The sequence below is a fragment of the Nannobrachium achirus genome, assembly GCF_963921795.1.
Source record: "Nannobrachium achirus genome assembly, chromosome: 9".
Taxonomy (NCBI): Eukaryota; Metazoa; Chordata; class Actinopteri; order Myctophiformes; family Myctophidae; genus Nannobrachium; species Nannobrachium achirus.
The window spans coordinates 12,652,489-12,724,577 of record NC_137818.1 but is presented as its reverse complement, the minus strand read 5'-3'; the positions used below and the strand labels follow the sequence as shown (position 1 = coordinate 12,724,577).

Sequence of the window (72,089 nt, the reverse complement as noted above, 5' to 3'; positions counted from 1 at the left end):
TTGTAACTGTTTTTACTTCACTAAAGCTTTTTATTCACTTTTGCTTGGTGTCTGTCTGAATTCATTTTCTAGAGTTACAACTTTTAAGGTTTTGACTTTTTAACTTCCCTTCGGGGAAGTTCCGCTTCCATGGGAAAGAGGTGTTAGCATCTCAGGGCACTCAAAGCAACTTCTGGCTGTTGGAGCTGAGTTAGACTTTTGGTAAGAATCAACAAGTATATTTTCTTAATTTAAAAGTCTTTCACCTTCTCAGTGACTGACACTGCGCGTGCAGGTGTCAGTTGGGTATGCTTGGCAGACAATAAAATACAAATTCCCAACCCTAACCGGACGGACAGTTTGTCCGCAGTGGGCTCTTTTGTATCAAATAAGTCAAGCTGCTTTTCTCCAAAAAACAGTCCCTGGGAGAAAGCTACAAGGTAACAGTTTCACACTTTATATTGTCTTTGTGGTTTTGGCATTCTCCATCCAGACCTATGGTCTACATTTCTCAAGAAAGGTGCAATATTCTTGGTCTATAAAATAAAGTCGCTGTAGATAGTAATAATATTCACCAGTTAAAGAGGGTTTCATAGACAGTTCAGTCTTTATTCAGAGAAAGTTGTATTTGTACAGTAATAGGTGCATATACAGTAATAGTAGGTTTATACAAATGAGAAAGGTTATAACACCTGTTTGTGTTAACTTAAAGGTATAGTGTAGTGTTAGTGACAGTGGTTATTAAAAAGAGATCTGGTAACTTCTTGGGCTTAGGACCTGAGGAGGGTTCCGGGCGGCTTAGAGGAGTGCTTTAAAAGGTGAAAGGGCATTCAGTAACTCCAAGCTCATTACATGGCGTCCCTGGGTGGACGTTGATTGATTATTGATTATTGATTAGTAATTGATTAATTAAACTCGTGTCCACCGCCACATAAAGAATAGCCGAGAGACCCTTGGAATATAGTTATTACTACAGAAGTAAAGGATAGTTAATATTATCAAGGCTTAAGTGTTTTTATTCACAAAACTCCCCGGAGCGTCGGAGATTTTGAACATAGTGAAGTGGAGGTCTGTGTGCGCAGCAGACGGCCAGTATCGGTAAAAACATCTCCATTAGGAACTAGATAAAATAGCATTTGAGAACAACTAATAATATTATAACAACCTTTGCGACCAACCTAAAAAGTTTCAGGCATGGACTCTGCCTATCCCACCGCCACAGACAACGCTCCTGCGGGAGCGGTTGGCGGGGCGAGGCCTGCCTCCCCTACTCCCTCGAATGGCACCATGGCACCCCCATCGGTGGACTCGTGGGACGAGGACATTGACAGCAGTACCTACGACAGTATGGGCGTAATGGCCCCAGTAGTACTGCATAACACATGCGGAGGACAAGCGGCCCGTTACGAATCCAGTACGGGGAGCGCATATCCTGATATCCAAACGTTGCTGAATTGGAATCAGGGAGCAACGCGAGCCGAAGCTACAGCCCCCCTTCCTTGGTTACACGGCCCCACAGGGACCGGTGGCCTAGAATGGGATCCCCAGACAAACGACGGGGAACAGGCTGAACCTGAGCTGCAGGGGAGACTTCCCCCGCCGCCTCAGGTGCTGGACACTTTCTCCTGGCAAATCCCCGCCAGGACACACACCGTAACCCCCGAGAGAATGGTGAAACTAAAGATTTCCTCCGAAAGGTTCGAACAACTCGTGCCTGCAGGAAACAGGCCCTTTGTGGTGAATCCCGCAAATAGGTACCTAGACAACAATGCGGGCATGGCGGCAGCCATAGCACACGGTGCAGGTCGAAGCTACGCCACATGGTGCCGAAACATAGTGGAGTCCCGACCAAACCGAAAACTCGAGAATGGAGAAGTACTGGTATGTGCACCATACCAACTTGCCCATAAAGGATATCAAGGTATTATCAACATGGCTATGCAGAATGTTGCTAGAGGCACCAGGGAGGAAGACCAAAGGTCTACCCTTCTGGCATACTATGGCAAGCTCTTTGCTCAAGCCTATGACATGCAAGTTTATAACCTAGTTATGACCTTGTTTGGAACTGGTACGTGGGATTACGACCAGGCCCTCAGCATTTGGTGCTTTATGGAGATGTTCCAAGGCCTGCCCGACGACCGGCTAGAAATAACTTTGCTGGTCCCAGAGGCATGGCTGGCTAACACTCTCCGCCGAGCCCAGATGGAGGCCTGGCCGCCACACCAGAGGCACGGGTGGGGCGACACATTCGCAAACGCCCGAAGGACTAACGTGGTGCAAGATCTCATACAAAGGGTGGAGAGTCACCGCATAACGGCCAATCGAACTTGGCCCATGGCAGGCGAACAAAACAACGGGATGAGAGGCCCTCCCCCGGAGGACCGGAATGCGTGGTTAACCACCTATCCCCCGGCAGGGCCTTCACAAAGCCCACTTCCCGCGGAGGAACCTAGGGGGCAGCCTCGAGAGGTGAGAGGTCCTGACCTCGAAACCACACCGCTCCAAACCCCCCAGGCCCCCGTTGGGGCGCATAGACAGCTGCCGGCACCCGGTCCCCTATACCAGGATACAGGCCGGGTGCAGACACGGTCACAGAGAAGAGGGGACGCCCACAGGGATCCACCGCCCCTCTACCGGGGAACTATCCCTCTGGACCCCTCAAGGATTGTGGCGCCAGAACAGGCCCCGAGGTCATCACCTGACCTTGGGAGGCCTTTGGCTGCCTCAACACCGGGACAGGTTGAACAGTCCATATCTATGGAGCGAAATCCTGTCTCACCTACATCCCGACGACTAGAGGTGTCAGATCACGGGGCATTCCCCGGACCCTCCAACGAGGATCTGGGAGTGGTGCTGGAACCCCCTAGGAACACCCCCATGGAGATTGACGTTCAAAATGGGGACCTAGTGGAACACCCCACTCATGGCCTGTGGGCAATACTCACCTTTACAACCACGTCTTTGTCAACGACGGAAAAGTGGGAGACGTATCTCACAGGAAAAGGTGGTACTCCATACAGAAACCTCCGAAAGGACGTGATGGAGGCCAGAATACCATACAACCTGGATGCTGGTATACCTGTGGTGACTCCCTGCCTGGGAATCCTCCCGGGTGCCTCCAAAATAGTCCACCTGGCTCTTAGGGAATCCACGCTACAACTTAGAACCCTCAAAGACCAGGAGAAGGCTAAAATGGAGCGGGACATAAGGAAAGCACTGCTCGCACGGTCCTCTTTCGAGGGGACCGGAGCGCCAGGTAACCCCTACAGACTGGCGATCATGATGAAATGGGGTAGATTCAAGGTCCAAGGCTTGAGGAAGACATGGATGCAAGAGGCCATACTGGCCGCCATTTATTCCCTCAGAAACACACACAACATGTTCATTCGGTTGTTGGTGAACGATGGGGACTTCGAGGCAGTCTCGGCTCTGGTACGGGCCAGAGAGGCTGCCGAGGCTTCAGAGGCTGGATCCGTCAGGTCAACGGGCCGAAACAGCCAAAGAAGCAGCGCCGGTGCGGAGTCCCGATCTGGGGGCTCTGCTCCAGGCACCCCAAACCGCTCCTTCTCCGTCACGCGGAGAGAGCAGAACCAAAACCAAACCCCAAGGGGTAGACAAGCTACTAGAGGGACCCCTAGGGTGCGGTTCAACCCGCCACCACAGGCCCCTCGCCCGCTTGAACCCCCAGGGATTCTAGTTCGGAACTCCCCCCGTGTCGAGGAGGAGGAAGAGAGCGAGGAAGACTCAGACCCGGACTACGAGCCGGAGGACGAGGAATCCCAGTCTAGGGCATCCTCAAGGGCCTCTTCGGTCTCTGAGTCAGAGTCTAGGTCAGGCTCTCGTTCCAGGTCCAGGGAAAGGCAAATGTACCCTCGGGGCCCGCCTCCCAGAGCTAGGAACAAGAACGCCAAAGCCCGGCTACTGAGGCCTCTAAAAGTGGAATCTCCACTGAAAGGCAAGCTCTTCCAAACCCGCAGTGGACTTAGCTGGACCACGGGTATCGAAGGTGTCCCGGCTGGGGACGAAGGAGAGCTTAGGGGCAACGAGTCAGGACAAATGTGCGACGGATACCCTGTCGAGTGGGAAACCGCCAGAGCACTGGCGCGATCACCCTCGGCGGAGAGAGTCCTCTGGCAACATGGCCTGACCGGGTCCTTTAAGGATGCTTACCTGCACGCGGGTTATGAAGCGATGCGGGAACAGGTCATACTGAGGGATCAGGCAATGGCAGAGCCTGCAAGGAGGTTTGTACATTACAACAACACCCCCTCGGATCCCGGTATAACCATGAGGGAAGATTTATCCCCATACCAAGCCAGGCGGGAATATTAATTTCCTTCCAGATTGGCACCCACCCCAATAACAAGCAGCACCAGAATGGGTGCTTCGTTTCGCCCGGAAGGGAACCGGCTCTCGGGCCAAGGCCACCTTTCAGGGGAAGAATCATACGTTAGCGACCTCCTTAGCAAGGCGCAGTTGATGAAGAATTTGACCACGGCGAGAGACCCGGGCGAGACGCAAGCAAACTACTTGCGGAGAACAATCCCTCTATTTGAGGGGTCTATACTCTATCACGATCCAGAGGCAGCCCGCATACTGGGCCATGTCAGGGGCTTGGACGTCCCCGGAGGGGCCTCCCTCGAGTCCCTGAGCTCAATGGACGTGAGAATTCCCGGGGTGAACCCTGGAGAGAGGATGGTGGAAGAATTAGCCACCCTGGTAGCGGAGGGGGAATTGAACTTGGCTGTTGCAGCCGATAAAATCTCCTGCTCCGTGCCTATCAACCAAGCTACCCTCCTGCTGGAGAAGTTGTTCTCTAAAATCCCAGGAGGACTAAACCTGGCCGTGGGCTGTGCCCACTGGACACAGGCGCAGCTACGGACTGAATGTATGAAGTACGATCAGACCAAGGCGCTGCTCTCATTGAAGAAAAAACATGGGAATCAAAAAGGGTCAGAGCAACCCAAGCCGCAAGGCAAGAAGGCCCCGAGGAAAGAAACCCAGCCTAAGGCTGAAACAACCGAGGCCAAGGACTCAAAAAACGGGGAGCGGGGAGCCACCAAGAAGGCTCCCCCGAAAAAGGCTCCGGCGCAGAAACAGGCAGGGAAAGGGGGACCGAAGGTCCCAACATTCCTGCCTGCAGAAGAATGGGCCGCCCTCCCACAGGAGGAGAAGGAGGCACGGATAGCTCTGAGAGCGGCGGCAAGAGCCGCGCGCGAGGCTCAAGAACAGGAGAAGGAACAGTGACCGAGCCTCCCTCAGCTATCATACACCTGACAATAGACCCCACCAAACGACCCCTGTTGAACGCTATAGCAAGCAAGACAAGGGAGTCAGATGGGAAACTTTTGTGTCAGTTAGGGACAGACCAGTATCGTTTAGATACCGGGGCTGAAATAACACTGCACACAGGTATTCCCATTACGGGATCCATGGAGGTGGAACTAGGTGATGGCTCAATCACCACTATGGGGACGGGGGACAAGCATGGAATACACGGGGTCGTTGGCCCCGTATATGCAGAACCCTTGATAGCCCCCAAAGACCTGATCATGATCAACCTGGAGGAAATAACTTCAGATGACTATGAGAAGGAATTCCTTTTCCCCGGTCTTGATACCCCAGAGCCACCTAAGAACGTATGTATCAAATATAGCCTTAAATACATGCGTCCCATAGATGTGGCAAAGGAGATTGAAAAGATTGTGGAAGCGTCGGACGGCCAACAGAAAGACCGAATCAAGGAAATTCTTAAGAGAGGCCGTCATGCGACGCATAAAAATGACGCTGGCAGGGTCGACCCCAAGTATACATATACCATTAGGGGTCGAGTGCCAGACAGACAGCCCCAGCACCGAGTAGACCCTCGGTGCAAAGCCGAGCTCACAGCTACCATTGATGAGCTGGAGCAAGGCGGGCAACTGAAGCGACTGGACTCTGCCCTCACCAACACACCTATTCTAGGGGTTCCGAAACCAGGTGGGGAAGGATGGAGACTAGTACATAATCTCATTGCACTGAACGCGAGGTCGACCTCGGATACCAGGTCAATGTTCAACATTGCGCAGACAACCAGGAACCTGCCAAATAAACGGTTCAAGTCCTGTCTCGATTTGAAGAACGGCTTCTGGTGTGTGCCAATAGACGAACTGTCCACCCAAAAAACTGCGTTCACCTGGAACGGAGTCTCCTATGGCTGGACCGTTCTGCCCCAGGGATTTAAATCTAGTCCCTCGCACTTTCAGAGTGTCGTTGAGGACATCCTGAAAGGCCTGGATGTCACGGTATATGTGGACGACATTTACTGGACAAATGAGACTGAAGACGAGCACCTTGACCTGCTAGACCAGGTGGTCACCCGTCTGGCATCCTCAGGGCTCAAGATTGGCCTCAAGAAATGCGAAATCGCAAAATACTCTTTGAGGTATCTGGGTTTCAACATAACAGACACTGGGAAATCGGTCAGCAAAGAGTACCTAGAACAAATCGCTGCCCTTCCCCAGCCTACCTTGTTGGCTCACCTGGATCATGCCCTGGGAAAGTGTGGTCACATAATGAACCACGTCCCGGGGTACGCTGCCAAGGCAGCACCCCTACATAGACTCAAGGGAAAGGCACTACAGGGTAAGAACCCCCGCAACCGGAACATACCGATAGCGGACGCCAAACCCCACTGGTCTATATTCCAAACCCATGTGCTGGAACATTGCACCGATTTGGAGAAAAGAGACCCCGGGAAGCACTTGGAGGTTTTCCCTTGCCTGGAAGGTGAGGGAATAACTCTCAGGTGCATGAACCGTTTGGGCAAAGCCCCATGTCTCTTTTTGTCCATGCAATTCTCCAGCCCAGAGCAGAGATATCCCGACCAAGAGCGAATTCTCTGCGGAGTATTCAAGTTCTTGAACGGACTGAAAGACCTCGCTCAAGACCGAGACGTGATAGTCACCACGGAGTACCCCGCACTGCAGTGCGCATCCAAGGGGACTATCTCAGGGTCACGAGCCATGTCACAGAGGTGGGGACACTGGGCCGGAATGCTTACTGACCCTCGGGTTAAGTTTATAACCACCGGCACCAAATGTCCCATCGAAGCAAAGCCTAAGCCCCAGGCCCCCGTGGAGGAACCCCCCTGGGTCCTGTACACTGATGGGAGCCAGCAGAAGGCCGACGGTGACCGGGCCAAATGGGCATTTGTCCTTAAACACAAGGACAAGACCGTGAAATCATCTTCAGGATGGATTGACGGTTCGGCCCAGATGGCCGAGGTGACTGCCATACTAGAGGGAATTATCACAGCTAGGGGTAAACATATCCACAAGCTGTTGATCGTGACCGATAGTGACTACTGCTACCAAGGTGGGGCTGAGAACCTAGAGTTCTGGGAAGCTAAAGGCTATGAGACAAGCTCAGGCCGCCCCATGGCTCATGGTGAACTCTGGGCTCTCATAGTAGAGCAATCCAAAAACATGAGGCTCTCGTGGAAATGGATTAAGAGCCATACGGATGGAGAAGGCATCCACTTCACCGGGAACCGGGAGGTGGATGCCCTGGCCCAGCGCAGACAGCTGGCCAATGCAGTTGGGCTGAAACGCCTGCGCCTAGCCCTGCCGATGGCGTGGGGCAAAGGCAAGGTGGTGGAAGTGCCCGAAGACGAGGCCGACCACATAATCCGGACGATTCATGTGGGTCTCGGTCACGTGGGCAGCCAAAGGCTACTCAAGTACCTGCGGACGCAGGATTTGCTGATCCCAAAAGCTAGGCAAAGAGCTATCACAGTGCGTAAGGCATGTGAACGCTGTGCCCTAGTAAGGGGCACAAAACCGGAATTTGTACCTCCAGGGCAAATTGCGGTGCCCATAGCGGGCACGAATTTTTCTGCCGATGTGTTTGGGCCTATGTCCCAGACAACGCGGAAAGGACACAAACACGGGCTGGTTATCGCTGATAACGGGCCTGGTGCCATAAGGGTGTATCCTATTAAGACACCTACTGCGGCGATCATTTGCCACTGTATATCCCAATTCCTACGGGAAGAGAACGGGGTACAGTCCCTGCGAATGGACAATGCGACTTATTTTACGCACACTAGCGTTAAGTCTTTGCTGGAGGATGAGGGTATTCAGGTGGAATACTCAGTTCCGTACCATGCTAAGACTAACGGAGTTGCGGAGAGGGCTGTTCGATCAGTAAAAGAACAGATAATTAAAGAGGGCATGGAGAGCTCTTGGGATGAGCCTTCTCCTCTTCTCAAAATTCACCAATCGGTCAACCTTGGGAGAGAGGAGAAGAGATGTGTGTCCAAAGATAACACGGGTGTCTCTTGTCCTTTCTCCACAGGTGAAGCTGTTTGGGTGCTGAGAAAACCCCTGCCAGGAAACCCCAGCAAGAAGTGTGAATCAAAAGACACCGTTGCTGAGATCCTTGGCCCACATAGGCTTAGGTTGGAGAACTCGGGCATAGTTCATATAGACCAAGTTCGCAAGACCAGGTGAGCACTGAGAAATGGCCGAAGCTTCGGGTTGTACACCCTTAGTCAGGGATGGAGAGGTTGCGCCAGGCATGGGGCAGGTAACTGTTGGTTCTCGTAAGGAGATGCCCTTTGCTTTGGAGTGCGCCAGACAAAAAGTGTTGATCTGTGTAGCGCCAGGACGGTCCCCAGCCTCTGGGGACAGTGGAGTTGGAAAGAGTGCCAGCGCCTGGCTAGGCGTATCCGATGGAGCGGTGAAGTTGGCCAGGGAAGGCTTCATGCCGACGGTGAGGTCAGTGGTGCATAATCCGAGCCTAGACATGGCAGAGGATGGATGGTTACCTAAACCAGAGTACGTGGCGGGGCCTGCGGGCCACCCCATTCTCTGGCAAAGGTATGGACACTGTCTGGGGAAGTGCATGCTATGCCTGATCCCAGTGACCAACCTGCTGTGGCAGGGTCCATCTCGCAACCGCCCGCCCCAAGTGCCGCATGATAGCAAGCCCCTCCTTCGCCCTGGTGGCGAGGCCTTTACCTTTGGGCCTAAAGAAGGACCCAGGGGATGTAGAGCGTTGGTATGCCCGGGGTGCTACGTTCTGTACGGACCGCGCATTGCTCTGGCTGCCTATCCTGTCATGACCGCTGAAACAGCGGCCAGTTGCTCATGCACATGGCTAGGTTTCGCCCTGGCCAAATGCAAATACCATGAGGGAGTGAAATTGAACTCAGGTATCCATCTGACCAAGGGCGGTGGTTTCCTGCAAGCCGGTGACGCACCGGTTCGCAAAGGAGCCCACGGCCGTGGAGGTATCACCTTCAAGGGCAGCATGGAGAATCTGGACAGTCTGATGGAAACCTCCCTCGAGCGAACTATCAGCCTCTCTTTCCCTAGGGCTATGCCCTCCAGGGGATCCAGGTTGTATTCAAACCGTGGTCCAGATACTTTCTGGGTGAAGGACACGGAGGAGCGAGCCAAGCTCTTCCCCAAATATCAGTTGCCTAGCGAAGCTAGTAACATTAAGGGGATGGACCTGTTGCTTGACTGTGCTAGTCTGTTTCGCATGATGCTGGCGGCTAGGGCCCTTTTGGCGATCCCTGGCCTGGTGGCAGTGTCGTTCCAAACAGATATGCCTAAAGATGGCGATACACCTGACTGGTTTACCACAGTTAGCGGGGAGTTAAATGATAAAGGTTTCAGAGAAACCCTATCAACCAAACTCCTGGTGAGGAATGGCCCCGTTGTGACCCGCAAGGGGTCAGGAGGTGAGCCTATCGCTGTGGGGTCTACTATCCGGCCTGCCGGAGGGGGAGAGTACCAATTCGTGGTTTTCTCAATCACTCTGGAGGTGGGGGCTATGCCACATCCCATTAGAGGGATCTCTGTGGACATAACCCCTGGTACCGAGAATCCAGTGGTGGGAGACCCATTAAGGGTCTCACGGATCAAACCACGCAGGGTGCACTTCCAGGGCAGTGCAGGGTTGGGGCCTAAGGGGGATACCCTATGGAAGTTTTTGGCTGGCCTTTCCCTTAAAAAGGAGAGAAGGTCAAAGGATTCCGAGTAATTGATGCTGTTCCACGGCGGGCCCCTAACCTTGTTGCTCTCTCTTTCAGGTAATCCAACCGGTAAGAGAGAGTGAGAGGGGGGGAAGCCGAGATGGATGCCCGCCTGGTCCGTATAGCCCTGTTGGAGGCTCCTGGAATGGGTAGGACAATCACCTTGGCCCGCTCAACGCATCTTGAGGAGTCGAGAGAGGGCCTGATATCCTCGACAGAAGAGGAAACCGTGCAGTCTGGGGAACCAGTAACAGAGCCCGAGGGGATTGCCCCTAGTATGGCTCGCAAGCCCAAGGTTTCCATCACCAACCTAATCACCAGGCACATTATGAAGGGGGCCCTTCTGATAATGGCAGTGGTGATGGTGCTGGGATTCGTAAGGGCCCTCAGGTACCCCAAGACTCGCACGGAATGGGAATTCAGAGACCCAACTATCAGAGAGCATGAGGGGGTGCCGGTAGTATACGCACGTATAACCAGCCCTATCCCCTGTGTTCCTGAAAATCTCACTGACCGGTGGTTGGCCTATAATAATTATAAGGCCACAGCACTGGGCAGTAGCCCGCCCGCAGACGGCTGGGGTGAGCCCCCAGAATGTTCAGTAGCCAGCACGGAACCTGAGTGTTGGGTGCTTGAACCTAGACATGGTTGTAACGGTCATATCACATGGCAGGATCTCAGTGACCAAGTAGACGAGGTATCCCAGGGGGCAGAGGGGGCGGTAGTACTGAGAGTCTACCCATCCGACCCTGTCGGTGAGATATCTACAAGCGTCAAACTGGCCAAAGGGATTCAAAAAGTATACCAATGTACCACGGTCACTGCCCGATCTCGCTACAGCAGTGAGAAGGAATGGGGACTGTGGGAAGATATATCCAATTGCTCCGATGCCTCAGTGGATGGAGCCGAGGCGGTGGAACTAAGGATACATCGCAGAGAGTTAGCCTTGGAAGGGGATATAGCCGCTGAAAAAGTGACTTTGCTCACTGTTTGGCCACCGTCCCCTGAGAGGGAACTCCAAGTGCTGCTGAGCTACGTGTCACCACTGAGGAATAATTCCTCTTCCCCGAGAGCAAGGAGGGCTACGCCCGGCTACAAGCCACCACCGGTCACCGACCAAGCGGGTGGCTGTCCCCACAGAATCACTACCAAATGGTTTAAGTGGATTGTGGGGATAACCAAGCCAGGCAAGAAGATGTACTCCTACCCACCTGGCTTGCTGTGGATGAAAAATCGGCCGCTCGCTGGTGGGAAAACTCTATACTACATGGACACTCCGGTGTTATCAGCTGACCAGGTTGGGGCAATAGAGGGTCCATGGGGAACCAAGGTGGTTGATTCATTGCTCACGTGTGTAGCAGCCAAGCTCGACCCCACCGACCTCCCATGGAGGGGACTTACGGTGGAGAAAGTCATCAAACGCCTAGCGAACAAGATGGGGGAACTAATACCCATCTGTCGTGAAGGAAAACGGATGGGGATCCCACGGGACTCCCTAACTGTCCGCACGAATGGGACTATAATCCCTGGTCAATCCTCATGCAGAGTAGACTTCAGAACTATGCTGAGGAGGTTTAGGGTGTTCCCTGACTTGACAGCCTCACAGACCTCGTGGGGTAAATGGGATCATGAAGGGCCTTTAAACAACATAAAAAACTATGCGGGTTTGGGCCTGACGAACGAAGAAGTGAAACTCCTCGATAAGTGCTGGGCTAGACCTGGGAACACAGAGGAGGAAAGGCTGAAGATGTTCCTTCATCAACAGTTTGCGGCCCAAGTTTTGGGATTCCAACTGTATTCATGGCGCCAATTAATCGGGCGGGGTGAAGGGACATCAGGGGCCAACCCTACTCTTTACCCGGGCTCCTTCATGGTCACTCTGGGGGGAAATAACAAAGATCCTCCAGAAGAGACCAGGCCGAACCCTAATATCAATCCGGACAAGACTGAAAGGCCTGTTCGGGAATGGATATTGGATTGGAAGAGGGAAGACCCCCAAAAGCCGTTCTCTAGACTACCAGAAGACGATCGGAACCAAGGAAAAATCTCTCTTCCTCCACCCCTCATATTAGCGAAGAAAACCGACACTGGTTTTATCCTGCGCTGGGGGTTGGAACCTACGTACAAGGCCACAGGAGCCCAGGTGGGAGCGTATCCTCAGACTACATATGGTATCAGGGGAAAGCAGTATTGTACCTTGGAAGATCAGAGCCAGTGTACAACCCAAGACACTCATCCAGCAACCCATGTGGATGAGGCGACTTCTGCCATGGTGGATATAGCTTCCACCAGAACCATAACCCACGTGACCGAGGGCGATGGTCATGAGGTCGCATGGATCAATTGGGGTCCCCTTAAAAGGGACCAAGCTGCCGAAATAGGTTGTGACGCTAAGAAAATGGTGGCACGATATTATGTCACACGCAATCCTCCTCCCCAGGAGCATGCATGGAACAACATGCACTGGTATGACTCTCCTGTGTTGGAGAAAAAATATGATTCCTGGAGGTGGAGGCCTGTGATAGGAAGACAAGAAAGGGAGTTTGTCAACCCAACAGAGGGAGTAGGGGCACCGGCGATGTTGGTACGTTGCTACCAGGCCTCCCCTACGTCTCCACTAGGACCGAAGCAGGACACCCTAGACTGGGCAGGGCGGACTGAACGGTGTGGACCCCTTGACTCTGTGTCAGCTAGGCTCTTGGACAAGGGGTTTCCTTACTTCTGGCCGCCCGATGCGTACCTACTGAATCGTTGGGGATTTGCCAACGGTCCATTTTGTAACAACAACGGCAAAGGCAATTGCCATTGTTATGGCACCTGTGGACAGGCTGGTTGGGTGGGAGCCCTTTTAGGGCCATGTGATTCAGTGTTCATGGACTTCGGCACACCATGGGCTCCCCCATCTGATTACCTAGTCTCAGGGAGGCCATCATTGAATCCGGGAATCGGATGGACGGCCCGGACATTCTCCATGCAGGCCGTGTACCCCAAAACTCATGCAGTCAACATGACTAATGGTACGTGTCACCCTAACCGATGGCCTGAGGCGGATTACAGGAAAAGGCCTAGGACCGGCTGGGGTGATTTCAAGTCGGCCACATTTCTGTTAACCTCAATAGTAGGTTATGCGGCTATTGACATAGGAGAGTCCGTAAAGGAAGGGACTATAGAGGCGTTCGAAGAAGTCACATCTGTATTTCAGACCTCCTGGAGAGTTGTAGCAGGTGTGCTCAAATGGGCTATCCCTTGTTTGATGTTACTGGGATGGCTTATCGTGTTCTCAGTACTGTACCGCCTGGGCCTTTTGGGGGGCGTGGGCAGAGCTCTCAAGGACATGCTGAAATGGATGTGTGCAAAGAGAGAAGGAGCTCAGAGGGAGGGGCGTCCCCTCCCATGAGGAGGAGCCGTGGCCTGAGGCGCTGCATAAAAGGAGCCCCTCAGGCTAGCTCTTGTCATAACTCCCGTTGGCTGTTATATGGACGTTGCTCAGGCACTTAATATTCTGCGTGAAGAATTTAAACCCATCTACGACCTAGCCATGGCCAGCGAGAGACAAGAGCAGATCATCAGCCTGGATGACATGGACGATGACAATCTTCTTGCCATGGATCCTGAGGAAAATGACTTACTTTCCGAGGGCCAACCGGAGGAGGACCGGAGTGGAGCAACCACTCCGGCTCCAATGGATGAACACTCTGAGCCCTCTGGGCTCGAAGGAGGGGCAGTCTGGAGGGTGGTGATTCCTCCCCCTGCCGATACCCAAGACGACGAGGACGAGGAGGCTGGGATGCCCAGAATGCAGCTGTATAATACTAAAGGTGCTAAAATCGCCGATGACAGCCTGAAAATCCCCCAGGTCTGGGAGGACATCGTGGGCATTCGCAGAGGGCATATGTCCAACAAAGATCCGTTCCTGACACCCAACTGGGAGACCTACGTGCTGCTGAAAACTGTTTCCATCAAGCGGTCGGTGATCTACAGCCGCTTGGTGGGAAACAACTGGCGCTCCATCGTTCCTGTGTGCGTGACCACCTACAGGGTCATGCAAAACAACCTACGCTACCAGTCTGGCGAAGTGTGGGCAACTATCGAGACCCAGGCAGCAGGGCGAAACCGCTTCGGCATCCTGGAAACCATCCTGGGCCCCAGGATGATCCGGGGAAAATGGGAGAAGAATTCCCAGGGGATTCGAGAGGTTACTCGAGACCCCAAAGTGTGGCCATCCGATGATGTTGTGGCTGCACTCGAGAAGAACCAGGGTGCCAGAGGGGGTGTTAGGGGCCCCGGAGCACCTGCTCGTGACCCCAAGGGTGTGGCACCCAGGTCCTTCAAGCCATACTACAATGACCGTGACCACCGCGATGCCCGCCGCAAGGGAGACAACCGCCAGGAGAAGCGCAGAGGATCTGTGGGCTCAGACAGACAGCAGTCACCTGGACCCACTGCCACTGCGGATCGCCAAGCCATGCCACCACCTCCACCACCCCAACAACAACCTCTGCAGCAGATGCAAGCTCCGGTGGCACAGCTTGGGCCTCACATGGCCTTTTATCCCATGCAAAACCTGCAACCTCTGTACCCAGCACCTGCCCCAGTGCAGGCTCCAGCCCAGGCACCTACAACCCCTGTGACCTCTGCCCCAAAGGAGAAGCAGGCCGGGAAGAGGAAGGAGAAACGCAACCACGTTCCTCGCCAGTGAGCTGGTGAAGAAGTAATGTTATGGCCCAATATATTCTCCATATGTTAATCAACAAAAAGGGACATACATTTTATTAAGCAGTTAGTGTGCTAGTACTGTAGATGCATATATACTGCTAATGTAGAAAAGCTTCCTTTAAGCATAGGCTGTTGATTTTTGATATACTGTATAATGTATGCTGTATTTCTGATATACTGTATGTGCATGCGAGAACTACATATATACGTGGTTTCTTCACTGACATTGGGTAAAGGTTAAAAACTGAATGTACTCATAGTCAGAACATGACATACTGTTTACACTAGCCGCTTCGTTGCCTGCACCTGCGAGGCACGGCCTTGGACTTGGGGTGAAAAAGGGGGGGGTTGTAGATGGTGCCAGGCTGTATCATCGACTCCCCGACATTCCTGTACCGCGCTAACGAACCGTTATCTTCTTATTGCCAACATGAGATAGCGCTTCCTGAGGGAGTAAAGGGCAACATGTCGACTTCTAACATGTGAACCGGAGAACTCCCCAAATTCACGTGGACTGGGGAGTTGGTCTGGCCTTCAACTGTCTTCATTGCGAAACATCGTGCATGTTCATGCATGTACGTGCACAAGCGCGTGCCAAATGTGTGTGTGCTAAACTGAAGCTGTGTGTGTGTAACCCTATTGAGATGTTGTAGCGGAGCACCCTATAAAAGGCTGTGTATCCGTAGCTCAGTGCAGTTCTTTTTCTGTCTACTTAGAGAGAGTTTGACTCTGTTTAGTTAAGTACACATACTGTACTTCTTTTTGATTTTCATTACCAATTTCTGTATTGGTGAGCTTATAATTTGTAACTGTTTTTACTTCACTAAAGCTTTTTATTCACTTTTGCTTGGTGTCTGTCTGAATTCATTTTCTAGAGTTACAACTTTTAAGGTTTTGACTTTTTAACTTCCCTTCGGGGAAGTTCCGCTTCCATGGGAAAGAGGTGTTAGCATCTCAGGGCACTCAAAGCAACTTCTGGCTGTTGGAGCTGAGTTAGACTTTTGGTAAGAATCAACAAGTATATTTTCTTAATTTAAAAGTCTTTCACCTTCTCAGTGACTGACACTGCGCGTGCAGGTGTCAGTTGGGTATGCTTGGCAGACAATAAAATACAAATTCCCAACCCTAACCGGACGGACAGTTTGTCCGCAGTGGGCTCTTTTGTATCAAATAAGTCAAGCTGCTTTTCTCCAAAAAACAGTCCCTGGGAGAAAGCTACAAGGTAACAGTTTCACACTTTATATTGTCTTTGTGGTTTTGGCATTCTCCATCCAGACCTATGGTCTACATTTCTCAAGAAAGGTGCAATATTCTTGGTCTATAAAATAAAGTCGCTGTAGATAGTAATAATATTCACCAGTTAAAGAGGGTTTCATAGACAGTTCAGTCTTTATTCAGAGAAAGTTGTATTTGTACAGTAATAGGTGCATATACAGTAATAGTAGGTTTATACAAATGAGAAAGGTTATAACACCTGTTTGTGTTAACTTAAAGGTATAGTGTAGTGTTAGTGACAGTGGTTATTAAAAAGAGATCTGGTAACTTCTTGGGCTTAGGACCTGAGGAGGGTTCCGGGCGGCTTAGAGGAGTGCTTTAAAAGGTGAAAGGGCATTCAGTAACTCCAAGCTCATTACAGTTCCCAACAATGGGTATTGTATAGATAGATAGATAGATAGATAGATAGATAGATAGATAGATAGATAGATAGATAGATACCCTGTAGATATGGCAAAACCAAGACTATTAAAATAACAATCGATCCCTGGCCGGTTAGTGTGTCAATCTGTCCTTTACTAAAGTAAAAGTATCAATACGGCAATGTAGAAATACTCTGTTCAAGTAAAAGTCTGTATTTAAAAATTGACACAAGCAAAAGTACAAAACTAAATGTATCAAAAGTAGAAAGTACTCATTATGCAGACAAGTTTTCAAATGTATGAAATGTATTAAAAAATCTTTCTAAAATAGCAGATCTCACAAGCTCACAATGTGTGGCATCGCAACCCATTGTGAGCTTGTAAATCGGTTATTATCAAACGGCTGACATACAGGGCTGAAGACATTAATGCTTTGTAATAAAAAATACCTTGAAATTGTACTCAAGTGCTGTACTTGAGTACATGTATATGTCTTGAACCCCAGGGGGGTCCAGGGGACAAATCTGCCTAAAATGCATGCCCAAATTGGAACAGTTGTGGACACAAAAGTACAACGATTGTGGCTACTCTTGACCCACCAAATGTAAGCTAACCCCTGAAAATTCACAAATTCAGTGTAAAACATCACATTTCTCTTACCAGATTGTCCTGCTGTGATCACTTACCAGTGAAAAGAGTTCTGAAAATGACCTCCGCCTCTGGAGAATTTGCATTCTGAATAGTGAAAAAGACTTAAAGGGATATTACACTTTCAAAAAACTTTTGGTCATTGTATGGTCTAATCAGGCTTGTATGAACACCCTGAACAGTTTTAAATTTTCTTCATTCAGTATTTAGATATTTGATGTAAATGTTACCAGCTCCAACACGCCCAGGCCCTCTCCACATACACACCCATTGTAACTTCAAACTCCATTTTAACCATGATAGATTCATTAAAAACACACATTATTTTTTCTGGTGACTCATAATACCCTCCTAATACGTGAGCAGACCGTGTTTTTTCAATAACTTTTTTCATTTATTTTCAATAAAATATTATTGTATTTAATGTTTTCCATTTTCCCAAAGAATTATTAAAAATAAAAGAAAAAGGTTATTGAAAAAACACGGTCTGCTCACGTATTAGGAGGGTATTATGAGTCACCAGAAAAAATAATGTGTTTTTAATGAATCTATCATGGTTAAAATGGAGTTTGAAGTTACAATGGGTGTGTATGTGGAGAGGGCCTGGGCGTGTTGGAGCTGGTAACATTTACATCAAATATCTAAATACTGAAAAGTAAAAAAATAAATAAAATAAAATTAAAAACTGTTCAGGGTGTTCATACAAGCCTGATTAGACCATACAATGACCAAAAGTTTTTTTGAAAGTGGAATATCCCTTTAAGACCTCATTGGAGACATATATAGTGAATAGAGAAATTGTCCATCAAGGTGTCATCAATTGATAGGCAAAATCTTATGAATATATTTAAAACTATGTAAACTCTACAGATGTTTTAGTGAGAGTAGTGCTGTAATATTCGTAATGTAAAAGTATAGGGTGAGTAATGATAAAAAACGAGTAAAAATAAGGTGTAATTAAAGCTGCAAGCAGCAATGACCGGGCCCTCGCAGCTCTACCCACGTCACAAGGCCAGCAGCCAATCAGAAACCAAACAGGAAGTCAACCATTTTGACTAATTAGTGGTGTTTTGGCGCATTTTTGGCCGTTATCACGGGTCGCACTTTAACGATAGTTTAAAGTTTTTCTCAAAAAAACATTTTGAGAAAAAAAAAATTTGAGAAAAAAAAATTTGAGAAAAAAATTTTTTTGAGAAAAAAAAAATTTGAGAAAAAAAAATGTTTTTGAGAAAAAAAAATTGAGAAAAAAAAATTTGAGAAAAAAAAATTTTTGAGAAAAAAAAATTGAGAAAAAAAAATTGAGAAAAAAATTTTGAGAAAAAAAAAATTTTGAGAAAAAAAATTGAGAAAAAAAAATTTTTGAGAAAAAAAATTGAGAAAAAAAAAATTTGAGAAAAAAAAATTATGACACCAGCCGCAAGTCTGTACGACAAACGGTTCATGAGTTATAGAGGCACTTCCTGTTTGGTGAAGGGCACTTCCTGTTTGGCGAAGGAAGCGTCAATTAAGGTTAAGGACTCTTAATCAAGTCATATGATACCAGCCACAACTCTGTACGATAAACGGTTGAAGAGTAACAGCCAAAAAAAGGAACAATGAAGTATGGACCAATCAGAAGAGGTAGTATTGGGTATATGAGTATATGATTTAGCTAGGTCGGCGACCTTCGGGGTCACCACAACACCCACAAAACTCTGAAAAGTGATGACTCATCACTTTTCATCACTAAAGTCGATGGGAGCCCAACTTGATTTGGCTGCTGTGGCGACCCCGAATGTCGCAGACTCGGGCGCCCTAGCTAAATCATTAGAGCAAGCCCTGAGCTACATCTGTGCAAAATTTTGCACTTTTAGACTGATTAGCACGAGAAAAAAAAACCCTAAGGCCTCCGACTAACATGAATGCTCACCCATACGTGTATTGTTTTCTGAGGCCATTTCTAGCCCACGGAATGTTTTTTGTGCAAAACAAATGCCTGCAATGGATTCAGCATCATGACAAACCCCTAGTTAGACCCCTCAGATACTCCTTAAATACCCAGAAAAAAAATCTTTTTATGGGTATTTTCCTCCTGTATAGAAAGTCAATGTTTCAGGCATTAAGGGGTTAATAATAAAAAATGCTCAATGGATATCACTGGTCATCCTCTTGAATCCTTAAGAGGTGACCCCAAGCTACAAGAATCAGTTGAGAAAAAAACTTTTACCGACGAAACCACGTTCAGCCAAAAATCACCCTTTTTTTCCCGGACTAAGGGGGCACTTCCTGTTTGGTGAAGGAAGTTTGACCCTTCGCCACGGGCACGCCGTTTTACGAAAACTCACGATTTTGATAACTTTTCATTGTTAAGGTGTCTTGAGTATGCCGAGCGAACTTGAAGTTGATCCGATTAACCCCCTAGGAGGAGTTCGTTAAAGTGCGACACGTGAAAACGGCCAAAAATACACCAAAACGCCACTAATTAGTCAAAATGGCTGACTTCCTGTTTGGTTTCGGACGTGGCGCCGAGAGACTTTTTTGTGAGTCCGGACACAATACAGATGTGTACCGATTTTCGTACTTGTGGGTGAAACCGTATAGTGGGGCTGTTGCGTTGAAATATTGTAGGGGGCGCTGTTGCGCCATTAGGCCACGCCCCTTTTTTTTTTTTTTTTAATACTAAATTTTTCGCCACTTGTGATGTGTGTGCAAAGTTGCGCAACTTTTGGAGTACGTTTTGCGGCTCAAAAACACGATTCATTCGGCGGAAGAATAATAATCTTTGCAAATACAATAGGGTCCTCACACACTGTGTGTGCTCGGGCCCTAATAATAATGTAATATTAATGCATGGATGAAAAATACAGTGGCAGCTGATTATATGTGCTGTTGGGCCCCTATAGCAACAGCAGAATCAACATTGAAATTGTAATTTGATTTTGTCTCTATTGATTTATTGACCTCTGAACAGTTTGGTGACTGGTCATGGGAAGCCGGCTTCCCATATGGGGCTTACGTGGCCCATTCAGGCTCATATGTTTACATTTTGCTTTAGCGTTTTCAACAAAGGCGCTATATATAAATTCACCCTTTATACCATGGTGCCCTTACATTATTAGGCAAAATATTTGACTTTCGAATTCAAACTCAAGATGGCTTAAAGCACACCAGACATGCAATCATCAACATCTGGCTTTGTGTGTATGTCTGTAACATCACAGACAGAACGGGTGGCCCATACAAGTAGATATGCACAGTACGTGTGTCCTGTACTTTGATACCATGCACAGGTGAGATTCTCTTAATGTTATGCTGCTCAGGGAATACAGATCAATGATGAATTATGTTGCTTTGTGTGTTAAAGACCTATTGAAATTAAAAATACCTTTTTCACACTTTTAGAGCTTATCCGTGGTAATCATATGGGCATTCCTAACACTAGTTGCCAAAAAAATGAAAATAAACAATTTTTGTGTATTTTTCTATCAAAAGTCCCTAAATAGCCCATTCTCAATTATTTCCTGTGAACAGAAACGTACTGCGCGATGACATAGACAGGTCTTCTTGAATATAAATGAACCTTGATTACATTCACCTGTTTGATTCCCATTGCTGCACATTCCTCCAAACACAGCTGATTTTAATTACAGAGCTACTCTGTTTTGAATCTCATTCAAGATGACGTCCAAACTATGTATTAGCCTACTCATTGTAAACTTAAAGCTATACTGTCTAAGTTGCTAAACTAGTGGTCAGTAGCGGTATTGCTTTTTTCGGCCGTTTTTCGCCCGGAGTCGTCGCGGACCACCGCCGCGGACCACCGGAGCGGCGCCGCAAACCACTGCTACCGATACAAATCCGTGGAGGATGAGAACCACTGCTTTAACTGTGCGTTCAAGCCTCCCTCATGCCTTCCTGATGCCTAGCTTCCTTGAGCCTCCTTCCCTTCGGCCTGGCGAAGACAATAATAATATAATAATAATAATATAATAATTGTGGGCTCGCTGAAAGGCGAGACTAGTATGTTATACCAAAACTTTATAGGTCAAGTTTATTCTCCTCAAAAGAATGACCGTCAGTATAAAGGCAGGGCCCTTAGCCAATGAGGAGCAGCCGAAGGGTAGATCTTTGTGCCCATACATGGTGTTCCATGCGAGCCCACAGGAACAATAGTCTGGTTGCCCAAGTGCCAACCACACTAACTAGAAAAGATGCAATTGGAAATTGCAAGTGTGGTTGCCTATTTAATAGCCATAACATCATGTGAAGCTCGACCAATCCTCAAGGATTGTGTATCCAAGAAAATAATAATAACTAGAGAAATTGCAATTTGGGAAATTGCGAGTGTGGTTGCCTAAAAAGTAACTCTTACATCACAGACTCTTACATCACTATATATGGTGTTTCCCATTCAAAGTCAATGGGGAAGATCAGCTACCTAAAAGTTACCTTACTATATATGGTGTTTCCCATTCAAAGTCAATGGGAAATGTCAGATACCTAAAAGTTACTCACTATATATGGAGTTTCCCATTCAAGTCAATGAGACTAAGAGTTGTAAAAACTGCAAAATTCCCCAGAGTAATAATGTGGTTGCCCTGGCAACCACACTAATAACTGGAATACTGTTCCTACAAAACAGTGTGGGCTCGCTTGTGACTATATTCTGCAGCGTGCTAACTGCCATGTGAAGCTCAACCAATACTCCAGCTAACACCACTCCCAGACGTTGTTCCGCCAATTGCACCTCATTGGCTAAGGGCCCTGCCTTTGTACTGTCTGCGGTGGAACTTGGTAAATAAATAATGAAAATAAAATAGTGTTCTCGCCTTTCAGGCGAGCCCACAATAATAAGATGATGAAAGCTGGGCTAGAACTATAATGTGTTGCCTACAGCAACCACACTAATAATTTCATTCAACTGTGTGATATCCATTAGGTAAAACAAACTGTTACAGAGCCACACCATGACAATAAAGGTGCATGCTCACAACCGCTGGCAGTTATCTACCTTTAACAGGGTGTTGGCTTGCTGTGCAAATTCAGGACACTCAAGGACGAACTGCAAGGGAAAAATCGGCATTGTTGTTAGGCATGCTCGGCAACTGTTTGTATTGTGTTTGACGTCAGACCAGGTATCCGAGCCTCTATAAGAGTTCACAATGCAGCGCACTAGTTCTGTCTGCAACCAGCGAAATCATGTCTTCAAACTTGGATGTCTTTGTGACTTGTGTGCAGCAGAGTTCTGCACAAAAGACCTTTGATCGCCTCCATGATTATGTCAAAAACAACTCTCACATGCTGCAGAAACACATACCCCAACTGGACACCGTGCTGGGGATCCTGGACATGCACGAGCACTCCATCGGCTGGCTGGCTGTTCTAGTCGCGAAGTTCTCCATGCCAAACAACCCCGACTTTGAGGCTCTATTTTCCAAAGTCCGTGACTTTGTGAGAGCCTGCAACGAGGCGCAAATTAGAGAGGCATCAGACCTGTTTGCTACTCTCTGCCACAAGTTGAGGATAACCCTCATAGATCGTAAACAGGCGCTGCGGGGCATCGTCGTTCTAAAACAGGCGATAACGAAAATGCAGAATGACGTCCTCCAACTTACCTCAGTTCATTCAGACCTGTGCCTCCTGTGCTTGGAAGCAAAGTGTTACAAGCCGGCCCTGACCGTACTGGACCTGGATATGACAGACATCTGCAAGGAGAAGGGAGCTTATGAAGGCAAGGACTTTATAAAATACTACTACAACGGGGGCTTGATTTACACCAATGTGAAAAACTATGAAAGAGCACTGTATTTTTATGAGCAGGTGATTACCATTCCAGCCCTGTCGGTGCACCCGACCATGGAGCATGCTTTTAAAAGGCACATCCTGGTGTCACTCATACTCCACGGAAAGATGCAGCCACTGCCCAAATACACTGCACAGATCATAGGGAGGATCAAGCCCTCGAGCAGCGTGTATTACGAGTTTGCCCAGGTGTACACCAGCAACAACCACGCCGAGCTCCGCGGCCTGGTCAGCAAGCAGGGCGAGATGTTCAAGCGAGACGGCACCACAGATCTGGTCAAGCAGTGTCTCGACTCCCTCAACAAGAAGAACATCCAGAGGCTGACAAAGACCTTCCTGACGCTCTCCTTGCAAGACATGGCGAGTCGAGTGCAGCTGTCGGGACCGCAGGAAGCCGAGAAGTACGTCCTGAACATGATCGAAGATGGCGAGATCTACGCCACCATCAACCAAAAGGACGGCATGGTCTGTTTCCATGACAACCCCGAAAAGTACAACAACCCTGCGATGCTCCACAAGATCGACCAGGAGATGAGCAAGTGCCAAGAGCTGGACAGGACACTAAAGTTCTTTGATCGGAACATCACGACGTCCGAACAGTTTGTGCGGAAGAGTATGGGGCCACCGGAGGAAGACACATGGCGCTAGGCCTCCATAGTTAGCCAATGGACATAGTGAGGATCCTGTCTTGCTCAAGACCCGCTTGCCAGGAAAGAAAATAACCAACCACACTTCTGGCAATGAAAAGAATGCTTACCTTTTTTCCTGTCTTTTTTTTTTTATGCCGTAGCTATGAATGTGCACGTGAGACGTCTGGACCACTGTTTCCCATCCATTCCATGGGTCGTGAGTTTGTCCATTATTTTTTTTTTTTATTAAAATACCCCCCACCCAAGGAAAATGCACAAATTGTCATGAGTTGAAAACAAATTCAAACATTTTTCAAAAAGAGTAAAATAAAATGTAAAAAAAAAAAAGAAAAAATCCCTAACTCAGAAAACACGTTTTTAAGTAGTGAATATAGCAGGCCTGTAAGCTCGCAACGTGGCGCGAAGCGATGTGTTGTGAGATTGCAGATCTTCTATTTTTGGACTGGACTGATCAGCAGTACCAACTTTTTTGTGAACACTGCCAGACTATATAGGCCAATTGTTTTATGTTTTTTGAATATAAACAAATTAAGAATAAATAAATGGATACAAAGAATATTTGTATTGAACGGTGCTAACCGCTCCTACATCTGTGGCTTTGTGTGTCCCTATGTCCGTAGTGCGAGACTGACGTCACAGGAGACTAACATCATAGAAAGTACGCTTAAATCGACATCACCACAGCTGATGTCACGGACAGAAGGGCCCATACAAGGAGATATGCACGTGCGTTGTGTTTGTTACCTTGCAAAGTGAGCACCCCTCACTGCGATTTTAAAAAGAATTATACAATAATATATTAAATGGATATAAAAAAGGGGGCTTGGATAGTCACCTTGCCCAAATTTGGAATCATACTTCATAGATATGTCATAGACCATCACAACCTCCGCCCCTAATCTCTCTCCTCTTCTAGCGCCACCATCAGGCTGATTTTAGCAAAAAAACATTTTTGGACTCTGCTCCAAACATGGATCAACATGGATCTGTCCCATTTCCCATATTCCCTTCTGTTTGGCTACGATTGCCTTCTAAAGTTTGTGTATGCAACCTGACAGTTGTGCACGGGTAAACTACTAGGTTCACACACATTTTTACCAATGAATTTCCAAAACTTTTCCAAACATTTCCAGAATATTTAACCCAATTTCCAGGCCTACCGGTATATAACAATCATTATATAGTATCTTACTCCTACTGTATGTGAAATGCCCAAAGAAAGACAGGCAGTGTAGCAGAAATAAAGCCTATGTATTATGGTATGATTCGATTCCAAATTTCATGACAAGTAAGCAATTTACCCCGAGTGAGAGGACATTATGCTCTCATAATGTCCGCAGTGAGGGTGTTATCGGACGAGGCGCAGCCGAGTCCGATAACACACTCACTCAGGACATTATGAGAGCATAATGTCCGACCCCGAGTGGTAAATAGCTTTTCTACCACTTTTTCCCGTATACATGAAAGAAAACACATAGTTGTAACTTGCAAGGATCTTAAGTTACAATCATTATTGCCTATAAAACTTCCGCGAGACAGCAGATAGTTCCACCAACAACATCTTCTACTCACCAACAGATGGCGCCAACTCCATACTAATCCATGCGTCTAGCTTACAGCTAAGCTAACGTCAGTTAAAAGCACCGTTCCGGCCGTAAATAGAGGCTGTTCGCTTCCAGAAAGGCATAGGTTCAGAGAAAAGGGGCTTTAAAGTTGGCGGATTGCATTGGATCCAAATAAATCGGCGACGATAGTACGCACGTTAGTAAACATAGGACCGCTGCGACCTTCATTTGTTGGTTGGGGGACTACCTCCTGAAGTCCCCGGATGTACACTGAGGCGCATTGATCTCGGACACACAACTTTGCGGCAGTTGTCCTCTCATAACCTCCGGAATTTAGCCAATCAGAATCCAGTATTTGAACACGTGACTCGAAAAAGTGGTAGAAATTCTTTTCTACTCCACCTATTCTAGGACATAGTCGATATTAGTTCAACCGATATATCATAACAAGGAGTTAAATTGCTTACGCTTCCTCACCAATGAGTTAGGTTGCACTGCAGAGGTTGGTGTCACGTGACAAGCTAACTACGCGTCATGCTACAGCACTTTGTGAGCTTGTAGATCTCTTCTTTTTGTCACATTAGGCTGCAATCATGTTGCCCGTTCTGTGAAAAACGACTTAGTTTCTATTTTGTGTAATGTTATGTTATACATGTTTTAGAGAAATGTTTTTTATTAACACAATTATTAGCCAAAAACAATACAGCCTAATATTCTTCCAGGACCCATGATCAATTCCAAACCTTTTCCAGTTCTGTAAAAAGGATTTTTATAATTTCAAAATATTTCCAGGAACTGGGGACCCTGAAACTAGAGGGCGGACTCAATGAAAGTTGCTCAGTGGCGTTTGAAGCACCCGGAAGACTGCCGGAAGTACCCCAAATAAGGAGTTGGCCTACTTATCTAGGCCAACTCTTGGCCAATAGCTAGCATTTCAGACTATAGAGCATGCACAGTAGCCTTTTAAATGCTGAAGTGTTGCTATATAATATATATATATTTGACCACCAGGCGACGGCCACTTCAATGCACTACTGTGGTTCTGGAGGCTTGGCTTAAGCCAATTCTATTATAAGAAGATAAATATAAACTATACTAGAATTGACCTTGTAATTTGTACTATTGAATACAGGGATTTCAGATTTTTATTGAAGGGATTGCCCCTTGAGATGCAGTCTTTTTTTGAGCGGTGCTCCTGGAAGGAGCTAAGCTCCAACATCTGGCTTTGTCCGTACCAGTATGTACGCCCAGGGTCACATTGGCTTTGGCCAAGCTTCGTTGGACACTTAATGGAGATCCCTGATCTCCATATATGTCTAGCTGACCTATAACATCACATTGTGACATCACATTCCGTCCTTGTCCCTTGTATGCCCATAGATGGAGTTCCCTGGTGTCATCAATATTAAGCCCATAGCTTGGAATGCCCATATATGGACATATTGTGTGAGTCAAGTGGTCCATAACAGACGTCAGTCATATCCATATTTGGGAAAATATGTTTACTACATGTTGACGTCAGCAAGGGGGAGAAGACGACAGCCAGCCCCATGGCCTTCCCTAAGTAAAATAAATAAAATGTTGTCAACCAATCATCAAGGACGATGATACACGAAAGAAGAAGAGCAACTTTTCACTGAGTAATATTTGACCAGGACTATCTATACTTTGACTAAAGTTCAAGAGTTCTAGAGTTCTTCGTCCACCGCTGGCATTCAGGCATGCATGGTAATAGTTTGTTGTTGCTTGTTTGTGACATCAGACCAGAGCTCCTCTATATAAGGAGTAAGATGACTTAAATCCATCCATTTGGACATGGTGACAGGATGGATCACTGCCAGGTGGTGTGTGCTTGCTTTACTCCTCCTTTCGGGTGTTGCCGGAGGAGGACGCACAGAATCAGCGACACCGGGTGCCTGCAGGAGCCACGTGCTTGGTATGCGGCTGGAGAGAAGCGACAAACCCGCCACTACCACTGATGACGGTGTCATCCAGGTGACTGAGGAGAGTACTGTTCAGCTCCGGTTTTACGGACTGCAGTTTGACTCGGAAACATGGAGGGGAATACGCTTCGTGGAATTCACGAAGAACGACAAGGAGATTAGTGATAGCATAGACACGGCGAACAGGACTTGTGTCGATTTCGCTACGCAAGATATCAGCATCGGAAACGTAATGGAGGAGGTCAGTGGCGCAGGAACGACAGGAGTTGTTAGTATAAACCTTAAACGGCTTCGCAAGAACGAGTTGAAGAAGGAATATGCTCTGTGCACCGAGAGAGTCTGTGAAGATGGGAGCAGACGCTGGGAGCTCATGGGAGAGAGTCATGGCAGGATCCTGGTGGTCGAGGAGACGCGTTCTCTTCTTCCCATGTGGATGCTGATAACCATCATCCCCTGCTTGTTTGTACTGTCCGCTATATTTAGCGGGTTGAACCTGGGGCTTATGGCACTGGATCCACTGGGGCTCCGCATTGTCCAGACCTGTGGAACAGATCAAGAGAAGAAATATGCCCGGGAAATTGAGCCCATCCGCAGAAAGGGCAACTATTTGCTCTGTTCCCTCCTCTTGGGCAACGTCTTAGTGAACGTAACGCTTACCATTCTGCTCGACAATCTTATAGGCTCTGGGGTGGGTACAGTGGTCGCCTCTACTATTGGCATTGTTGTCCTTGGTGAGATTGCACCCCAAGCAATATGCTCTCGCCACGGACTGGCTGTGGGAGCCAAAACAATACCGTTGACTAAGTTTGTGATGTTTCTGACTTTCCCCGTGTCGTACCCTGTGAGCAAGCTCCTGGATGTGTTACTGGGACAAGAGATTGGTACCATCTACACCAGGGAGAAGTTTGTAGGAATGCTTAAAGTGACTGAACCCTATAATGGCCTTGTCAAAGAGGAGATGAACATGATGCTTGGAGCCCTTGAGTTCAGGACCAAAACTGTAGAAGATGTGATGACGGCCTTGCCTGATTGCTTCATGATTCCCGAGGACGCACTGCTAGATTTCGAAACCATCTCAGAGATCACAGAGAGTGGATACACGCGCATCCCAGTTTTTGAGGGTGAACGCACCAACATCGTCAACATTCTGTACGTGAAAGATCTGGCGTTTGTGGACCCTGATGACAAGGCTCCTTTGAAGACGATCATAAATACGTTTGAGCATCCCCTACAATTTGTCTTCCATGACACAAAGCTGGACGCTATGCTGGAGGACTTCAAGAAAGGAAAGTCCCACTTGGCCATTGTCCAGAAGGTAAACAATGAGCGAGAGGGCGATCCCTTCTACGAAAGGGTGGGATTGGTCACTTTGGAGGACATCATCGAGGAGATCATTAAATCAGAGATCCTGGATGAATCTGATTTTTACACCGACAACAGAACCAGGAAAAGGGTGAACCCCAATCGGCATAAGCGCGACCTCTCTGCCTTCAAGCAAGACGGCGATAGCAGGGTGAACATTTCTCCGCAGCTGATGCTAGCAGCGCAACGGTTCCTGGCCACAGAGGTGAGCTTGTTCAGGCCTCCCCAAATCACAGAGAAGGTCTTGGTGAAGATCCTGCAACACCCGCAAGTCATCCAGGAGATGAAATTCAACGATAAAGATCCCCCGTCAAAGCACGCCCTCTACCAACGGGGTAAACCTGTGGACTACTTTATACTAATTCTACAGGGTCAGGTGGAGGTGGAGGTAGGCGATGAAAACCTGAAGTTTGTAACTGGTCCGTTCTCCTTCTACGGGGAAATGGCTCTTAAGGTGCCGTCCGCCGAATCCCATTCTCCCGATGCTCCGGAAAGCAGCTCCGCCTACGGCAGCAAAACGTCGATCCCAGGCACCCCCTCCCAATATACAACGGATTTCTGCATGTGTGCCCTCACGGATCTGCAGTTTGTTAGGATCACCCGTGACCACTACCAGAACGGGCTTCTGCTGTCCAGGTCATCTCCGTCACCCGCGGCCACCCCGTCTGCAAGTGGTCCCCAGTCCCTCCTTCAGCCTACGCCGCCACCCACCACCGCCTCTTTGGAGGTGTGCATTGACATGCCCAATAGCTCCGTTCACCCAGAGGAGATTAGACGGGAGTACGATATCACAGAGGTGTGATCTCTCCTGAAGGGACAGAGCAGGTGAAGCACGGCAACGATAATCGGTCAGAGACAGTTGTGGCAAAAAAAACGTCAGCACCGACCAGAGCCTTGACAACCTTGTGTTTGAGACCAACCATTTTCTTTCCTCTAATGGTATCTCCACTTCAAGATTCAAGATTGCATTATTTGTCATAAGTTTTTCGGTCTACAAAAAGCGTTAGAAAAAAGAAACAAAATTATGTTTGTCTCTGTTTAAAACAGCAAAAAATCATGAATAAAACAAATAGTGCATGAAAAAAACTGCAAAAAATCATAAAAGAATAAAACATAGTGCAAGGGGGAAAAAATATATAATATATATACAAATAATCGTGGAACCGTGTATATACGTACTAACTACATCTGCTCTAATCTAAACTACTACAGGGATCGACTGAGAGGAGTAGCCTTTGGACAGGTTCACATGCAGCTCCTCAGTCTTGGCTCCCGGTGACCCTGATCGCAACGGTGGGAGCTGATGGGCTAGGAGGGTCGCGAGCTTATGAGAAACAACTAAAACAAGACCTTAAACCTGGCGAAAACAGTTTTGTGCATTAGCGCAAGATAGTAAAACTAGTGGAACCGCGATCTTGCCACAGGTGAATAATTGTGGTTTTAAACAATAACACAGAAAATATAAATCCTTATTAGTCTAGTAGTGGGAAGAAGGGGTTATCATCATGGCCCCAAATAACTTTAAAATATCTTGCGAGTGCCTCTCAATACATAATGCTAACCTCTCCATCGGCAATAGTCAGTGGTGTTACTGTGTTCTAGAATTCCCTACACCGTTGCACTCAGGGTCACCGGGAAAACCGCGGTCGCCTTGGCTCCGATTTGGCCAAAACGTGACTGCTACACTCCTAACCAATACACAACACAGGTCACATATCACACCATTGCTCGCTGCTCTACACTGGTTACATATCCAATGTAGCATTTATTTAAAGATGGGGTGCCGTGATCCCCCCCCCCCAAAAAAAAGAAAAAGAGTGTACAGAAAGTATTAAAATCATGTTTTTATGTGGCTGTCAGGTGGGTGGCGACCCAGCTGAAGTTAGCCACACCCACAGTGTTGTGGGTATGGTAAAAGGGGATGGAATGATTTTATGAAGTCATTAAATCTGTGTCTTTTGATTGGGCCTTTTGACTCAGGGGCTTTCAGCTTTCAGGAAGAAACCACAAATACACAGGGAAGGCATATTTGCACATTATAACCACCATAACTCAACAAACATACAAAACAGAAAATGTACAAAACTATGGCACCACCTCTTCAAAATGAAAAGAATGCTTACCTTTTTTCCTGTCTTTTTTTTTTTTATGCCGTAGCTATGAATGTGCACGTGAGACGTCTGGACCACTGTTTCCCATCCATTCCATGGGTCGTGAGTTTGTCCATTATTTTTTATTTTTATTAAAATACCCCCCCACCCAAGGAAAATGCACAAATTGTCATGAGTTGAAAACAAATTCAAACATTTTTCAAAAAGAGTAAAATAAAATGTAAAAAAAAAAAAGAAAAAATCCCTAACTCAGAAAACACGTTTTTAAGTAGTGAATATAGCAGGCCTGTAAGCTCGCAACGTGGCGCGAAGCGATGTGTTGTGAGATTGCAGATCTTCTATTTTTGGACTGGACTGATCAGCAGTACCAACTTTTTTGTGAACACTGCCAGACTATATAGGCCAATTGTTTTATGTTTTTTGAATATAAACAAATTAAGAATAAATAAATGGATACAAAGAATATTTGTATTGAACGGTGCTAACCGCTCCTACATCTGTGGCTTTGTGTGTCCCTATGTCCGTAGTGCGAGACTGACGTCACAGGAGACTAACATCATAGAAAGTACGCTTAAATCGACATCACCACAGCTGATGTCACGGACAGAAGGGCCCATACAAGGAGATATGCACGTGCGTTGTGTTTGTTACCTTGCAAAGTGAGCACCCCTCACTGCGATTTTAAAAAGAATTATACAATAATATATTAAATGGATATAAAAAAGGGGGCTTGGATAGTCACCTTGCCCAAATTTGGAATCATACTTCATAGATATGTCATAGACCATCACAACCTCCGCCCCTAATCTCTCTCCTCTTCTAGCGCCACCATCAGGCTGATTTTAGCAAAAAAATCATTTTTGGACTCTGCTCCAAACATGGATCAACATGGATCTGTCCCATTTCCCATATTCCCTTCTGTTTGGCTACGATTGCCTTCTAAAGTTTGTGTATGCAACCTGACAGTCGTGCACGGGTAAACTACTAGGTTCACACACATTTTTACCAATGAATTTCCAAAACTTTTCCAAACATTTCCAGAATATTTAACCCAATTTCCAGGCCTACCGGTATATAACAATCATTATATAGTATCTTACTCCTACTGTATGTGAAATGCCCAAAGAAAGACAGGCAGTGTAGCAGAAATAAAGCCTATGTATTATGGTATGATTCGATTCCAAATTTCATGACAAATTCTTTTCTACTCCACCTATTCTAGGACATAGTCGATATTAGTTCAACCGATATATCATAACAAGGAGTTAAATTGCTTACGCTTCCTCACCAATGAGTTAGGTTGCACTGCAGAGGTTGGTGTCACGTGACAAGCTAACTACGCGTCATGCTACAGCACTTTGTGAGCTTGTAGATCTCTTCTTTTTGTCACATTAGGCTGCAATCATGTTGCCCGTTCTGTGAAAAACGACTTAGTTTCTATTTTGTGTAATGTTATGTTATACATGTTTTAGAGAAATGTTTTTTATTAACACAATTATTAGCCAAAAACAATACAGCCTAATATTCTTCCAGGACCCATGATCAATTCCAAACCTTTTCCAGTTCTGTAAAAAGGATTTTTATAATTTCAAAATATTTCCAGGAACTGGGGACCCTGAAACTAGAGGGCGGACTCAATGAAAGTTGCTCAGTGGCGTTTGAAGCACCCGGAAGACTGCCGGAAGTACCCCAAATAAGGAGTTGGCCTACTTATCTAGGCCAACTCTTGGCCAATAGCTAGCATTTCAGACTATAGAGCATGCACAGTAGCCTTTTAAATGCTGAAGTGTTGCTATATAATATATATATATTTGACCACCAGGCGACGGCCACTTCAATGCACTACTGTGGTTCTGGAGGCTTGGCTTAAGCCAATTCTATTATAAGAAGATAAATATAAACTATACTAGAATTGACCTTGTAATTTGTACTATTGAATACAGGGATTTCAGATTTTTATTGAAGGGATTGCCCCTTGAGATGCAGTCTTTTTTTGAGCGGTGCTCCTGGAAGGAGCTAAGCTCCAACATCTGGCTTTGTCCGTACCAGTATGTACGCCCAGGGTCACATTGGCTTTGGCCAAGCTTCGTTGGACACTTAATGGAGATCCCTGATCTCCATATATGTCTAGCTGACCTATAACATCACATTGTGACATCACATTCCGTCCTTGTCCCTTGTATGCCCATAGATGGAGTTCCCTGGTGTCATCAATATTAAGCCCATAGCTTGGAATGCCCATATATGGACATATTGTGTGAGTCAAGCGGTCCATAACAGACGTCAGTCATATCCATATTTGGGAAAATATGTTTACTACATGTTGACGTCAGCAAGGGGGAGAAGACGACAGCCAGCCCCATGGCCTTCCCTAAGTAAAATAAATAAAATGTTGTCAACCAATCATCAAGGACGATGATACACGAAAGAAGAAGAGCAACTTTTCACTGAGTAATATTTGACCAGGACTATCTATACTTTGACTAAAGTTCAAGAGTTCTAGAGTTCTTCGTCCACCGCTGGCATTCAGGCATGCATGGTAATAGTTTGTTGTTGCTTGTTTGTGACATCAGACCAGAGCTCCTCTATATAAGGAGTAAGATGACTTAAATCCATCCATTTGGACATGGTGACAGGATGGATCACTGCCAGGTGGTGTGTGCTTGCTTTACTCCTCCTTTCGGGTGTTGCCGGAGGAGGACGCACAGAATCAGCGACACCGGGTGCCTGCAGGAGCCACGTGCTTGGTATGCGGCTGGAGAGAAGCGACAAACCCGCCACTACCACTGATGACGGTGTCATCCAGGTGACTGAGGAGAGTACTGTTCAGCTCCGGTTTTACGGACTGCAGTTTGACTCGGAAACGTGGAGGGGAATACGCTTCGTGGAATTCACGAAGAACGACAAGGAGATTAGTGATAGCATAGACACAGCGAACAGGACTTGTGTCGATTTCGCTACGCAAGATATCAGCATCGGAAACGTAATGGAGGAGGTCAGTGGCGCAGGAACGACAGGAGTTGTTAGTATAAACCTTAAACGGCTTCGCAAGAACGAGTTGAAGAAGGAATATGCACTGTGCACCGAGAGAGTCTGTGAAGATGGGAGCAGACGCTGGGAGCTCATGGGAGAGAGTCATGGTAGGATCCTGGTGGTCGAGGAGACGCGTTCTCTTCTTCCCATGTGGATGCTGATAACCATCATCCCCTGCTTGTTTGTACTGTCCGCTATATTTAGCGGGTTGAACCTGGGGCTTATGGCACTGGATCCAGAGGGGCTCCGCATTGTCCAGACCTGTGGAACAGATCAAGAGAAGAAATATGCCCGGGAAATTGAGCCCATCCGCAGAAAGGGCAACTATTTGCTCTGTTCCCTTCTCTTGGGCAACGTCTTAGTGAACGTAGCGCTTACCATTCTGCTCGACAATCTTATAGGCTCTGGGGTGGGTACAGTGGTCGCCTCTACTATTGGCATTGTTGTCCTTGGTGAGATTGCACCCCAAGCAATATGCTCTCGCCACGGACTGGCTGTGGGAGCCAAAACAATACCGTTGACTAAGTTTGTGATGTTACTGACTTTCCCTGTGTCGTACCCTGTGAGCAAGCTCCTGGATGTGTTACTGGGACAAGAGATTGGTACCATCTACACCAGGGAGAAGTTTGTAGGAATGCTTAAAGTGACTGAACCCTATAATGGCCTTGTCAAAGAGGAGATGAACATGATGCTTGGAGCCCTTGAGTTCAGGACCAAAACTGTAGAGGATGTGATGACGGCCTTGCCTGATTGCTTCATGATTCCCGAAGACGCACTGCTAGATTTCGAAACCATCTCAGAGATCACAGAGAGTGGATACACGCGCATCCCAGTTTTTGAGGGTGAACGCACCAACATTGTCAACATTCTGTACGTGAAAGATCTGGCGTTTGTGGACCCTGATGACAAGGCTCCTTTGAAGACGATCATAAATACGTTTGAGCATCCCCTAAAATGTGTCTTCCATGACACAAAGCTGGACGCTATGCTGGAGTACTTCAAGAAAGGAAAGTCCCACTTGGCCATTGTCCAGAAGGTAAACAATGAAAGGGTGGGATTGGTCACTTTGGAGGACATCATCGAGGAGATCATTAAATCAGAGATCCTGGATGAATCTGATTTTTACACCGACAACAGAACCAGGAAAAGGGTGAACCCCAATCGGCATAAGCGCGACCTCTCTGCCTTCAAGCAAGACGGCGATAGCAGGGTGAACATTTCTCCGCAGCTGATGCTAGCAGCGCAACGGTTCCTGGCCACAGAGGTGAGCTTGTTCAGGCCTCACCAAATCACAGAGAAGGTCTTGGTGAAGATCCTGCAACACCCGCAAGTCATCCAGGAGATGAAATTCAACGATAAAGATCCCCCGTCAAAGCACGCCCTCTACCAACGGGGTAAACCTGTGGACTACTTTATACTAATTCTACAGGGTCAGGTGGAGGTGGAGGTAGGCGATGAAAACCTGAAGTTTGTAACTGGTCCGTTCTCCTTCTACGGGGAAATGGCTCTTAAGGTGCCGTCCGCCGAATCCCATTCTCCCGATGCTCCGGAAAGCAGCTCCGCCTACGGCAGCAAAACGTCGATCCCAGGCACCCCCTCCCAATATACAACGGATTTCTGTGCCCTCACGGATCTGCAGTTTGTTAGGATCACCCGTGACCACTACCAGAACGGGCTTCTGCTGTCCAGGTCATCTCCGTCACCCGCGGCCACCCCGTCTGCAAGTGGTCCCCAGTCCCTCCTTCAGCCTACGCCGCCACCCACCACCGCCTCTTTGGAGGTGTGCATTGATATGCCCAATAGCTCCGTTCACCCAGAGGAGATTAGACAGGAGTACGATATCACAGAGGTGTGATCTCTCCTGAAGGGACAGAGCAGGTGAAGCACGGCAACGATAATCGGTCAGAGACAGTTGTGGCAAAAAAAACGTCAGCACCGACCAGAGCCTTGACAACCTTGTGTTTGAGACCAACCATTTTCTTTCCTCTAATGGTATCTCTACTTCAAGATTCAAGATTGCATTATTTGTCATAAGTTTTTCGGTCTACAAAAAGCGTTAGAAAAAAGAAACAAAATTATGTTTGTCTCTGTTTAAAACAGCAAAAAATCATGAATAAAACAAATAGTGCATGAAAAAAACTGCAAAAAATCATAAAAGAATAAAACAGTGCAGGGGGGAAAAATATATATAATATATATACAAATAATCGTGGAACCGTGTATATACGTACTAACTACATCTGCTCTAATCTAAACTACTACAGGGATCGACTGAGAGGAGTAGCCTTTGGACAGGTTCACATGCAGCTCCTCAGTCTTGGCTCCCGGTGACCCTGATCGCAACGGTGGGAGCTGATGGGCTAGGAGGGTCGCGAGCTTATGAGAAACAACTAAAACAAGACCTTAAACCTGGCGAAAACAGTTGTGTGCATTAGCGCAAGATAGTAAAACTAGTGGAACCGCGATCTTGCCACAGGTGAATAATTGTGGTTTTAAACAATAACACAGAAAATATAAATCCTTATTAGTCTAGTAGTGGGAAGAAGGGGTTATCATCATGGCCCCAAATAACTTTAAAATATCTTGCGAGTGCCTCTCAATACATAATGCTAACCTCTCCATCGGCAATAGTCAGTGGTGTTACTGTGTTCTAGAATTCCCTACACCGTTGCACTCAGGGTCACCGGGAAAACCGCGGTCGCCTTGGCTCCGATTTGGCCAAAACGTGACTGCTACACTCCTAACCAATACACAACACAGGTCACATATCACACCATTGCTCGCTGCTCTACACTGGTTACATATCCAATGTAGCATTTATTTAAAGATGGGGTGCCGTGATCCCCCCCCCCAAAAAAAAGAAAAAGAGTGTACAGAAAGTATTAAAATCATGTTTTTATGTGGCTGTCAGGTGGGTGGCGACCCAGCTGAAGTTAGCCACACCCACAGTGTTGTGTGTATGGTAAAAGGGGATGGAATGATTTTATGAAGTCATTAAATCTGTGTCTTTTGATTGGGCCTTTTGACTCAGGGGCTTTCAGCTTTCAGGAAGAAACCACAAATACACAGGGAAGGCATATTTGCACATTATAACCACCATAACTCAACAAACATACAAAACAGAAAATGTACAAAACTATGGCACCACCTCTTCAAAATCACTATACTGGCTAGCCCCTCTTTACATACTGTATCACATCACATATCTGAATTAGTGAATCCCCATGACAATGTGAGATCTCTCAGGTCTTCTGACCAAGGATTTCTTTCTGGCTATCCCCAACACTAGGATAATGTGGGCAGGCTTCTTTCGTGCTATTTAGCAAGTTGCTGAATTTCAGTCATGATATTTCTTCTTTTTTTTCTTGAATCCATATAAAACCAAGGCTATGGACTGGGTCCCTATACACTCGCATTTCACCCCTGGAAGAATTTGCTGGTAATATACAGATGCACTGGGCTACTTTCTGATGAGGTGAACATGTGAAAGTCAAAATGATTCACTGCTGTGAAGAGTTTCGCCATTAACACACACACACATACAGATACACATGTTCACACATATATTTTATTCTTTACAAATATAACCAAAAGATTTGTCAAATCTACTGAGAACACAAATGTAATGAAGTGTAACTTAGAATATAAAATGGATCAAATCGATCAATAATATGCATGCTGATTCAGAACTCAGCTGTCCTCCTTGGGTAACAAAGGTGCTTTACTTTTACCGGCACCACTTAAACATCATTAATTAATTACATAGGTATTTCAGCGACTACCAAACTGCCGATCCTATAGCAATCGTCTCTGACTTAGTTGCACACAACCTCGTGGACATATAAAGCTCAAAAGCAAAACGTGGCTAAATCAGCACAACGGTCATTTCCAGTGGGTGAAAGGTGAGTCACGGTGTGACAGGAGAACTTGTCTTAGTGATGTGCATCACTGTCACGTGAGTGAAGTCGACGATGCTCTGCTTGGACATCCCGGTGATGAAGCTCAGTTCCTTCACCACCTGTCATGCAAGAAAGAAAAGAGAGTGAGGCGCAGAGTCAGCGGTGTCACAGCGCGGCATCGAGTGCCACACTGCAAGCTTTTGAAAAATCTTGAAAATTTGAATTCTTTGAATATTTCAAATCCTTCTAAGGTTTTTTGAAAAACATATGTTTCTATGTCAGTGGTGCTCAAACTTTTTCATGTGAAGGACCCCCAAGATTATATGTATTTGGCCACAGACCCCCATCTCAAAATATTTAGTTCCAGGGACCCCCCAGAAGCAAAATCTGAGTTACAAATGTTGCTTAAAAAATACATATACTGTATTCAAAGATTTGCACACATTTTCACAACTTAAAAAAAATATCAGATCTATAAGCTTGCAGCACGGCACTCGGTGCCATGCTGTGAGCTTGTATATCTGATATTTTTCAATAGCTAAAGTATAAAAGAATTAAGGCCCCTCGACCTTGGGCCCTAGTAACTCAGTCCCACTTTTCCCCAGTGTCCAAAAATATGTTTTTGGACACCACCATCGGCCTGATGGTGGTGCTAGAAGAGGGCCATGTGAGAGATCAGGTTCGGAGGTTGTGATTTGACATCCAAGGAGTGTGTGACGTGATGTGATGTGATGTGACGTGACGGACAGACAGGCGGTTAGGCTTGTTCTTCTGTAACATCCCAACATCCAACATTGGTAGTCGCAGGTTGCGTTTTTTGGGGGTCTTTTTGCTAATAATAATAATAATAATAAACTTTATTTGTATAGCACCTTTCATGACATGAAATGGAGCTCAAAGTGCTACAGAGCAAAAGTGAAGCACAAGTGCTTCACTTAAAACAGACAAGATTATCAATAAAACTTCACCATAAAAATTAAACATTTTCAAGACAGTGAATCTTGACATGAATAACAGCACAGATATGTAAACTCAACTAAAAGCAAGGGTGAAGAAATAGTTCTTGAGTGTACAGGTAGTTGCTTATTTGGGCTTGTTTCCTAACCAGTGGTTCTCAAACAGTGGTAAGGCGGCAGTTAGTTGCATGTGGGTGTCGCAAACCAGAAATTGGCGACCTACAAGCTTGGCTATTTCCTGTGCGCAACTAAGTATAAATGAGGCTTAGGTCTACTGTACTTTATATCAATCACCCCAAGACATGGGGCAGCATAATTTATTTAATTTGTCCCGCACACTGCCTTCACTTACAGTAGTAGTTTGTTACAATGTTTCGATCTAAACTACCTTCATATATCTATTTAGTTTTTGTATCTAACATTGCCATTCTTTGAGCCCTGCACTCTCAAGTGCTACACTTAGATTATGAGATATACAGTAGGCTATGTTGTGTGCAAAGCTGACATTTTGCCCTGAGTTGGCAGATGTGATAAGGTCAGAGGAAATCCACAGAGATATTTCAGAAGATATTTCAGAAAAGAAATCTAAACAATTCATTAATATAAACAGTGAATGTTTCACCTCTTCCCATTTGCTGATGTTGAAGATGTACGTAGCCACTGCGATCACGCCAACACCGAGAAGCATGCAGTCTTTAGTCACAGGCACAAAGTTCTCTCTGTTTAAAAGAAATATACATATACAGAATATAAATCATTCTAATACTATAGGAGGACAATGCTGTATCTGTAATATACACATAATGTTATACACAGTAGTACATCAGTACATACATACATACTCTCAACCCACAGCGTTGTAGCTCAGATGTGTCTGTATGTCCTTGTTGATGGTGCTACGCTGACCGTTCTATGTTGTTCAGTTGTTTTATTTATTGTTATTGCTGTTTGTATGTAGGCCTGTCACAATTAGTACATAATAATCGTCTAATCGCAATTAGTTGACATAATCGCAATTATTTCGTCACAATCGTTTCCATGTTGAACATTTTTCATATATTTTCAAACATTTCCGAAAGAACAGCAGATCTACAAGCTCACAACGCGTCGCTTTGTGAGCTTGTAGATCGGCTATTTCCACTATCAATGTCCTTTTTTAAGTATTACGTCAAATATGTCAGTAATTTCTTTGCATATTTAGGTTATGTGTCATGTCTGCCATGTGCAACTTCAAAGCCTAAAAGCCAAACAGAAATGTAATTGTCAACAACAAAAACTGAATTAAATTCTTAATCACAAATATATGAATGACAATTAATCGTCATGTAAAACTTCATAATCGTGACAGCCCTATTTGTATGTTGTGCTAGAGGACCCCCTTGAAAATGAGATGATGCATCTCAAGGAGTTAATTTACATTTTGAAATAAATAGATATATGTAAAGGCTTTCATGTCATTCAGGTTTGTTTATAATCGGTCACCATAGATAATCGATAAGTTTGAGTGCTGCAGAAACAAATCATTATCTACTAAAGCCTAGTTTACACTCACATACAGTACAAGTACTGTAGAATGATTGCAACCTGTAGTTAGCTTCAGTTCTTTTAGGCAAGTAACACTCTCGTGCGATGTTTAAATTAAGCAAATCCTCCTGCATTCTGCAAAACTTTGCAGAATGCAACAATACATAAATGTACGTACCTCTGCTCTCTAGATGGATTGAGGCACTCGGTGGTGGCCATTAGCAGAGAGTCATAGATGGCAGTCTTCTCTAGGCAAGTGAACTTGAGAACGTGGCAGCACAGTGGATGTAGACGCTCAAGAGGGATTGTTGCGTCATTGTGTCCTATGAAAGTACATGTCTTTTCAATGTTATAATGATTCTTTTCTATTTTCACCAGGAGACCATGCATTTACATACTGTCATATGCTGAAAAAATGCCCACATTTGGAGATCAGCATGCTGACATCTCTGATACTAAACAGTGTGGCCACCATGGTAACAGCCGCATGCTGAAACAATGCCCACATTTGGAGATGATTTCCACTGTCTGTCTGCATGCTGACAAGCCTGACATCACTGATAATATACAGTGTCGCCACCATGGTTGTGGCTGTCTGTTTGCATGCTGACGTCATACTCTGACATCATAGTACTGACATCACAGACTGACCCGGGCATAGGACTAGTTTTTATTTCATTTCAATTGCATTTATATGTTCTTATGTTAACTTTATGAACTTAAACACAAATATATTGGGGAAAAAAAGACTAGTCCTTTAAAAGTCATTAAGCTACTAATATAGACTGAAATGATTAAAGCGTGGGTCATGTTTGCATGTTTGGAATTGTAACAGCTGAAATCAACAATATATCAGTATTCTGATATTAACCTGTGGGTTGCATTAAGTGACGGTGGGCCGCCAGTTGCCCATGTATGTATGCCCTAAGTACACAATGTCAATGAGACAAATTAACACATTGTGTTACTTTGTGTAGGCTAAATTGTATCCACATGTGATAGCTTACCAAGCACCTCCAGAAGAGTTTCCACGGATGACAGAGCACTTGGGACGTTTAGATTGAATTCAAGCGTTTTCAAGATCATTAATTCTGACTCCAGAAGTGCTTGCTTGGAGACTTTCTGGCCCATCGAGTGAAGAAACTGCACGCCGATATTGTTGTCGACAATCTTGAGAAAGAGCAAAATGTATTTTAGGACCCGAAGCCTGACAAAGATGTACAAAGACCTTGAGAGTCGGGAGATTGTGGGAGGTGTCACAATAACTTACATTGGTGTGCAAAGACAGTTTACTTGCAATCTGTACACAAGAGAAGACGATCAGCACGTATTCGTTCCTCAGCTTTTCATAAACGACATCCTCGTGGTTTGTTGGCTGATCTGCAGCAGCACCTTGAGCTGTCAGAGCAGTGAACATATCTGCAATGTGCTTGATCATGAACCTGGAGAGACAGTGGTTTGGATGAAAGCTTGTTGCGACTCTGAGTCCGACTCTGGGTCTTCAACAGGGGGTCTGGGACCCCTAGGGGGTTCTCAGAGTTACTACAGGGGGGGCCCCCAAATCCTTGTGTGATAGGAACTTGTTTTTGCATTAAAGGTGATACACCATGCATTTAAAAAGTATTTATGTCATATTGTTTATGTCCCAAAAACGTTTTTCAAAAGGTTTGAGGCTAAATTACCACTCCTGAATAGAGAGCCTCTCTCATTTTGAATGGCTCTCAGAGCATTTTCAGCTGCAGTACCACCTTTGGCCTGAACTGCGCCACCCCCCCAAAATCTTTTTGAAAACATTTTTTTTGAAAAAAAAAGTTTTTGAAAAAAAAAAAAATCTTCAAAAACGGCCGTCAATGACGTCAGCGACGGCAGCAAATCTAGACAGCCTGTTTTGAGAACCCGTGGGATGCTTTTAACCTCCGCCTTCCCAAAACCAGAGAAAGACACAACGGTCAGAAATGGGACTTTGAGGATAGAAGGTGCTAGTGGGACCCCAAAAAAAGGTTTTAAAATAGGAAAAGTGAAATTTCATGGTGTATCACCTTTAACTAACCTTGAACCCTAGACTCCCCTATTCAGAAAACTTTGGCCAAAAATAGCTGATCTGGGGGGGATAAAAGAGCAGACCAAGTACAGAGCAAAAGGTCAGGTTTACTAAGCATTGACGGTTTGAGTAGTTATGTCTGACTGTTAAAAGTCTGAAAATGTATGGCTATCTGTGAAATCAGGCAGTTTTCAATAAGATTTAGAGGAACTAATTTATGGAATGCCGCCGATCCAAGGCTAAAAGAATCTCCATTACCGGTCTTTAAAGCCAACTACAAAAAAATGCCCATAGCCAAAAAGTAGTAGATACATTTGTATTTGGTTATGTGTGTTCAGGTTTGTAGGCAGAGTTTGTAATATATATGCATGTACTTTATTGTATGTATATTATATTTAAGCATATTTACTATGTGCTATTTACTATGTGCTAATAAATAAATACAAATACAGCTAAGGGTTCCTTGGGCTGAAACACGTTGAAGACCCCTGGAATAGAGGAACAGAAGCTACTATTGTTATTTTTGTCATCGTACCTTTCGAGTATTTCAATGGCATGGTATCCAACCATGGGATCAAGTCTCATCTCCTCGGTCATCAGGAAGATGCATTCTGGGAGGCACAGGGAGGAACAGAGTCAGCTGTCAGGTTACCATAAATATGGTAGCCAGGTACAGTAGATCAGTGGTTCTCAAGTTACCTTTTCAGGATGTGACCCCCCATAATAATCATATTTTAACTGGGGACCCCCCACCCTGACGAGCACTAAGAGTTACAAAACCTACATTAACAACTTCAGCCCTGTATACATTTTGGCCTTTGTGAGCTTGTAGATCTGCTATTTTCAAAAGATTTGTATACATTTGTATAATGAGTACTTTTACTTTTATACTTTAAGTGTATTCAATACTTGTGTACTTTTACTCGAGTCAATTTTGAATTGACTCGAATCGACTCAAATGTTTTACAAGTATCAATACTGCTATATACTCGGTTACAAGTAAAAGTCTGGGATCCAAAATCGAATGTATTGGCATCAAAATAGGCTATACTTAAAGTACCAAAAGTAAAAGTACAAAATGTTTGAAAATAGCAGATCTACAAATATTGTAGATCGGTACAAAATAGGGCTAAAATAGGGCTAAAGTGGATTAATGTATGTTTTATAATAGGCTACAATCATGTAGCCTATATCGGCAGTAAAAGTAATTAGAAACTAAAGTTTTCAAATAATTGTAGTGGAGTGAAAGTACAATTTTTGCCTCTGAGATGTAGTGGAGTAGAAGTAAAAGTACTGAAAACTGGAGAGATACTCAGGTAAAGTAGGCAACTCAAAACTCTACTCAAGTACAGTAGGCCGTAGTAAATGTACTTAGTTACTTTACACCACTGCAGTTACTCACCAATCATTTTGGGGTTGTCTTTAAAAGCACCGCTACATTTCAACGAGCTGCTGAGGCTGTCTTTGTTTTGCTCGTTAACAACCAGCAGGATGTCAGACAAGACCTCACAAGAAGTCTCACCAAAGCTGAAACTGGGGCTTTGAGAGCACAGAAATGACCTTGCCATTTTCCCTGCTGGGTAACCAACCAACCGTCAAACCTACTGTACACCTAAATGTGTGTTTACTAACGCCTTGGTCGAAAACAAAATACCCTGTTGTTTAAGGTTAAGACATAATAAATACCAAATTACAAGCTGTGTCGAATTAGCCAAATATAAATTAACAATTTCAACAGAAGATGGCGCTGTTGTACTTTCTTTCAACCAACGTTTCAAATTAGGGAATCATTTGGACGTTGCACCTGTTTGTTTCCCACCATGGAATGTCCGGCCTCACACAATGATAAATAGTATATTTATCTGAGATTATAAAGTTAAATTCGTTTTGTCTTTCGCTACATTCCTGTATATTTTCACTAAATAATAATAAATGTTTTGATTGATTGATTGATTAATTTATTGATAGAAGTCTGAAGACTTTATTAGAAGTTTGCACAGACAGTTTCATGACATTGACAATACAGTTCACTGGTACAAGGTCAACTAAAAGGATAAACCCCAAAAGGACTAGGCCTATGGCTTAATTGTCCAATTGAGATCCTTTTTTTATTTTATTTATGACATTTGAATGACAGACAGTGCAGAAGATATCATCAGAAAAACAATCATAAAACACAATATAAAATAAATAATATTTACAAGAAAAGAGTTGGATTGGGGATTGAAGACTTTTATTAGATAAGTCCCTGTGACATACTAGCATCATGTCCAGGGGATGTACTTGCACATCAAGCTGCCTTACGCTACAGAATAAGGAGATAGGCTCATGCCCTTTGGGCCTCATGGCTCGGCAAGGCTTAATAGCCTACTTTAGTTTAACTTTGTTAAACACAGGCATCTATGTCACAAATTATGTATTAGTGGTCAGCATCATCACTAACTAGCTGTTTACTGTTTAATTAAATATTAATGTTATCACTTTATTGATATTGATATCAGTATCAATATCTACAGTAATCTTGAACACATTCAACATTAGGCCTACTGTTATTTCCATTTCATAATATGTTCTAATATATTTGTAGCACATTTGTATCAAATGTAAAGTGCATTATAAATAAAATTCAGTATTATCATTATTGTTATTTCACATTTTGTGCTATTCAGACATAGACCATCCAATTTACATAATTATAATGTGTAAAGCTCTCAAATCACCCCTTGCTTGGAATGTGATTTCCTTTTCTGGTTACTGTTCATGGGCTGCTATCTCATTCATTATAATTTTCATATGACATTCCTAATTTGCCTAATAAGTGTGTGTCTGTGAGTGTGTGTGTGTGTGTGTGTGTGTGTGTGTGTGTGTGTGTGTGTGTGTGTGTGTAACGGAGGTGATCCGAACCTCCCCACCCGGCTTCGAACCCGGGTCTCCCGTCCAATGTCCAATATCTTAACCATTACTCCAAAGGGATATCCCTATGGACCCAGGGCAGATACTAGACTTTTGAGGCGTCAAGGCTGGGGCTGCGACTCTCTCCGCCACACTCACCCCCCTTTGACCTCCTCCTACAGGGAAGCCCGGATCCGGGTCACCGCACCAATGTAACAGAGGTGATCCGAACCTCCCCACCCGGCTTCAAACCCGGGTCTCACGCATGAAAGTCCAATATCTTAACCATTTACATCAAAGGGATATCCCTATGGAACGAGGGCAGATACTGGACTTTTGAGGCTTCAAGGCTGGGGCTGCGACTCTCTCGAGAAGCTAACGGCTGCAGCCTACTTGACTCTCTCCGCCACACATGCTTGAGTGACACATTCAGTGACACACATAGGCCTACAAGATATCAGTAGGTTGAGTTAGATCAGTGGTTCTCAACCTTAGAGGCCGCAACCCCCCAAATAATCATTATATGATAATAATTATTACATTACATGCTTGATTCGGTTCCATAGATAACTTTTTTTTTTTTTTGTAATTGTCACAGATACCCTGTATACTCTCATACTGTGTGTTGGTTTGTTTACTGTTGAGTGAGAAAACAATGTGGCAATCATCTGGGGGCCCCCCAGAAATCATGTCCCGACCCACAGGTTGAGAGCCACTTAGTTTAGATCAACTGAAGCCGCAGGTAAAATTTGCAACATTGCAGTGTTGTATCTAATGTTTGTAATAGCCTATATCACACACAAAGTTGTAAAGTCAAGTCCCAATAGGACACATACAGACCTTTTTTCCCCCACAAGGCAGCCAGTCATATTGATGCAAGTGTTTGTGTAAATGTTGCTTCTTCCTTCACAGGTGTTCACTAAGGATTTATGTTGTGTTCCACTCCGGTCAAACAGAGTCAGGATGTGCAGCCAGGGGTGTCGCACCAAATTCTGGGTACAAGGATTTCACTGCGGGCCCCCCATCAATGTTCTTCATAGGGGGAGGGGGTTTAATCCTTAGACTGGGAACGCATTATATATTTTGTGGTTTAACTATTGAAAAATAGCAGATATACAAGCTCACAGCGCTTCACTCGGTGCCGCGCTGTGAACTTGTATATAGTATCTGCTTATTTTTTTTTACGCGAAAATGTGTGCGTTTTTTGAAAAACCTATGTTTCTATGTCAGTGGTGCTCAATTGTCACGTGAAGAAAATTATATGTATTTGGCCATGGACCCCCATATCTAAATATTTAGTTCCAGGGACCCCTCAGAAGCAAAATTTGAGTTACAAATGTTCGCTTAAAAAATACATATAGATTCAAAGATTTGCACTCATTTTCACAACTTTTCAAAAATAGCAGATGTACAAGCTCGCAGCGCGGCACTCGGTGCCGCGCTGTGAGCTTGTAGATCTGCTATTTTTCAATAGCTAAAGTATAAAATAAATTAAGGCCCCTCCACCTTGGACCCTAGTAACTCAGTCCCACCTCCCCCCCCCCCCATTGTGACGCCCCTGTGTGCTGCTATATTGTGCATGTCGGCCATAGACGCGTCGTTGCCTCACTGTAAGAAGCCTCCGCTGCACTAAGTGGAACAGAGACTTAATTACCATCATTAATAACACCTGTGACGGAGGTAACATTACACAACTATTTATGGCAGTATGGCTGCCTGTGAATAAGGTCTATGTTGCACTCATATCGTTGAAGGACTTTGTAGTTTACATTTACTGTACTGTGCAACGCGTTGTAAGCTTTTGTAGTGCGGCTATTTATATTAGCGAAGATATTTAATGTAGAGTGAAAAACTGAAAATACACTAGTAGCTACAGAACATACGACGGAAATAGCCGATCTACGTCTTCGAGCTTGTAGATCGACTGTTTTCGCGGAAGAGAAATCATTCTTAGGGGGAAAAACATCTTGTTGTAGTCGATGAAGTATATTGTCGTTGTCAGGTGGAAACCTTGTATCTCCAAGTTTCAAATTTGTATGTTCTTTCGCAAAGTATAGCCCTGCTTCATCATCGTACAAGGCCGCCACACAAACGTAGTGAAAACAGCAGATCTACAAGCACACAACGCCTCGCAGAGCGAGGCCTTGTGTGCTTGATCGGCTGTTTTCACTACTTTTGTTAAAATGAAAAATGCAAAACGAACGGTTTGGACATACAAGGTTTTCACCCGACAACGACGATATAGGGGTTTATGTGGTTATTAACTCATTGACTGCGCCGCCACGAGTACCCCGAGTTATTCCCATTGTCTGAGGCTGCGACGCCCGAGTTTCACGAGTTGGGGCTGTTTTCAAGGTTTATGCAAAAGTACACTTTCCCCTAGCCTGTTACAAAATGTCATGTTTCTATGATAAAAGGGTGGTTAAAAATCACACATCAAAGTCAGCTTGTTTGAAAACAAAGGAGAAATCGACCTCCCCAGTCCCCATGACCCAAAGTGAACTCATTTATCAGGACACGGCTTCAGTTCTGCCGACACAGTGCGGCGCGGCCGCAGCAGTGGTGAAACAAAACTAGCAGATCTTCAAGCAGACCATTCTGCATGAATCAAAAACATTTTCACTTGAAAAGCTGTGACCTGCTGCACTGGGTCACCCTAACTCTAACCCACACACAGCTCCATACCCACACAAAAAAGCTCAAAGTTTCTACAACAAAAGTTTACCAAAACGGTAAGACCCAGCAAGAAAACAATGGCTACATCAGAGCCTCGTAGCAACCGCCCGGCCTCTCAGGCCTCTCTATACCAAAACAAGCCAACACAAACACATCAACAACACAGCAACACCTCCCAGATGAAAGCATTGACAAATCAACACTCAAAGTGTTATAAAGGTTTCAACATAAACTTACCTCAGTGTGATGAGGAGAGCGTTGGTGTAACACACACACACACACACAGAGAGAGACAGATAAGTCCAGTGCCGTTTAGTGTCAGTAGATCAGTAATCCTATAGTTTCATTCGTGTAGTTTTCTTTTTCTGTTTGTGAGCGGGTTTCATGCCCTCACCGCGGCACAGCAAGCGCCCGACGGCTAGCCATGGTTCGACGGTCGCCTCTGATTCTGGTTCCCGTCGCGAACCAGCCCGATCCCTGGACGCGGGCGAGGGGCTAGAGGCGGATGAGGCGGCGCCGCCGTCCCAACAACACACACCGCGGGCAGACATGGCTCCACTGCCCGCACTCCTCACGCCGGAATCGGTGGCTTGCGTGAGGCCACGCGAAGAACGCTCTGCCATGCCCATGTCGCCGAGAGATAACATCGAGACGCTCTCCCAGTCCCAGAGTGAGATGTATGTATTATCCATATCATTGATCCATTCAAAAACAGCAGATAGCAGTCAGTGCAAGTTCACAGCGCATCACTTTGTAGCCTACTTTCCTGACTAACTAACTTTCGCTAAATTATTCACTCGATCAAATGATGTGTACACTGTACAGGTCCGTGTCCGATGCAGATGATGTCATCGGCAGCACTGATGATTGTCAGAGCAGTATAATCAGAGAGTGGTGTCACCGCGGGGTCAGAAACAGCGCTGGTCACGTGGTTCATTGTCACTTTACACCTCATAGACTTCAATGCATTTTGTAAACTTCCGGTTGGCCGTTTATCACTATACGCCAATAGATGTGTGCGTAGAAGACCTGGCCCCATGAAGTGAACGGGAGTGACGCAACTCTCCATTCTAGGGCTCTGATGATTGTGAGTGGCACCCCCGGAGAGCAACACGCAACCGCAAAGACGACCCTTTCTATGCGCGTAAGTTGTGCACATGCAGCACACATTGCGCGCGCGTGCACACACACACACACACACACACACACACACACACACACACACACACACACACACACACACACACACACACACACACACACAGTATATTCTGTATAATGTATTTATTTATTTAGATGAGTAACTAATCGCTCTGGGTCTACTAAATGCCTAAAACATTTCCCATGTCAATATGTTCAAAATAAAACAGCATAATGGCAAATATAAATGTATTTTTCTGTTCAAGTTATTCTAGTCAAGGTATTGATGTTTTGTCATTACCCATAACAGTAAAATACATATTCCCATTTTCACCATGCAGTACCCCTGCATACCCATAGTACACATACACCCACAGCAAACCTTTATGTATCTCATATAGCATTGATGCTTTTCACACACACACACACACACACACACACACACACACACACACACACACACACACACACACACACACACACACACACACACACACACACATGGAAACAGAACTTTTCATTCAATTTGAGGAGTAAATAATGTATTTTATTTTGGTATGCGTTTTCAGAAGCTGATCAAGGAAGTGCTTCTCTGTCAGGCACTGGGACACAGAGACCTTCAAGCAAAGGAACAGGCAAAGGTAAGATAAAAATAATGATATTTTATATATATATATATATATATATATATATATATATATATATATATGTGTGTGTGTATATATGTGTATATATATATATATATATATATATATATATATATATATATATATATATATATATATATATATGTGTGTGTATATATATATATATATATATATATATATATGTGTGTGTGTGTGTGTGTGTGTGTGTGTGTGTGTGTGTGTGTGTGTGTGTGTATATATATATATATATATATATATATATGTGTGTGTGTGTGTGTGTGTGTATATAGGAGCTCCTGAGCTTCACCGAAGCCATTGTCGAAGCCTGGTGCACCCCGCGACCCACCCAACCCCTCTGGCCCGATCCTCGGAGTGTGAGGAGGTCAGCCCATGTCCCTGAGAAGATACCGCCCAGACCACGAAGGAGAAACCCTACAAGGGTCTGCTACATCTGCAGCAAAATACATAAGAAAAGGAGTGAGACCTCATTCTACTGCCCTCTGTGTCTTGTGCCTTTGCACAGGAGGCTTTGTTTCGAACGGTACCACGCAGAGATTGACTATGAGCATGCAAGCGGTGCTCGACGTCGACGATAGACAGACACATTTTGATGACATGAGTGTAGACATACTGTGTACCGATTTGTGTGATTTTAGGGCAAATTCTGTAGGAGCAGTGTCCAAAAATGTGTTTGAAAAAATCGGCCTGATGGTGGCGCTATATGGGACAGATCCATTTTGATGACATGAGTGTAGACATACTGTGTAGCGATTTGCGTGATTTTAGGGCAAAATCTGTAGGAGTAGTGTCCAAAAATGTGTTTTGAAAAATCGGCCTGAAGGTGGCGCTAAATGGGACATATCCATGTTGATGAGATGAGTGTAGACATACTGTGTACCGATTTGCGTGATTTGAGGGCAAATATTGTAGGAGCAGTGTCCAAAAATGTGTTTTGCAAGAATCGGCCTCATGGTGGCGCTAGAAGAGGGGCATGTGAGAATTGATGGGTGGAGGTTGTAGGTTGGCAGGCAAGGAGTGTGTGTGCGAAATTTGGCATGGATCGGGGCAACGGTTGCGGAGATACGATGTGACGTGCAAAAGTGTGACGTGTGACGGACGGACAGACAATGTGCCCATTACACTGTAAGAAAATATTGTTTTTGTTTCAAATCATAAAGTAAGCATCTGATGTAATAAATAAAGAGCTGTGAGTAAAAAAAAATGAGTTGTTTGCTTGAAAAGAGACCATTCACAAAAACTTCTTTTTCTCCAGTTGTTATTCTGAGAGGGCTTGGTTTTGGTGAAACAAGGGTTTTCAAATGGCTATAACTAAAGAAGTGTACATGATAAAAACATAATTATTTTTTCTGTGGAAACTAGAAGTTACCCTCTTTCATCTGGGCCATGGCATGACATAGTCATCATTAGACAGAATTAAAAAAAAAATGGTAAACATGGTAAAAAATCAAGAAATGCTTGGCAACCTAGCTTGATAGTTCACTTTTAATGGTGGCAGTCAATGAGTTAAGGGTTCTTTATAGAACCATTAAAATATTGGTCCTTTAAAGAACCTTTGTCTGAAATGTTCTTTCTGGAACGAAAAATTGCTCTTTTCTATGCTATGGCATCTTTCTCCGGTTTTGGTTCCGTTTGGCACCTTTTATTTTCCTGTGTGTAGGCCTACTAGGCAGCAGGTGCATTGCTTTCCCCATTCAGAGACAGAGCTGTCATGCTATACATTACTAGCTTAATCAAAACCCCCTGTGTTTTAGTAAAGAGGTTGTTTCCATTTATACCCTGCACCACTGCATGCTCAAACTGCGTGGGATAACATACAGGTACATACAGCATACAGGTTTCTCTTTAAGTTGCATTGTACAGTATGTACGTATTGTAAGGCGGTATTGTGTGCACACACAGACAACTTTGTGTGCACAAAGAAGTGCGAGAAAGAGTATAACATTTAGTTCGGAAGGTCGCCTGGGAATGGGAAGGTCCCCGGTTCAAATCCCCCCTGCAGGCTTTTGCAACAAAGTGTCCTTGAACCAGAGAGACTGATCCCCAACCACTCCCCATGGGCACTGACTGTATTAATAGTGCCTAGTGCTCCTAAAACTTAGGATGGGTCACTGCAGAGGATGCATTTTCAGGTAGGCCTAAGTACTAATGTACTCGGCACGAATACCAGTCCGCGTGCCCAATTTCACACTACCAGGTCTCTGCCTGGTATTCCTAGACGTAACCTCAGTAAACTAACCTTATTCCTAACCTTAACCTCAGTAAAGTGCCAAAACCTAACCCTATACTGAACTAAATATTGGACCCGAGCATTACAAGCAACACAATATTCCCCAAATATTCATACTAAAATGGAGAGACACAAATAAAGAGAAAATCAACTTTATTATCAACCTTTCTCAGTCTCAGCAACACACTCTTGTGGGATCTAGCACCCGGTGCTATTGGTAAACGTGATGGGACCTGAGCGAGATTTGCCGTCAGACGCCGGCGCCCACTTAGGAGACCATTTGCAGGATTTGTGTACTGTCCAATTGAGATTGCATACTTTTGAAAATCTTTGACCCAACTTCTCTCCAAAATGGCTGCTGTGCATATATATATATATATACTGTAGCCTATTTGTGTTCAGGGGACGGAAGCCAGGCGGAGGAGGGTTGATAAATGTAATCCTACAGGCTGGGGGCGGCACCTGTCAGCAGGCCAGCAGGGAGTGTTGGGTGGGTGGAGTGGAACGAAGGTAGAGTTGCTCAGATACCAATACCAGTATTGGAAAAGCTACCGATACTGCCTAAAATTCAACAGCAGTGACAACTAGGAATCAATTGGCATTACGACTTAAAGCCCTTTCCCACTCGGTGCGATAACGATATGTCGGCTACGGTGTTCACATCAATTATGACGGCTTTATCGTTGTGGTGTTGACGCTACCATCCACTTCATTTGAAAAACTATATTTTTTATCGTTATCACGCCCAGCGAGAAAGGGCCTTTAATTGTGGAGAAAAAGATATGAGGTCGACTGATGGGTGGAATTTCAAGAATTGTAAGGACTAGCCCTTCGATTCCCAACCTGTGGGCCGTGAGAGGTTTGCAAAAGGTCGGAAACTGTTGTCCATGGAGCTACAGGTTTTGTTAGCCTTCTGGTTGGTCCCTGACTGATCGACCAGCAGGCTCTACCTGCCTTGTCCCGCCCTGGTTCCGCCTTTGTTAAGTTGAATTTGCTAAAACATAATTCTTGGAGAAATAAAAACATTTTAAAAACATGCTGAGTCACTATACTGCCACTGAGCAGCTCAATTTTACTGAAACCAAGTTTGAAATTAGAAGTGAACACACAGAATAACAATACGAAGCAACTGAATTAAAATGGTAGTGGATGGAGTGTCCCACCTAATGTCCCACCAAGACACAGCAGCCAATGGGTGTGAAGAAGGGCGGGACAACGGGCGGGACTTGACAAAGGGTAAATCATTACCAGCCCAGTATAGATAATGCTCAATTAAAATATTCAGTAATAATCATGCTAAGCATGCTTTAACATTATAGACTACTACAGTATATGGCAGGCCACACCACAACAGATTTTCCTTCTTGTACAATTTATTAACTCACCCGCGGTCTCCTCCATGTACAGTACAGTGGGCTGTGTGTGAAAAGGGTAAACTTGGTTTATGTGCGCCATCTGCGCTTGTGCTTATTATGACGTGTGTACAGTATGTGCAATTGTTGCGAGTGCGACACACTGTCAGATTAGATTAGACACAGTCCATTCAAACACAGAAACGCTTTAGCATGTAAAACAGCAACATGGTAAAGCAAGGGTCTTCAACAGGGGGTCCGGGACCCCTAGGGGGTCCTCAGCGTTACTACAGGGGGTCATCCAGATCTTTGTGTGATAGAAACAGTTTTTCTCCTTTTTTAAATTAACCACTTGAACCCTAGCGTCCATATTCTGAGAACTTTAGACAGAAATAGCAGATCTACAAGCTCACAACGCCTTGCTCTGTGAGACGTTGTGAGCTTGTAGATCTGCTATTTTTGGCAAAGAGGTTTGGTGTAAAGGGGAAAAAGAGCAGACTAAGTATAGAGTGAAAGGTCAAGTTTATTAAGTATTGATGGTTCGAGTGGTTAAATATCTGAAAACACAAATTGACATGAATCCAAAACACACTGATGATTGTGCTGTCAAACGATGAAACTATAGAATCAATATGAAAAGTTGTGGGGGTCCCTGCTTCATCTCTCGCGCAACTAAGGGGTCCTTGGCCTGAAAATGTTGAAGACCCCTGTGGTAAAGACAATACATAGAGAATCTCTAGGAATTCATCCAGGCCTCCTGACATACAGGAACACTATCAGTAGGGCAGTTTGTTTAATGCTGCAGTGACAGAGTAGACAAAACTCCTGCCAAAGCCAGTTGTGTTTTTCTTTCTTTCTTTCTTTTTCATTTTAAAGTCCAATATGATCCCTTTCTAGCTAGAAGTGATGACTGAGGGGAAGGATCAGGGTCATTTTCTAAATGTGAGTGCTATGCTATGAGAGTTGAGCACAGCACTCTTTCTATTTTGGTTACGTTCTCCAGGCTATACTACTCAAGGTGTGAGGTTACTCTGGACTTAGTTGCAAAGTCATATCTTAAACTATGATACCATAACTGTGTAGTGGTATTGAGAATAACCAGTCCAGTATTAGGGTTTTAATTGATTGATTGATTGATTGATTGATTGATTGATTAAAGACTTTATTAGTGGTTTGCATAGGAAAGGGTACATGACAAGGTCAACTAAAAGGATAAACACCACGAGAAGGCCTATGGCTTGTTTCAATTGGGGTCCCTTTTTTAACACTGAATGACAGACAAAACTGTTACTGTAAGTTGTGTTACTTAAGAATAGTTCGGATGGAACCGGCTCAGGCAAACAACATAGTCTAGACTGTAAATGCGCATGTCAAGCAGTCTCTGACCAAGTCACTAGACTTAGTATCGCATGCCCCCCAACGGACTGGAGTGGTACATCAGGTTAACCATTATTCCAATTAAGGAAAACCCTGGTTTCCTCTCAGTTTTTAGGAGGCAACTTCACAGGAGCATTCAAAGTGCTCACATTCATTTGTAAGCATTGACACAAGCTATCAAGTAGTAAAGATGCCAGCAGACTGGACCATATTGGTCATAGCAGAGAGAGGGAGAGGGTGACCGACCCAAAACAAAGAAAAATCTTGACTAGGTACAGACTCAGTGAGCACAGCCTTGCAATCGAGAAAGGACGTCATAGGCATACCTGGCTCCCTAGAGAAAACAGACTTTGCACCCACTGCACACAACATGAGGTGGAAACTGAACTACACTTCCTAACCCCCTGCCCACTGTACTAAGACATCAGAGACACATACTTCCCTCAGATCATAACCACCCAAGGAGAGTTTGAAAACATGACCAATGATGAAAAACTCCCATACCTGCTGGGTGAAGTAAAACAATGTGCAAACACAGCAGCAAGAGTTGTGAGCTGCTGTGATAGGAGAAGGATATCAAATGGAACCCAACCACCTTAAAAACCATTGTATTGTATATATATCCCTGCTCTGCCTGCATGTAACCTTGATGCATGAAAACTGTTACAGTCTTTTCACCTGTACAAATTTTGTTCTGATAGTATTGTATTCTATTGTATTGTGTACACTTTTACTTTGGCAATGTAAACGTATGTTTTCTCATGCCAATAAAGCCCTTTGAATTGAATTGAATTGAGAGGGATGTCATGCATGCATGTTTCTATTAACTTATTTTTTTGTTGCTTTTTACCCCTTACGAGTCACGACTAAATTGAGGAGATCGCCCAGTTTAATCGTTAAGTCAATTGATTCCTCCCCAAAATGTGTGTTGTATCCTACTGACTCTTCTGGCAGTGAGGAGCCCCCACCGAACTCTTCGTGTTCGTATCCCCTGAAATCCGAGTAACGGAAGCTGGCATTTCCGTTCGCTAAGCAGCAAGCTATATATGCTTAGATGATTTTAATCTAAGAAATGTGTCTTAGGATACATTTGCACAACTTTGAAGCTGAAATGGAAGTGGAGAGGAGGCTTCAAATCCACTTTATCACTATAGTCTCGCGTGGCCAGACTGTTGACTCTGCGATTTGGAAATGCTCACTTGAGTATCCGGTGAGTATCCGGTTAAAGCGGAAGTGAAGCCTCCTCCCCACTTCCGTTTCGTTTTTAACATCTCGCACATTTATCCTAATATAAATAAAAATCATTACGCATATTTAACTTGCTGCTTAGTAGAAATGACATTTTAAAATATATTTTTATGAACAGAAATGCCAGTTTCCATTACTCGCTGTTCAGGAGGTGTAGTTCCAGACTCTATTTAGCATTCGGAGATTGTGGAATAGTTGTCTGGCTACACGAGACTACTTTATCGCTTACTCATGATCAGAACTTCCGTTCCCCAGACTGTATGACGGAAGCATTTGAAATCTGTGGGAGGCAACAGTCGCTAAAGCCAGATTGGCCACGGCGGATTTGAACCCTCGACCTCCACGTTGATGGGCAGGCAGCCAGGCACCTAAGCACTTTAGATGTATGTTTCATATACAGACAGAGACATATCTTCCTTTAATTCCTTCTATCCTATCCTATACTATACCCATTTAATTGTAGGCTACACATTATTTTTTGGTAATTTAATTGAATGAATTGAGACACAGACAGAGAGACAGACAGGCAGACAGGCCAGTGGTGGAAAAAGTACTCAATTGTTTTGACTTGAGTAAAAGTATCAATACTGCAATGTAGAAATACTCTGTTACAAGTAAAAGTCCAGAATTCAAAATGTACTTGGGTAAAAGTACGAAAGTATTGGCATCAAAATGTGCTAAAGTACCAAAAGTAAAAGTACAAAATGTTTGAAAATAACAGATCTACAAGCTCACAACACGCCAACATGTACTAAAAGTACCAAAAGTGCAAAATGTTTGAAAATAGCAGATCTACAAGCTCACGCGTTGTGAGCTTGTAGATCGGCTATTTTCAAATAGTCATGGTACAGAATAAGGCTAAAACTGATTAATGTATGTTTTATAATAGGCCTATTATAATTTATATCTGCAAAGTAACGTGTAACTAAAGGGGTGCGTACCTTTTGCGCGAAGCCCGAAAGCGCGAAGTGGGGAAATGTCTCCTACCGCACCGTTAGCGCGAAGTGGATATTCATGAGCCATTGGGATTGATTGTTGCAACTTGTCACACTCTAGTAGTCTATTCAGCCAAGGCAACAAAGAACATTCCAGGACAATAACGTGTGAAAAGCCTAGACTTTAGAAATTGTATTTCTACCCTTTTGTTTTATTCCTTGTGCATATATTTCTGATATATAGTGTCTTAGCTTATAGGCCTATTTCAATTTGATATAATGAGCTTATGCCAGATAGAAATGTAGTAATCTTCCTGGACCCTTATTGTGAAGGGCTGAAGGCAGAGAAATGATCTACAAGCTCACGTTGTGTTGTGAGCTTGCAGATCAGCTATTTTGCGAGACAAGCTGAGTGCAGACAGCACTGCATATTTTGCGTGCACAGTGGAGCATGTGAATGAAAAGAGAGACATTGTACTACCATACAATATCGAGCACTGCATATTATCAACGTTCACAAGGAGCTGTACTACCATACAATATCGGTGCGGTAGGAGACATTTCCCCACTTCGCGCTAACGGTGCGGTAGGAGACATTTCCCCACTTCGCGCTTTCGGGCTTCGCGCTTTCGGGACTTTCCCAACTAAAGTATTCAAATAAATGTTGTGGAGTAAAAGTACAATATTTGGATCCGAGATGTAGTGGAGTAGAAGTAAAAATATTGGAAATTGGAAATAGGCCTACTCAAGTAAAGTACAAATAATACCTCAAAACTGTACTTATAAAGTACAGTACTTAAGTAAATAGGCCTATATTAAAATAAGTTACTTTACACCACTGAGACAGGCAGACATGCGACAGACAGACAGACAGACAGACAGACAGACAGACAGACAGACAGGCAGACAGACAGGCAGGCAGGCAGACAGACAGACAGACAGACAGACAGACAGACAGACAGACAGACAGACAGACAGACAGACAGGCAGACAGACAGGCAGGCAGGCAGGCAGGCAGACAGGCAGGCAGGCAGGCAGGCAGGCAGACAGACAGACAGACAGACAGACAGACAGACAGACAGACAGACAGACAGACAGACAGACAGACAGACAGATAGACAGACAGAGACAGTCAGTCAGTCACCAACAACCAACCATGCAAGCACGCATCTTTTTCTTGGCCAGACGATGCTATCTACAACGCCCCGCCCCTCCGTACCTATAGGGCGGACGCTCATTGGCTGGAGGCGCCAGTATAAAGTTCCGCAATGACTCTCCAGTCTCCAGTCTCCTTCAGTCTACTCATTTGCGTTCTGGTCGCTGCTTCTTGCCTGTAGGTTGGACCAGCATTCATTCATTCAGCACCACTGTGAGGCGGACAGCACCACATGCATGCAGTAGCCTACATACAGCACCGCACCGCTCATGAGGAGAGACCAGACCACTGACTGACTGACTGTCACTGGCATCTATATATCCGATTGAAAAGTCTCATTTTGATTTATTTTGACTGTTCTTTTGGCCGCGATATTATCAAAGTCCAGTATTTCTGTAGTTCTTCTTCTTCTTAATCTTCACCATGAAGGAGAGAAGGATCAGCCATCAGCCCTTTATAGCCAGATGTAAACTAGTGCTGGTCGGGGACGTCCAATGCGGTAAAACAGCAATGTTACAAGTGCTGGCGAAGGATTCCTATCCAGAGGTAGGTTCATCATGATTTTATATGTGTGTGTTTTTAGGTCGACTATAGCTGCAGTAAACAATTGCAGATAAACGTGACGCTGTAACCTAGGTAGGCTAATGGGTGGATGATACAGGTGACTATTGTAAAGTTAATATATTTTCGCAGTGGTGGAAAAGGTACTCATGTTTTACTTAGGTAAAAGTATCAATACTGCAATATAAAAATACTCTGTTACAAGTGAAAGTCCAGAATTCAAAATGGACTTGTGGTAAAAGTAGGCTACTGAAGTTAAGTATTGGTTTCAAAAGGTATTTAAAGTAGGCCTATATCAAATTTAAGTAAATGTAGGACTAATTATGCTGAATTTCCAAACAAGTTTTCAAATGTTTAAAAACCTTTTGAAAATTGCAGATCTACAAGCTGACAAAATTGCTTAACCCCTAAAAAATGTTTTTTTTTTCTGTCAATGACACACCCCATGGAGACGAGTTCTGTAATATTATTTTGTTTGTGTCGCATTCCTAAGCCAATAATTTTAGGAGGCTCTTTGTAGACCCATTGATTCCATATGGAGACCCAAATGCATTTGGGTCTCCATCCGGAACCAATGGGGTAAATGTATTATAATCAAATTATTGGCTTAGGAATGCGACAAAAACTAATATTATTGAACTCAAGTCTCAAGTCAAAAAAATCATTTTGGGGGTGAACTACTCCTTTAATGTATGTTTTGTAATAATAATCAATCTACAAAGTAACTAGTAACTTAAGTTTTCGAATAAAAGTAGTGGAGTAAAAATATAACATTTGTCTCTGAGATGTAGTGGAGTAGAAGTAAAAGTACTGAAAATTGGAAGTACTCAAGTAAAGTACAAATATCTCAAAAATGTTACTGAAGTACACTACTTGAGTAAATGTACTTAATCTTAATTACTTTACACCACCGATTTTCTGTTGGTTTTGAGTCAAACTATACAAACAGTTGTTGAATATTTTTTATATACTGTATTTTAGTAATTTTCTTCCATGAAGTGAAATCCAAATCATGAAGGCTCCCATGCATGCAGGCATGCTATTAAAACGTCATTCCTTGTCCATCCATAGACATGCTATTAACGTCATTCATTGTCAATCCATAGACATGCTATTAAAACGTCATTCATTGTCCATCCATAGACATATGTCCCCACGGTGTTTGAGAACTACACAGCCTGTCTGGACATCGAGGACCAGCGGGTGGAACTCAGCCTTTGGGACACATCAGGTGAGCATCATACAACTCTCCTCTCATGTCAGATGTGTCCTCAACATCAGAGTTAAATGAATGGATGCATGCAAGGAATTTGTTGCAACTGTAGAAATAGACCTTAATGGTGAAATGTTCTAATCATGTATACTTTACTTTACATAACTAATGAGACGTTTTCCAAAGATTTAATTTTTTAACATTTTGGACCAAATAGTACATTTTACATGGAGGTGCCCACTCTTCCTTAGTGCCCACTCTCCAAATTAACACTCAATGCTGTTAAATGTAGTGTGTGACCATCTCTCTCTTAACCACATGAACCCATGAGTCATGACATATTGTAGGGGAACATTTTAAAGATTCTAAAAAGAAAAAAGAAAAAAAAACATTTTCAAATATTTTCAATTCTTTTTTTAAATAGTGAAAATAAACATAATAATCCCTGCTATTTTGTTGTTTTAAAAAATTAGGGTTTAAGTGGTTTCGCCCAACCAGGCCTATCTGTATCTTTATTACTTTCACTGTCACTTTATTACTTAAAAAAAAAGATAACACAATCAAAGTCTTTGTGACAGAAGGCTGTGGCTGTGCTCAGCCAGGAAAGATCAGAAGGCAGTTTCAGGAACATTCATTGAGACTTCAGAGAGTTAAAGGGTAGCTACTGTGAAACCCATCAGTTTACCCTTCCCAACCTCCAGACAATGCAATCAGGCCCGAGTTGGTAAACAAGTGCAAATGAAGGTCTGTCGCCTCTATTGTGTCTTGCTGTCTTGTTATCTTTGCAGAGACTGGCTTTTTAGTGTTCTTGGTGTTTCTGTTGATCCAGTTACAGTATTGTTCCAGCGTTTAGCACCTCGGTGAGAGTCCATACGATCTGCCTGGCTTGCTTTTGCAAGGTGGCACAGAGTCACAATCCCATCCAAATCAATTTAAAGGGGGTTTATTGCCACGAGAAAACATATGTTTACATGGGCCAAAGCAAATGTGAAATAAAACAGTCAAAACTAAGAAAGGTATGTGAAACTGTAGCTTACGAAACCATGACAATTTAGCCTTTGCTGGTAGAAATAGTTATAGGCTTATGTAAGCAAGGGTAACTTGGCATAACGATTTTTGAAAGAAATAGTAGCAGTATTTAAATATGTTTCAGTCACTACTAGTTGGTATACAATTGTTGAGACAAATAGCAGCAGCAAGTTTCTTTTAAATATTTCAGTAAAAAAAAACTATTTGATTATTCACTTCACCGCAGGCCAGGTAGATCATGTCTCCACCTCTTTTATCTGTGCTGTTTCACACCAAACCCAACGCTGTGTAGCCTGTACATTAATTCAGCAGTGAGATGGACTGCTTTACATTAATAATTCATAAGCACCAACACCACCACCAGCAGCAGCCCGTTTTTAACATTCCACACAGCTCCCAAACCCCAGCATTCATTTGGAATGCAGCAGTGCTTACTACCTATTCCAAAGACTTGTACGATTTTGGGAATTTTAACCACATCCCCACGTCCATATTCGGATCATGTCATAATAAGTGAACATGCTTGCGAAAATAGCCGAGCTACAAGCTCGCAATGTGTGATTTGTGATCCTGATTTTCAGTGAAAAGACTTGGTGTTCACATAAAAGCATCAAAAGTAGCACATCCACAAGCTGGAAACGCGGTGCGAACTCACACGATTTGAGCTTGTAGATCTGCTACTTTTGATGCTTTTGAATTTGAATCCTAAAACAGCAACAGTTTTGGACTTATGAGGTTTCCACCCGACAGATGTAAGATATGGTCTCTTTTGGAGCGTATGTTGTTATAAGGCAGGGTCAGGTCCTCCCTGGCACCCTTTAAACTAATTACCCCTAATTAGACCTGGTTCATTAACATACATTATTCGGAATAATGTATGTTAATTAATCAGGTATCAGGTAAATCAGGTAAATGTCATGGAATTTCCATACATTTATAACCATCTATCAGGTAAACGATGATAAACAAGAACTTGCACTTTATTGAAGCAATCTGATTCTATCAAATATAATATATATATATTATTTTCTTCTTAAAGGACAACTTTAGTTTTTTACAACAAGGGTTCATATTTTAGATTGTAATTAGAGAAAAGAAAAGATGAGTGTTAAAATGTTTTCATTTTAACACTCATTTTCATGTTTAGTGGCTAAATATGTATTTTTAGACTAAATAAGCCGGCAATTTCTTTGTTACTATTTACACCAGCCCACATAAGTCACATCTGCCCATGAAAGATTGCAGTGCATCTTGGGAATGGGCTTATTGGGTCTAAAAAATGTAGCCACTTGCATGCATGCCCCTAACCTGGGAGCATGCATGCAAATCAAAATCGTTAAAATCACTAAAACGATAGAAAGAAGTAAATGAAAACATTTTAACACTCATCTTTTCTTTTCTCTTTTCTCTAAAATATGAACCCTTGTTGTAAAAAACAAAGTTGTCCTTTAATAATCCTACAGCTAATTTCTATCATCAAAACATTTGTGATATTTTGAATTGGCTGATATGACATTGTGTTGTGAGTAGTGAGGAGACATATAACATATACAAATATAAAACAAATAAGAGTATATTTTCAAATGGAGGATCCATGGCCAAATACATCATTTTGGGGTCCTTGACCTTGACATGAAAATATTTGAGAACCACTGACCACTAAACAATCATCCAATAAAAGAAAACAAAGTGAGGATAGCTTATTGCGTTCATAACAGCCAAGGCATTGTGGGTAGAGGAAGCTGGACCCTGCCAGTTGGCCAGAGGACGCCTTGTTGCACACAGGGACGAGGGTTGCCTCGCACACAGGGGGTGGAAGTGTGTGTGTGTGTGTGTGTGTGTGTGTGTGTGTGTGTGTGTGTGTGTGTGTGTGTGTGTGTGTGTGTGTGTGTGTGTGTGTGTGTGTGTGTGTGTGTGTGTGTGTGTGTGTGTGTGTGTGTGTGTGTGTGTGTGCGTGCGTTTGCGTGTGCGTGTGTGTGTGCGTGCGTGCGTGTGTGTGTGTGTGTTATTTTGGGCGACAGCAAACAGAAGGCACAGTGGAGGGATACCAAAAGCGAGGAAGACATGTATGACCTGCACACAGCCTCACACTGTGCTACTGGCTGAAGGCATTATCATTATGTAATGTATCTGTACATGCGTTTTATGATCTTCTCTGTCTGGTATCTATCTATCTGTTAGGCTAGTTTGTAGGTCTATAGGTTAACGGTTAGACTTGACCTTTTCAGGTAAAGTTGCATACTTTCATTTTAGCACTATTAGCCTTATGGCCCAGGGGTCTTCAACGTTTTCAGGCGAAGAACCCCTTAGTTGAGAGAGAGATGAAGCAGGGACCCCCACAACTATATCTTAGCCTAATATCATAGCCTAAAATAGCTGATCTACAAGCTCACAACGCCTCGCGCTGCGAGGCGTTGTGAGCTTGGAGATCTGCTATGTTTGGCTAAAGTTCTCAGAATATGGACACTAGGGTTCAAGTGGTTAATATAAAAAAGGAGAAAAAAACTTTCTATCACTCATAGATTTGGAGGACCCCCTGTAGTAACTCTGAGGACTCCCTAGGGGTCCCGGACCCCCTGTTGAAGACCCTTGATGTAAAATAAACCGCTAGCAGATCTGTCTTGTAGCAACATAAACACTATAGCAGGGGTCTTCAACAGGGGGTCCAGGACCCCAGGGGGTCTTCAGAGTTACTACAGGGGGTCCTCCAAATATTTGTGTGTTAAGAACGTTTTTTTTCTCTACACTACCACTTGAACCCTAGTATCCCTATTATGTGTGGAACATTAGCCAAGAATAACCAATCTACAAGAATAGCCAAACTACAAGCTTACCACGTTATCGCACTGCGAGGCGTTGTGAGCTTGTAGATCTGCTATTTTTGACAAAGAGGTTTGGTGTAGAGGGAAGCAAGAGCAGTCAGAATAAGTATTGATGGTTCAATTTGTTAAATGTCTAAAAATACACATTAGACCAACAACCTACACTGATGATAGTGCTGTCAAACAAGTCTACTCTGATGTCTAAGAAATCTATGAAGATTTTTAATCTCCAACACAATTTTATACAATATGTAGTGGGGGTCTACAATCTAAAATGGCACACAGAAGTTTCCCGGTTTAAATTGGATAATAGATGAACGATGTGTTGCATTTTTGCTTGTAGATCAGGCTGATCAGCTATTTTCTGCAAAGAGATTTGATGTAGACGGGGGGAATAGGAAGTGGACCAAGTATAGACCCCTCTGGGAGTGGTACCCCAGTCAGCTAGTATAAGGTTTAAGACTGTGTCTAGCATTCAGTATACCAGAGTTGATACTTGCTGCTGGGCAGTGATCTTTCTATATGACATCGCATCTTATATGACAGAAGATGCGATTACATTACAAGATGTTTATTTTCAGGATTCAAGTTAAAAAATGGAGATCTAAAGATCTACAAGCTCTAGTCTACAAGCTTGAAACGCGTCGCTTCGCACCACGTTTCGAGCTTGCGGATCTGCTACTTTTGATGATTTTGTGTGACGCTGTACTATGATCAAGTAAGACCTTAATTTACGAAAAAATACAAGCAGTTAAACTACAGAGATATTGCCCTGACAGCAACACGTTGATGGTTAATTGTGCCCTTTTTCTTCCTGCGATGGTTTGGTCCAGACGGTTCAGTTCAGCAGGTTCATGTGGTCTGTGCTGTGTTGCGTAACAGAGAGATGCTGCAGCCTCATTTAAATTCTCTGGTACGACGGTGTCACTCGTTCACCTCTGGTTTTTGGCAAGCGATACGGTCGCACAATGGAGCGTATTAAATGATGAAACCCTATAGGCTTCACAACGCCTTGCGCTGCGAGGCATTGTGAGCTTGTAGATCGGCTATTTTCGGCAAAGAGGCTTGGTGTAGAGGGGAAAAAGAGCAGACTAAGTACAGAGTGAAAGGTCAAGTTTATTTGGTAATGACGGCCCAAGTGGTTAAATATCTGAAAACACAGATTGGTCATGAATCCAAAATACACTGATGATTGTGCTGTCAGATGAAACTATATGGAATCTATGAACAGGTTGTGGGGGTCCCTGCTTCATCTCTCTCTCAACTAAGGGGTCCTTGGCCTGAAAACGTTGAAGACCCCTGCTTTAATCTTTACTAGTGTGATGCTCGTTCTGAAGGTATCAGTTCAGTTAACACGTTGCAGTCCGAAATAGAATGGTGGTTGGTAGATTAGCCGTGAAATTTCTATTATTGTATTGTGATCTGAGACATAATATTATGTTTATAAACGGGATGGTGTTTTTTACTGGTGTTTCAGTCCGAGTGTGGGGAAAGGGTGCGTTCGGAAATGCGCACCGGACTGCGCGGGCGTTTATCGTGGGCTTGCCCAGGCCTTACGGCCTGGGCATAAATATAACGATTGCATTCACCACGGCTTCGTAACTCGCGCGGCGCTCCGCCGGCCGCGCGGCCCTGGCCCGCTCTTCGCGGCCACTCGCGCCTGCGGCGCTCGGGGGCGAAGAGCAGGACCAAGGTCCGCTGGCCTTCGCGCCGCTTGCAATGTCGTGGACAATAAAACGAGCGCACCCTTTCATACACTCTGACTGAATCACCAGTAAAAAACACTATCTCGTTTATAAACATGACCCCGCAGCCCCTCCATCTTGAACAGCGCCGCTGTTTTTTCTTTTTTTTTTCCCCCAGGCCAGTAACTCACCATGATTTTCTCGATCTCCGTTGGGATAGAATGGGGGTTTTGGCCGATCGTCGATGTCCCCGTGCGTTTCGCGTGCGCGATCCTTTCACGTAAATGTCCCCGCAAATAGTCCATGTGTGACTGAAGAACAGAACTGAAAAGTTTCGCTAGCATAGCCCCAAGCATGGCTGCAGGAGGAGCTCGAGTGTGTAGACAGTAAACGGATGGGTGGAAGGTGCCTTGGAGAAGGAGAGGCGCTGACGTCACCTCTGCTTCATGCACGGTCTGCATGAGCCATCAGTGCACGAGTGGTGACTAGGGAAGGTTAGACGATCGCCGATTTTCGGATCAAAAGCTTTTATTCCGGTTTTAAAGACAAAGTCCGGGAATAGACGGCCTGGCTGAGAGTCCCTGGGGGGATGTGCGATATAGTACGGTTTTAACATTAAGGGGCCCCCCTTGGCTTAGAAGGTGTTAAGCAACCTGTTGCATACCTGTTGTACCTGTTGTCAGAGTACTTAGTGGAGTACCCAATACCCATTCATTATCATAGTATTTTTTTAATGCCAGTCTATGATGTCAGTACTCACAAAGCGTCACATTGCGATGTGTTGTGAGCTTGTACAGTAGATTAGCTATTTTCAAATAGCCAATGTATACGTTTAAAGTGCACATGTGGTCTATACTTATAGTCGCTTCTTTTGGGCTTGTTTTCATAGACCTGGTTGCTTGTTTCTCTCGCAAAATCTGTCAAGAGTTACATAGTGGTTGTGTGATCGGAGCATTGTCTTGTTTTCTGAGCCTTATATCGGCACCGTGAATGGCAGTGTCTGGTTGTCCTCTAGTGTTGATGCATGATGACAGCTCAAAGAATGGATTCTGAACATTCCAGGCTATATGGAGTATACGAAGGCTTTATGAACAGGGCTGGGCAACATGTACGTATACAGTATACTGATATACAGGGCTTGATATTAACTTTTTGAGGCACTGTCCTCTGGACAAGTACATTTCCCATTCCCTTGTCCAGGCACAAAAGACACTTATACGGTACCCCCCCCCCCCCCCCCCCCCCCCCTCCACTCCACAGTCGATAGTCTGCATACAACACAAAGCTGCTAGGAGCGTCACAGAAAAAGTGAAACCAAGAGCCACTTGTCCAACAGACAAGTACATTTTTAATGAACTTGTCCATAATGATGTATTAGTTGTCCCATGACAGCCTTAATGTCATGCCCCATGGATATTATGAGACTAAGATATCATCTGGGACAGTGGTTCCCAAAATGGGAAGGGGTTCTATATATGCCTAGCCTATACTCTGTGCTTAATATTCATATCAGGTACAGTATACTGTAGACTGTGGGCAACTTTGATGATGGAAAGGGCCACTATATTTTCACACTCACTCCAGAGGGCCACATTGCATATTTTTACGTCCTACTTTGTCATTCTAGTATCTCATACAAAAGAAGCAAAAATAGCAGATCTACAAGCTCAAAACGCATCGCGCTTGTAGATCGTCTATTTTTGCTTATTTTGGAATCCTGGATTATATTTGTTATTTTTTAATTGGAATCCTGAAATGTAACATTTTGATTTCATTTCAAACGAATTTAGTTATATACTTATGTTAACTTTATGAACCTAAATACAAATACATTGGACATAAAACAATAAATTGTAATACTACTATACTAGTATAGTCATTAAGCTACTAAAATAGACTGACGGAATTAAAGCAGGTCATGTTTGGAATTGTAACAGCTGAAATCAATAATATATTCAGTATTCCAATATTAACCTGAGGGCCACATTAAGTGAAGGTGGGGGCGGGCCGCCAGTTGCCCATGTATACTGTAGACTGATAACCTGATATAGCTTGCTTGGCTGATGACGTGCAATTGTTTGACCTGCTTATTATGCCCTTGTTCTCTTTAGGAAGCCACTGTAAGCCTCTGGGTGCATACCGGTAGTTGGCTCACTGTCAGAGTAGGAAATTAGCCACTTACACACATTCCTTGAGAAGCTAATAATGACATGCCCAAAATAGACATGCCATTATTAGCATGCCAGTGGTTATGTGTGTGGTTATGTGTGTGTGTGTGTGTGCGTGCGTGCGTGCGTGCGAGCGTGCGTGTGTGCGTGTGTGCGTGCGTGCGTGCGTGTGTGTGTGTAGGGGGGGGGCTGATTAGGTAGCAGGAGAAAACACAATAGAGAACGGACGGACATCCTCTCACTCTGGTTTTAGCACAGCGTACTTCCTGTGAGTTAAGAGGGTCACACATAGTCGTGTGATTTATTAAAATGTCGAGAGCGGTATTTATGCTTCCTTCACAGAAGTATAATTACGGCCGGCTCTTAATGGGACAGCGTTCACACTGCACCGCGGACGGAGAAAGGATATTTATCACGTAACCTATAGCATAAGTATATCGTCTCTGTCGGGTGGAAACCTCATAATTTCAAAACTGTTACTTTTCAGGATTCAAAAGTAGCGAAAGTAGCAGATCTATAAGCTCAAAATGGTTACACTTTAGGAACATAGGCTAATATATAATGTTGATATTCAAGTTTTTTCTGAACTTGCATGTAACTCTAGCAGCTGCTTTTTCTTGTTATGTCCTACAACGGTGTCATTCGCCTAAAATAAGCTGATGAGCTTGTAGATCGGCTATTTTCAGAGAGTGACACCATCGTACAACAGTCTGAATCAGGCTTGTAGAGACACGCTTGCATTTGTGGGAACTGTGTCTAAATCTACCCATTCTCTTGACACAATTTTAGCAATATTGTGCTTTTAATAGTGTAATATTGTCAACTGAGTCAAATCACGCCACTGTAACCACATATACTTTGTTGATGGGGTTCCCTATGGGTCTGTATGTACTTGGCCCCCTCCTTTTTACCCCCTCTAGCCTATTTAGACCTGGTGCTACCTATACATTGGTATACCTTTCACCACCTCTGTGTCTCATTAGTATTTGCTATATAGCAACATCATTTATTTTAATTCTTTTAGGCATTTTGAATCTGCCTCAGGTCCAAATGGGCTAGTCTACACTAAATCTCCCTTTGAAGCCATCCTATTTCGATCATAGCCGTCACTTGCATTTCATTTCGCTCTCCGATGTCAGCCTACACAATGCAAAATCAGCCTAAAATCTTTTTAGGATGTGTTTTGTTTTACTCCAAAGTGTGTGGCGTAATAAAGAGATAACAACTACAACTATCAGATATAATCTTTTAACTGGCCTCCCACAACGCAGAGAGATCTCTTATCTTCCCCCTCCCCTCTCGTCAAGTGGGATGTCCAACTCAAAACAGAAGATGTGTAGTTAATTATCATGTGCTGTGACTCTGTGTCGATTTACTTGGGAAAAAGATGCCAGCCTTCACTGAGGACTCTTGGTGAAATGATGTTCTCTGTTATCAGTTGTGTTGGTGCTTGAACCGTGTGCATGTGAGCAGAATGCTTGATGGGTTCAGACTGCCTGCCTGCCGCGGTCGCTGCCATGGTTACCAGTTTGGGGCGGTGTGGGGAGGGGGGGGGCTCGCCAGAGAAAGAAGACCTGTTATGCACAATGTTTTTGGCAACTTCAAAGTGACTAGTTGACGATGTTATGGTGTTTGTTCGTAGTACTGCATAGTTCCCTTCCACATGCATAACATGCTTATTGTATATTAATCACGTTAAACTTGGCGTCTCCCTATTTTAGGCAAACAATTTTGTTCATCTACCAGCTCACAATGCGTCACAATGTGACGCATTGTGAGCTGTGTAGCTGTTGTCTGTTTGGCCAAGTATAATCGTCTCTGTCTGGTGGAAAACCTCACATCTCCAAAACTGTTACTTCTCAGGATTCAAATTAAAAAATAGCAAAGGTAGCAGATCTACAAGCTCAGTTAGAATATGGAGATAGGTGGTTTCTGTCTGACATCAACGATATAGGGCTTAAGTGGTTAACTAACTTTCCAAACCACACCTTTGACTCTCACTGTAAGTGCCATTCCCGAACTAGTTGGGGATTTCGGAACTAGCCGTACTGTGCTGATCCCGAAGAACTTCTGGATTTCGTTTTATATATTATATTAGCGTGCAGTCAAAGGGACTCACGGGTGAAAGCGACTCACTGTGCTGTGTTCCATTGGGCGATGACGTCATCACGAAGCGTATAATCTCCATTATGCTCCTATTCATTGGCGCTGCAAAGACACTGCTTTATCTCCCAAAAATGGCGACACTTGGCCGCGATGGTCGGCATCGGTTACAATTTTTCTTCTCTGTGTGAAAATAAACAATCTGGTCAACATCTGGGTTTAGTTCATTTCCACAACATGGACCGATCGTGGCTTCCGGGGCTCTTCAAAATAAAGCGCAGTGAATGGTGGAACATCGTAGCACACTGTGTTTGGATGATTACAAAAATAATAGCACTAAAAGTGTTAAGTAAGCCATTTGGAATGTGTGACATTGCTAAGCTGTGCTCTGCTCTGTGTGTGTCTGTGTCCAGGGTCTCCCTACTACGACAACGTCAGGCCGCTGTGCTACAGCGACTCGGACGCGGTGCTGCTGTGCTTTGACATCAGCCGCCCGGACACGGTGGACACGGCTCTGAAGAAGGTATGGAAACAAACAAACAACCACCACCTCACACTATATGTCTCTACTTCACAACTTCACTCTCTCCACCGGTCCTAGACGCTTCCATTTTGATTGATTGAATGCTTTATTAGTCAGAAATGTGAAACCGCATAAGGCTAAAATGATAACACAAAAAAAGTCATGGGTACTTGTTTCCATTGTGGCCCTATGTATTCAATTCATTAACATAGCATACAAAATGTACACAATAATACTCTCCAGTACTGTCATACTTGCCATAGCACTTGCTTATGCAAAGGCTAAGCAAAGGCTAAAATGTAATTTAGATAGCATGTTATTTAGACAGATGCCAGATTAATTTGTAGACGTGACATCCTATAGTTTGTATAGTTTCAATGTACAAATACAGACTTCAGTATCTCTGTGCATTTGATGCAATGATATACTGTGTTTACTTTGCTTACTGTAAATCAATCTGGATTAAGAGTGTCTGCTAAATGCCTAAATTTTATCGTGTCCATTCCCTTTTACAGTGGAAGGCTGAGATCCTGGACTTTTGCCCAAACACGAGGATCCTGCTGATCGGCTGCAAGACGGACCTCCGTACGGACGTATGCACGGTCATGGAGCTGTCCCATCACAAGCACACGCCCGTCTCCCACGAGCAGGTTGGTCTCATGAATGATTGATTACTCTTCCTTTCCTTGTCTTATCTCTCTGTTGACCCTTTGATTTTCTCTTATGAATAACTGGTGTCTACCAGTCAGTCAGACAGACAAGTCAGTCAGTTTATTGGATAGTAATAATGGATTTCATGAGCTCTAGTACAGCTCTAACTTCACCGTCTCTGTCGGGTGGAAACCTCGCGTGTCCAAAACTGTTACTTTTGGTAAAAAAAAAAGCTAAATTAGCAGATCTACAAGCTCGAAACGCGTTGTGCCAGTGGGGTGCACATTTCTCACTCTTTTGAAGTAGTCAGACAGGTACATGGGCACCTGGTCCCTTGAGTATCTTGAAAACCAGTAATTTATTTGAACCACTTCATCCATTTATATGTTGGCTATATACAAGCTCACAGCGCGTTGCGAGCTTGTACATCTGCTATTTTAGAATAATTTAGATTAGATCTAGATCAGGGGTCTTCAACAAGGGGTCCTCAGAGTTACTACAGGGGGGGGGGGCGCCAAATCCTTGTGTGATAAGATCATTCTTTTAAATTAACAACTTGAACCCTCGAATCCCATTCTGAGGAGAACCTTAGCAGATCTACGAGCAGATCTATAAAGTTTTCAGGTCCTTGGCCTAAAAACGTTGAAGACCCCTGATCTAGATCTTCTGTGGTTCTCTGGCACAAAAACCTTTTCAAACGGGGAGTCTGCGACCAAAATACACGTCAATTTGGGGGGCCGGGGCTCTTGGCAAAAGTTGGAGAACCACAGTGTTACTGTGTGTATAACTAAACGCTCTTTCTTCTCCTGGTTCGCGTGCAGGGCTCTTCCCTGGCCAAGCAGCTGGGGGCCGAGGTCTACCTGGAGTGCTCGGCCTTCACGTCGGAGAAGAGCGTCCACGGCGCCTTCCGCACGGCCGCCCTGGCCTGCATGAACAAGCTGCAGCCGCCCGCCAAGCCCAGCCCCGCGCGTCGCCTCTCCAAGAGGCTGCTCCACCTGCCCAGCAAGGCGGAGCTGCTCTCCTCCGCCTTCGGCAAGGACAAAGCCAAAGGATGCACCGTCATGTGAGACTGACGTAGCCTTCCTTCACATGTGGACTGAGTAATAGAACTCTGCAAGGACGTATGGACTGGTTCCTTGCTCGTGTGGGAAGAGAAGAGGCCGTGAAGGGGGAAATAAGGGAGGCATCATCTACAATTATTTTAGTTTTTGGTCCTTTTTTCATCTCTTTGTTATGATAGTGGAGAAGACATGGAAATGAAGGAACGATAATGCGCCGCAGGTCTCCGTCGGGAATCAAAATCGGGGGATGTTGCAATTATGTTGTCGACTCTACTCGTGCCCCCCTGTAATTAAAAAGAATCGTGTAGACCACTGTTTCCCAAGCACTGGGTCGGAACCCATTTGTGGGTTCGCGGATACATTTGTGTGGGTCCCTTAATTTTTGTTTTAAATTATTATTATTTCAAAACAAGATTTTCATGTATAATAATCTTTAAGAAATCTACCAAAAATCTTAAATTTTTCCAAGTAATTTCATTGATAAATAAAGGAAAAATCTAAGAAATCCCATAAATTAGAAAACAAATGTTCAAGAAGTAGTGAAAATAGCAGATCTACAAGCTTGTAGATCTGCTGTTCTCACAAGTTTTGGGTCACGGGCTAAAAAGTTTGGGAACCACTGGTGTAGACTACTCTCTCCTCCTCCCCAGCCTGACTGAAATTGATCTTTATATGGAGGCCACACTGCTATCTATCTGTCTATCTGTCTATCTATCCATGACTTACTGCTGAT

At 44.4% G+C, this 72,089-nt stretch overlaps 5 protein-coding genes across 5 annotated transcripts; 4 read left to right on the top strand and 1 right to left on the bottom strand.

Annotated features, from left to right (window-relative positions):
* Nucleotides 1-22,182: 22,182 nt before the first annotated feature.
* LOC308290641 (COP9 signalosome complex subunit 3-like) lies at nt 22,183-23,433 on the top strand (the record flags this gene model as incomplete). Its single annotated transcript, XM_080732551.1, has 1 exon — nt 22,183-23,433. One exon carries the CDS (start codon nt 22,183-22,185, stop codon nt 23,431-23,433), a length of 1,251 nt encoding a protein of 416 aa, XP_080588677.1.
* A 3,382-nt stretch (nt 23,434-26,815) lies between these two features.
* On the top strand, nt 26,816-29,107 carry LOC308290640 (metal transporter CNNM4-like; the record flags this gene model as incomplete). The annotated part of the gene is made up of 1 exon (XM_080732550.1): nt 26,816-29,107. One exon carries the CDS (start codon nt 26,816-26,818, stop codon nt 29,105-29,107), a length of 2,292 nt encoding a protein of 763 aa, XP_080588676.1.
* Nucleotides 29,108-33,042: 3,935 nt separating this feature from the next.
* Nucleotides 33,043-35,304, top strand: LOC308290639 (metal transporter CNNM4-like; the record flags this gene model as incomplete). Its single annotated transcript, XM_080732549.1, has 1 exon — nt 33,043-35,304. One exon carries the CDS (start codon nt 33,043-33,045, stop codon nt 35,302-35,304), a length of 2,262 nt encoding a protein of 753 aa, XP_080588675.1.
* Nucleotides 35,305-37,356: 2,052 nt separating this feature from the next.
* Nucleotides 37,357-43,437, bottom strand: cntd1 (cyclin N-terminal domain containing 1; the record flags this gene model as incomplete). The annotated part of the gene is made up of 7 exons (XM_080732548.1): nt 37,357-37,467; nt 38,927-39,023; nt 40,007-40,151; nt 40,836-40,998; nt 41,099-41,270; nt 42,405-42,480; nt 43,272-43,437. The coding sequence occupies 7 exons, from the start codon at nt 43,435-43,437 to the stop codon at nt 37,357-37,359; spliced, it is 930 nt and encodes a 309-aa protein (XP_080588674.1).
* Nucleotides 43,438-57,963: 14,526 nt separating this feature from the next.
* On the top strand, nt 57,964-71,362 carry LOC308291360 (rho-related GTP-binding protein Rho6-like; the record flags this gene model as incomplete). Its single annotated transcript, XM_080733355.1, has 5 exons — nt 57,964-58,086; nt 59,245-59,332; nt 69,535-69,644; nt 70,160-70,294; nt 71,117-71,362. The coding sequence occupies 5 exons, from the start codon at nt 57,964-57,966 to the stop codon at nt 71,360-71,362; spliced, it is 702 nt and encodes a 233-aa protein (XP_080589481.1).
* Nucleotides 71,363-72,089: the final 727 nt, after the last annotated feature.